The sequence below is a fragment of the Castanea sativa genome, chromosome 2 (assembly GCF_040712315.1).
Source record: "Castanea sativa cultivar Marrone di Chiusa Pesio chromosome 2, ASM4071231v1".
Lineage (NCBI taxonomy): Eukaryota > Viridiplantae > Streptophyta > Magnoliopsida > Fagales > Fagaceae > Castanea > Castanea sativa.
Genome location: NC_134014.1, coordinates 30,581,916 through 30,647,683, shown reverse-complemented (window position 1 = coordinate 30,647,683; position 65,768 = coordinate 30,581,916). Strand labels below are relative to the sequence as shown.

Sequence of the window (65,768 nt, the reverse complement as noted above, 5' to 3'; positions counted from 1 at the left end):
CTGAAGATGTCCATGCATTTAGAAATTGTTAAAGTTAAATAAATAACAAAACCCAAGAAGGAAGTGCTTGACAGCAAGCAAACATTATATGTTAGTAGTTGACAGCAAAGCAAATATAAGTGGTTGAGACTAAAGCACACAGCAGCAAAGAAGAAGTGTTCAGAAGCAGCGAAGAAGTCTACAACATTTTTAGCAATACTTTCACAACAAAATTTATGTGAAAAGTTGTTACTAATTCTAATTTGAACCCACTATTAAAATTATTTTTATACTCACCAATATTAACTAATAACTATTTGTTACTTAAAATTTATTGTGAAAATATTGTGGTAACATTTCATTGTGATTTTTTATTCTTTTGCCTTTCTTTCCTTGCATCCATACGGACCATACGTTTCTTTTTCTTTCTTTTTTCTCTTGTTTTTTATCCTCCACACACGTATCCCCATCCCCATCCCCACTCCTCTCATTTGACTCCTCTCTGCTTTTCTTTTTATTTCTTCATCTCTAGCTCTCTTTCTCATTCTCTTTCTCTCATACTCTCACCTTGTCACACACACATTACCGGCAGAGAACAAAGCCAGAAGATCTCCCCTCTCGTCTCTAGTTCCCTTCCTTCTCCAAACTTGATGAAGATCTCCCCTTTTTTCTCAAATCCCTAAATTACCCTTTCAAATTCAACAAATCCATTCTCAAAGCCCCTGGTACTCCTCACCACTGGCCTTCCATTCTTGCCATCATTCACTGGCTCGTCCAGATCGCTCTTTTCAACGACAATCTCTCCTCTTCCGCTTCTTCTCCTCCCGCTTTAGCGGATAACGATCTGAAGTCCTATGGCAGTGGCATAATTTAAAGCTTGCTTCTCCCAAGAGAAGAGTTTCTGAAGAGAGGGAACTACGTGATGTACTCTGAAGGGAGCAGAGTTTAAAGCTTGTTTTTTGTGTGTCTGTGTATTTTTTTTTTAGGTTCAGATTCAAAGGGAAGTAGGGAATTGTGAGAAGAGGTTTGATCACGGTTCTCAAAATCATGAGGCCCGACTGCAGTTCGCACGGGTTCCTACTTTTTTCCATAGAGCGGTTCTTGAGGCTAAAAGAACCGCAAAAATGAGCAGTTCGAGGTTTTCCCGTTTAGACCGTACGGTTCGGTCCAGGTTTCAAAACCATGTGAACGGGTGATGTTTAAGGATGTAAAAACCAATTAACTAAATTGTTTGATGAATTTATGCATTACAATCTATAATGTAAGCCAAGAAATAGCAAACAAAAAGGAAACATAGAATATGAAGGCATCTTTAAAGATTTTGCATAAGTACCAAGAAATATATTCACACAGCCTATTAAAGGAAAAAGGGAAAAATGCCCATACACCCCCTAAACTTTCAACTACTGGCCAAAAGACCCCCTCAACTTTTTTATGGGCCAATTTACTCCTTAATTATTCAAAACTGTCAAATCAATGCTTCAGTTAGTCTTACATTAAAACGTGAGACTCACGTGATTTTTAAATATAGAGATTGCAAATCCACAAATTCCCACCCACCCAGCCAAGCCAAACCCATTTCCAAAGCCGTCATGAAAGTCCGGTCAGTGAAGCTCAGGGAGGCCCACAAGGCCTCCTCCTTCAGCAATGGCCGTGCTGGCAGCTCCTTTTGCTCTGTGGTGTGGGACCAGCAAGCACATCACCTCGTCACTACCTCTGCTTCCGATCCTTCTATCTCCATCCATGACCCTCTTCTTCCTTCAAGCGCTCCCAAGATCCTCCGCCACCACCGTGACGGCGTCATCGCCATCACCAGTACTCATTTCTCAACGATCAGAAAAGTCAGTCTGTACACCATTGACTCCATCCCCAAGCCTTCTTTGCAACCACTATTTGAGTTACCCATCACCGTCCATCTGCTGCCTCCGTCACAACAACTCAATAAGTCTCTTCAGTCCACAACTTTCAATGCCTACATCGTGGGCTTCCTTAAGAACGAAATCCATAATAGATGATTTAGGAGAAGAGTGAAAAGAGATTAGGAATCTCTGAGTTGGGAGTGAAATCGGCAAGTCTGGGTTTGGTGGATCTAATTGGAGTAGAGGATTTAAGATCGAAGATGATGATTCGTAAGCTTGGGCTAACTCTTCGGCTTAGAAAAAGCTAGATTTGGGATTGTGGTGGTGGTGGTGGTGCTGCACCGTTGGGTTTGTGGTGAATCTGAGTTTGTTGGATCATTCATTGTATGGAGGCGCTAGGTTTGGGGATATGTTTGATTTTGGATTATAGTTTAAACTTAATGGCATAAGATTTGATGTGTTTGAAAGCTAAATAAAGTTAGAATCAATTTAATCTATGCTTGAGCTCTTAGATAGAAGGATCGGAAGCGGAGGCAGTGACAAGGTGATGTGCTTGCTGGTCCCACACCACGGAGCAGAAGGAGCCACCAGCACGGCCATTGTTGGAGGAGGAGGCCTTGTGGGCCTCCCTGAGCTTCATTGACCGGATTTTCATGGCTTGGCTGGGTGGGTGGGAATTTGTGGATTTGCAATCTCTGTTTTTAAAAGTCACGTGAGTCTCACGTGCTTATTCCGTTAGTGTTTTAACGTGAGACTAATTGAAGCATTGATTTGTCAGTTTTGAATAGTTTAAGGAGTAAATTGGCCCATAAAAAAGTTGAGAGGGTCTTTTGGCCAGTAGTTGAAAGTTTAGGGGGTATATGGACATTTTTCCCAAGGAAAAACAAACACAAACATAGACCATTAAAGGAAAAATATACACAAACTACTATTAAAGAAAGAATTACACAAAAACAGACCATTAAAGGAAAAACATACACAAACTACTACTAAAGAAAGAATACAAAAACTAAAGAGAGAAAGCTGTGAAGAGAAATTTTTGTACCTTGAGGTTGAGAAAGAAGTGTTTGTAACAAAAGAATAGCTTTCGGCAGCACACATAGGTTTGTACATATATAGAAGAGTAAGTCAGCACCTCCTTCACTGTGAAAGGAGTTTGCATTGCATACAAACATGATTTGGAGACTTCCACGCCACTCCAATAAAATCCAATTCCTAATGGGACTCTTAATACGTGGCAACTGGCTAAGTGGCATTAATCTCACTATACATATCTATATTTGAAATTCTAATATCTATCATATAAAATCAGTTTTTTTTTTTTAAATAATGCTGACGTGGAAAAAGAATCTATAATAAAAAGAAAAAGAAAATAGAGATGATGTGAAAAATTGTGGGAGCTTTAGAGGCTTTGGTTATATATATATATTGATTAGTTAATGCAAATAAGTTACAATTCTGCCCTAACAAAAATTCAAAAATTACAAAACTAAAAAAAAAAAAATTTATGTACTGGCCGGTATTGTCCAAAATTGGCCGATATGGCTAGTACATGGCTAGTATGGCTGGTACTTAAACCGGTACGAAACGTTGACGTTTCGATACCGGTACATTACATACTAGCTGGTACCGGTATGGTATTAACTACCTTGGCTAAAACACAAGAGCTTGTTCAGACTCCCAATTAAAAAATACGACTAGATTGCTTTTACTCTAACTTAAACAAAGTGCGGAATAAGAGTAAATATGCGCAATGAACCGATAACACTACTTTAAGTTACATTCATCCATCATCAACAATAAAATGAAAGCTTAAAGCGTAGGGAAGAGAGATGCAAATATAAGATAACACCAAGACATGTTATTGAAGAGAAAACCGAAGAACTTGGCGAAAAATCTCTCCGTGACCCTCCAAGTCGAAATTGATCTACTAGAGTATAAAGTTGGAGCACACGAATAACAAAAGACCCTCTAAGCCTAGTCTACCCCATGTACTTGAGCCCTCCAAGCTCTTACTACTAACGGAATTTTCGAAATCTTGTTTTCTCTAGCTTTCCAGATCACAGATACAGGTAAATAGAAAAAAAAAAAAAAAAAAATCTTTAAAGTGCATTACTTGCTTTGAACACTTTTCTCTCGGGATTTGTTACACAAAAGGGATTATATGAAACTTAGAATTGTCAATTATATCATTTATGGCAATGGCAAACCAATTCAGGGAATTTATGGAACAAGTATTCAATTAGTTTGGACTCCCGCAATTCAGCCGGATTGCATCCGCCAATAAATGGCTCATTCCAATACTTCCCGACAATACTAAAATCACACTTGACACTCAGAATGAGTGTGATAAGTGTTTAGGCTAACAACCTCTCAATGATCTAGAGATGGAGATGTAGGAATTGAGGAAAACCACAATGAAATGTGTAGATAATTATAGGTATAACAATCTTTAACTTTCAAGTATATTTGCTAAGGTTTTCTCTCTGAAAAGCACTCTTTACGATTCGTGGGTAATGAGGGTATTTATAATGTGGGTAAAGAATTTGGTAAAACAACATAACTTTTTGCCAAGCAAAAAGTTTCGTGGGTTGGCCCTTCTCACGAAACACTTGCGAACTTTACAACTTAGCATGACTCTTCAGCTTCCAGTTATGCGCTTCACACATGGCCTTTTCGCGGGGTGCTTCTCGCGAGCTAGTTACGACTTCCACTGATTCACCTTTTGAAGCTTGATTCTTCACCAATCTCTTACACTCATTCCTTACAAATAAACCCACATACATACAGGGAAAGCGATTGAAGAAATTACAATTAAATTTGGCACGGAATTAAAGCCAACACAAGTTAGCTGGAAACCACAAATTTACAAAAACAATCAAGAAAGACTTTTAGCCCTTGACGTTTGCTTTCATCCCACAATTTTCCTCTAGGCTACAACAAAATCCTATAATCGTCTCTGCAACTTGGAATGGATTACAGAAGGAGAAACCCTTAGCTACAAAGAATGAAGCTTTCTAAAGAGAGATGCCAACTATAAGGCAAAGTGTAAGACGTAGTTGAACATTTCTAACCGGCAAATTAAGAATTTCACCAAAACTTATCATTAAATTTATTCCATTCCCATTCGTTCTGTCTGATTTGTATGAAACAAAAAATTTATATTTTAAGGAATGGAATGAATGTTCCCCTATCCCACTCCTTCCAACCAAATGAATACACAATTTTTTTCTTCTTTTTTTATTTTTATTTTTTTCAGATTTCTATTCCATTTCTTTCCTTTCTTCTCTCCTCAACAAACGGTCAATCATACAAGAAATACATTATCCAAATACATAAGAGATGACAAAGTGAAAATATCTGATAAAAGAGCAGCAACTTGAAGTGTAGTGTCAAAACTCAAAGCCATTATTCACAACCAAAAATTCAAAGAAAACTAAATGTAGCTGTTGTAATTACAACTTTGGTCAAACAAAATGTACCTTAGGAGGTAAAATATGACAACTGGCCTGGTTTTCATAAGCAATGTTGGAAATAATTCAGAATAAACAGCAGATAAATGATCTTCAAATCCAGCTTCACTTTGCCAGGTGTCACTTGTTAAGGTAGTCAAGGACAGGTTCACAGACAGAAATCACCTCTCACCTATCTCATTTCTCCAACACTAGCATTTTGAAACTTTTTCTAAAGCATCAAAAACACTTTGTAAAGTTACCTCCTCGACAATCACAACCTTGTCCCTTGATTTAGAACCAGAACCTACAGATACTTGCCTTCTTTTCACCCCTAAAACCTGTTATTCAAGAAGAACAAAGACTTAGGAAGTTTCTTTGTATATAACATCATTCCACTTCAACTATGCAAGCTAAACTGAGAAGTAATGTCATTTGATCAAAATAACAAAACAAAAAGAAAGAATTCCACAGAAGAACATCACGTAAAGCTTTTGACCACATTTCAGAAAAAAAAAAAAAAAAAAAAAATTAGGCACTTTAAACTTTGCACATCACAATTTGTGCATGCCCATGGAAGCCCAAAAAACAGCAACAAAAGAATTCCTATTTTAGAACACATCATAAGGATACAAACACACATACAGCACTTGCTCACAGCCAACAACTATTAGAATGACATATACATCACAAGACTCATTTAATATCACGTGCACCAAATACAATCTTACATAAGTATGCCCTGGATACTTTATTCACTCACTAAGTCTCACTCTTAAAATGACACCCATTCACAATCTACACTTCCAAACACCACTATGCCAAACTTACATTGAGATTGCTCTTATAACCTCACTCACTAAACACTAGGATACTAGTACACTTGCATTGCACCAACATTTGGACACAAATGCCTCCTGATATGACTGCATGTTGCTCATAGCAAGACCAATTCAAATTTCCTTGTACTGTAGCTAGATTTCTAATCATTGAGTAGGTTCCCTTTTTTCCTTGAAGTCTCTTTGGAATCTAGCCCAGCAATGTAATTTTCTATGTGTAGATGACGGTGAAAAATAAGTAAAGAGACTAGACCAGTTTAAGAAGTTTCCAGAGAGAGAGAGAGCGAGAGAAGTTTTCTTTTAGAGGAGGAGGTTCTTTTTTTTTTCTTTTTCTTTTTTGTGTGGAGAATGACTGGTTTGTGGAATGGTGATTATCTTGAACTCAGAAAATAAGAAACAGATTCTAGAAGCTAAAATAGGGAGTCCTGACTATAAGTATAGTATCAGATCGGCAGTTACTTAGTTAGGACTCTAGGTGCATGTAGGATGCTATCATGCACGCTTAGACTTCTTGTGATTTCAGTGATTCTTGATCCAAATTCTCATCCGTAATTATTCAATTAGTGTTTCTTTAATCTTTTTCCTTGATTTCTTCATCCATGAAGAAGTCTAGGGAAGAGAAGAAGGTAAATCTGGATGTTCTTCAAGGTATGGAGTAGTAATGGGCTCCAAAGCTATGCAAAAAGTCTGAGTTGCCCGAGACTCATTAACTATGTGAAGGATTGAAGAATGATCTGATTCAAGATACTAAAGAGGAGGCCTAATTTATTTATTTTCATGTTAGGAAGATGATAAATCTCTGGACGATATTGACCTCTATGGGCCAGAAGGAATATCTAAGATGGCTGAGCATTTGGATGGTGAAAGGGATGTTTTTGCAGATGGAAAACAGGCCTATGCAGGAAAGTGTAGACTCTAGAGCCTGCTAATTTGGTCTCTGATTGTAATGCTCTGCATAGAAGTCTGGTGGAATTTCTATCAGAGATAGTTTGGTATATCAAAAACAAAATCCACATTGGCTAGGATTGCAGATGCTCTTGAGTTGGATAAAGGCCAATCTCAGGAGAAAAATATAAAGGGGAAATGGTCCCAATCACAAAATTGGAATTCATAGTTCCAAGTAGACAATTGGGAGGGTTCTCAACTGCAATTTCATACCCCACTGAGAAAGAATGGGAGAACTGTATTTAAGCCTCCTATAGAGGTTGTTCAAATGTTATTTCTTCCTCCCATAATAATAGGATAGAGGGTGAGGTTGTGGGTTTAAACCCACTAGAAAGTGCCAGTTAAGCCTTGTCTACAAGGATCTTGGCTGTTCAAGATCTCATCAAGAAATCTAATTTAGTGCTAAATTCTTAAATATTCTACATCATAATCTTCCAACCTACCCTAGTCCACATACAAAAACCTCATCAGATTTTCTAGAAAAAAAGAAACATTATCCATGTAGGAGCTAAAAGATATCATCTATGTATTTTTTTTTTTTTCATGTAGTAAAGAAAGGTATCAGTCACAATGGTCTTGTCATGAACATGGAAGCTCTTTATCTGAACTACTTGTTCCAAGAATTCTCATTCACTCCGACAAGAGTTGTCTCCTCTATCTCAATGGATGTCATTTCAACTTACTTCATACAATTGATTCAAATTACTCTGGCCTTTTAAACTACTCGCAGAACTTTTGTTCCTAACTCTCATGCTACGTTATGTTATTTACCGATGACCCAAACTTAGTTGCTTGACAAATAATCTAAAGTTTGGATTCATCTTTCCTTCGAGCATAACTTTGATAATGTTCCTCTTCAATGACAAACCTTTTTTGATAGTTTGAAAGTTGGGGGAGGGGAGATTTAAATCTTGGATATCTCCGCTTAATGACAAACCCTTAGCGCACCTCTCACATACCATGAAATCATGGGATTAAATTTTTCGAAACTTATTGCCTTGTCGAGTTAGCAAGTACTACTAATTTGCAAGTAACATAGCAAAGTCATGTTTTTCATACCAAAAAATGTAAAACTAATAACGGTTTCTAGCAGCAATTCTTAGCATTCAGCAACTCTCCTCTAACTTCAATTTCTGAAACTTTTTTCAAATTTCACATTATTAAACACTTACTAATATCCTAGAGATGAAATTGAAACCTATTACCGAAAAATAAATAAAATAAAAGAAGGAGAAGAAGAAAGAAAGAAAGACTGACGGAGCTAATGAAATCGAGAAGGGCGGCGTTAGCTTCTCCGTCTCTTGCCGGCGCGTCTATTTGCACTCCCACTGCCTCATCACTGATATCTACATTTGATATTCATCCAAAACAGAAAAAATCCAAGGTATCAACACAGACCCAAAAGACAATAAAGCGTGTGTATGTATATAATAATGGCGGGACCTGTGATGGAGGAGGATTTGGAGCCAGGCTTGGCGTGGATGGTGATGGCCACAGAGGACGGAGGGATTGACCGAATACAGGGTGGAAAATTGTGGTTGGGGGGTTTTATGGAGGGCGAGGATGACGACGACTGAGTTGGCTCGGCCGAGTTGGAGTTAGAATTGGCCTTCTTGGCTCCTTTGCCCTTCTTGGCCGGTGGCATATTGTACAGTCTCACACTCAGAAACAATTTCTTTCCTCTCTTCTCTTCTGTAAAGTAAACTCGATATCGCTACTTTTGGTTTTGGGGCTGTCAGACTCAGACTCACTCACTGAAGTCCCAAGCCTGAAGCTCCAATGGTTTTTTTAAGAGCTTCTGACCCACTTTTAATTGGGCTGGCTGAATCTAATTAGTTGGATTTTAATCTTCTTTTTTTTATTATGGAAGCATGAAAAGCCCGTACGCCTTTGGGCCAAGGGACACATCTACCTTTTGAATAAGGTGGTAGGATAATAAGTATAATAATCTTTGATCATTGGTTTTTTTATTCAAGGTTTTTTTTTTTTTTGAGAAATTTTTTATTCAAGGTTTTCATTAGAGAAATGCTACTATCTCCTCAACATTTTTATAATATTTTTACAACAAATTTTAAGTTGTAAGTTGTTATTGGTACGTAAAAAAGTAATTTCAATTGTAAGTTCAATTTAGAACCAATAACAACTTACCGCCTATGAATTATTGTGAAAGTCTTATGACAATGTTATGGACGTAGCACTTCTTTTTTCATTATTACACTCACCTTTCCCTTTGTTTAGAATAATACACTCACCTCTCATAAAATGCATAATATTTGCACTAACCTTCCATAAATGACTAAAAACAAATTTTTAAAAATCTTGAATTTTCTATTTTACCATTGACTTAAACTATTATTCACATCCCATATGATAAGAAAATTCAAGATTTACTAAAACCCTTTTCTTATAGGATTATTTTTAAGGCTTTTTTTTTTCCAATCATCTATGGGAAGTTAGTGTAAATAGTTTTCATTTTAGGGAAGTTGAGTGTTTTATTTCAAATTAGATGCAACGTGAGTGTAATAACGAAAAACCTAATGAAGGTTGTGGGCGCAAGCGCCCAACCACATGATCATCGTGTTCTAAGGAATACACCTTAGTTAAGTGAACCCAAAAATGAGGGTTAATGAACTTGTGCTACCTAGATTAAGTTTAGAAACCATATTTATGCCCTTTGTAGAGGACCTAATCTATCCAGAGTTTGTGTCTAAATTTAAGGTACAGAGATGAGAAGGTGTTAGACGCCCAACTCTACTCGACTCATGAGTTGGCCTCCACTTATTATGTTCCATGTCCAAATTTTATTAAAAGGTCCTCTAATAGGATATCCTATACACACACAACTAGTCCTACCCTAGCATACATCTTGATATTCATCTAATCATGGCATAGCATACACAACATCACATGTAACCTCATTGCATCACATAACATCCAAACATGAATACTAACATTCATCTAAGCATGTTATGTCACATCATATCCCATAGGTCCTACTCATTCATATAAACATATCATGGCATCTCATCACCTCACGGCATAAACACATAGCATCATACATTATAATCATAGACAACAAGCATATTACACCACATGGCATCAACCAATCAATATTCATCATGCTTATTCCTACACATCACATCCATAATCACAAGTATGCATGTAGATGTTCATATGCATGACTTATCTCACAACATCATCACCATTTCACTAATGCATCAATGCATGTTCATGTGTTCCTCTAAGCATTCAAACCCTAATCTTTAATCTAAACTAAAAAGCTATGAAACTTGTTATGTCAATGATCCTAGGTTCAATCATGCATATATTGACTCAAACAAAAGTTATCACATGTTTGTAAACTAATCAAAACAAAAAGAAAGCAATAACAAACAATTTTGGAATTTTGGGTTGAACATGTGTGCGCATGCATAAGCATGTGCACACATGGTTGTGGAGTTGCGTATACATGCACAAACACATTTATGCAACCCTACCTAGAAACGCTGTATGCAACAAACAACCAAAACTAACCTAGCATGCTTCTAACTATTAAAACAGTAAACCTAAACTATAAAGCATGTTATTAAAGCAATTAAAACAAAACAAAACTTAAAGAAATGAAAGAAAGAAAAGGCTAGAACCTCACCTCAAACAAAGAGCTTTTGGAGCTTTGGTTTTAACCGTTCTCCCTTGATCAATCTATTAAGACAAAAACTAACTAGAAACTAAAGGGCTTAGACCAAAAATGGTCCCAAGCCAATAAAACTTTAACTTGATGATATATTTAAAGAAAATCTCCCTCTTTGAATCACTATTTTCTAGTGAATTCGGTGTTCTTTTTTTAAAAAAAAAAAAAAAACTTAAAGCCTTTTATAGTGTACAGAGAAGGGTGCAAGGCTCTTCCCAAGCGATGTGGGATTAGCTTTGCACTCGTTTTCATAAAAAAAAAATCCTTACATAGCTTTTACAAACCCTACATGTATATGCGTGCATAAGGGTGTGTATGTATGGTTAATGCATGCGTACCCCAGTAGTGTACCTGTGCGCGCATGCTTAGAGTTTATGCAAGTTTTTCTTTTCCAAAACATCCTTTATGTTAAAAAGTTTTCTTAGCTAAGCCCTAGACTAGTCATGGATCCTTCTAGTGATATCATCATTGGAGAACGGGGATTCAAGTCGTAGGGGGTACAAAATGAGGTGTTTATAGAGGTTCATGCAATTTTTCCATAAATATGCATACATACCTATTAAAAAAAATTATTTATCATATGAAATAAAAATATTTTCAAAAATACAAGTTTTCAATAATTAAATGCATAAATCATATATTAAACATTTTTAATATTATACATGTAAAAAAAATACTTTTAATTGACTAAATTTCAAAACGTTTATTGATGGTCTATTTATATATTTTGTTATGGTATGTTATTATACACAACAATGAAATTATTAAACTAAATTAGTAATTATAAAAAAAATTAATATTTGCGTTCCATGTTTTACTATTTTCATTAAAAATTATATTTTTATTATAATTTATATAATTTGAATTTTTAGATTTTATTGTATGATTATATATATATATATATATATATAATAGATAAATATGTATATACATATATATAATATATGTATGTATTAGATTTTGATTAAAAAAAATATTAAATTATAATAATGTGAGATGATAAATAATTTTTAATAATTTGTTTTCTTTTTTCCTAAGTAAATGTATGAAGGAATATGTATTAAACATGAAGTTTTGAATTCTATTCAGGGGACTATTTTAGATCGGTTAGCAAAACATAATATTTCAATATCAATATGTACTAGTGTACCATTTTGGGATTATACATATTAATCACAAACTCGTGTTACGCATGGAATAGTTTAACAAGCATTTAAGGAAAATTAAACAATTTTATATCAATTATCACAAAAAATTGTAGAAGAGTAAAAATTATATAACAAACGAAAGCTTCCTCTATAATAGTAGTTGATTGACCATTCAATGCAAGAGAAAGTTTAACATAGTATAGCTTTGCTTTTATTTTTTAATTAAATATGATATATGATAATTATTAATAGACATTTATTTATTATTATTGTAAATGCACAATTTGTACCCGGATCCAAACGAGTGATGGGCTCAGGCCTAAAGAGTCTTATACAATAAAAATTTGTAGAGTGTGGGCTTGAAACCTAGGTCTTATGGATATTGGACAACAAATGGAGGGCTAAATTGCCACTATACACACACAATCAATGGATAAGAATAACAGATATTCTCCTTGGACATAAGCCGAAGATAGCTTGTATTGCCTTTCTTTCTTTTAATAATAACTTACAAAAAATCCATCCCCCCACTCTTTCCTTCTCTTTCTCCTTTTATATCATTCTCCCTCTTCTCTTTACCATCCACGTGTAACACAAATCAATAATCCAGATCTTTTTCATTCTCCACCGCCCTCTGGAGGTCATCAAATAACAACTGTAAGGCTAGCTGGTACTGTTCAGATGTCATTTCCCCATTAATGCAACCAGAGAGGTAGGTGCAAGGTCTTTAATGCGGTGGTAGCTGCCTTTTCCCATGATATTTCTCATACGCTCCGCCTTTCCATAACTTTGAAACATATTTTTACCCAACAAACCTTCCAGAATTCCCACTCCAAACACCATGACGTGTCCTAGGAGTCTCACTTGACTAAGCCGAGGAGATGCCCCTTCTCGGACAACCCCAACAACCTTTCTGGCAAGAGTTAGCTTGTGGGCCTCAAAGGCTCTGCTCGAACAAGCTCACACCACCAAGTCAGGCCCAAGGCCTAAATCCGTATTTTTGACCATTCTACCCCCACAATTATTATTATTATTATATAGAACTATATATTCTAAAATAAGTAACCATATTTATTTTATAAAAAAATAAAATAAAATCTAGGTTCATTATTTTTGGGTAAATAAACTAGCATGTTGGGGCATTTGCAAAGTAGGAACCTTTCAAGAAGATTCCTTTTAACTCACTTTCCATATTTCCACTCAATCCCACCCACTTGATTTCTTTCACTTTCCCTTTTGATACTTCATATATATATATATATATATATATATTGGTGAAACAAAAAGTGTTTAGGAGGGGACAGTGACACCAATTGCAACTTTTGGACCAAAATATGAACTTTTATAGGAACACTAGAATCTCAACCTGACTGGTACAGGTTGGCATTTGGAGCGAGATGGAACATGGGAGTGTTGACATCCTATTTTGCAACCCGCATTTAACCTCACATGGAGGGTAGAAGGGTAATTTCATCTTGGAAATAGGCATCTTAATTGTGGCCACTAGATCCTTAATTTCATTTCATCAAAATAATCTTGATATTGTAACGATCAAATTGACTAGTCATAAGCTTTAATCAGATTATCAAATTGAAAATTATCATCAAATCAAGTTTTAATAGCCGAAATGCACTATCACAAATTGAGTCCGACTATATCTGATTATAAACAATTGATTCCAATTGATTATAATTATAATTAATTTGAAATTAATGACGAGTCATAATTTGATTGGCTAGGACTACATCTTATGGTAAGGTTGCACTCACTTGATTAATTAGATAATCAAACATTAATTATTCAATTATTAATTTGTGTAATTATCTTTTCAATTGGGGTAAATTTGGAATTGATTAAGTCTGAAATTGAAGTGATTAGGGCCTATAAATGTTAATTGAAAACTAATTTGGAGCCTACTAATGTTAATTGTGTTGAAATTATTTTCCAACAAATGACCTTTGCTCATCATTTCGTTAATATCTCTTAAAGTATTTTGAATTTGTGAGTGAGGTTAATTTTTCAAAAACTAGACATTTGGGGCTTTAATTTGAGCACAAGAACGAGACAATTCCAATCAGAATTGAGTAAGATATGATTTTTTGAATTTGACTATGTGAACTGTTGCATGAACTATGAGAAAAACTGAATTCTTAGTCATTTTGCTTGCTCATCACTCCTACCAACCTCCAAATTTAATGCTCCAGCTTTCTCTAAATACTAAAATAGGTCTAGGTTTATGATTCTCTTTGATCCTTTGTCAACCCTTACTAATTTCCCTTTCATTCATATTTTCTCCACCATTACTATATAAACCCTCCCTCTCCTCCATTCCAAGACACAGAAACACCCTCTCTTCTCCCTTCTTGAGTTGTAGTGAAGTAAAATAGTCTTGTCATATCTTGGTCTTCCTAAGACTTAAGGTATTGAGTAAGACTCACTCTCCCTCTCCTAATTCTTCTTTTCTACTCCACACTTAGGACCTTCACCAAAAGCCTCTTCCTCCACTGTGTGGATCTCGCATGCATGTATAATCCATTTCCCTAACTTGTTTTTTATATTGCCATGATGAGAATTTAATATTAAAGCATAGGAGTGATTATTTTAATTCATTGAATATGTTTGAATGTTCTTAAATGTTCATACAGGTTCTTCACATGTTCTTGGTTGTTCATTATTGTTCATGCATGACACTAGTTTTGATCTTAAATCCATATCCAAAATATAAAAAACATATTAGTTTCATAATCCTCTCAAATCCTTGAATCTAGGATATCACCATTCACACACATTCACTAGAATTTATTTTTTCAATCAAAATGCAATGCTTAATAAATTAAATTAGGGTTTTTCACATGCACACACATTAAATTCAACATGCAAATTGATTGTAACATAGTGGATGATATGATATGAATGTTAGGCCACTATAGTCCAGAAGACCAGTTTCATCGGGCAAGGTGGGTGCCTAACACCTTCCCACCTTATAACATAGCCTTTGAGCTTAGATCAAAGGTTGATAGATCAATTCTTATCCATGTAATTTTCAATCTTTAGATTGTAACTAGGAAACAAAATCATGTATTTTATCTTAGATTGTATCTAGGACCAAAGCCATGTAATTTCCTATGATTGATGTACATTTCTTCTCAAATCATTAAAATAAGGGTAGACACCCAATTTTGCACCCATGATTTAATCAAGGAAGATGATTGGAGTGACCAATTGTATCCCCAAAATTCATGTTTGCATTACAAACATTAATTCATTCATTGCATATCATAAAAATTATCTTGAGGTTCAAACGGTCGTAAAGGTATGTCCGGTTTTCAAATCGGATTGTTGGATCGAAAGATATCACATGATCAAGTTTGCATGGTCAGCATGCATTGTGTCTAGGTAGAGTCGACCACGCATGATTAGTTTAAATTAATTCTAATTGGTTAAACAATTAAAATTAATTAAATAATTTTGTGATTGGTTGATAATTAGTGTTTAAAATAGGATTGTTTGCATAGGATTAAAGGGGATAATTGGATAACAATAAAATTGTGGATAATCTAAACTTTATCAAGATTTATTTTAGAGTATTTATCTACAAGATAATTATCGCTGAAAAGACCTGAATTATCTGGAAAAGAGTTCAAAAATTAGAATACAGATTGAGAACGCGTCTAAGTGCATGTCCTGACGCAAGAAAACCCTAAAAAATGAGTTCAAAAGGCACCCGAACACAAAAGTGTGATTGGCATCCAAGAGTGCCATTTGGCACTTTTGGAGTGACGACCAAACACATCATTTTCGACTTTTTCGCAGAAGGACGAGTCTTGATTCGTATTCTAATCACCATGGCTTATTTTTTAAGCATTCCAATGTCTATAAATAGGGACTGGATCTTAGAGTTCAGCACACTTTTTGACACAATTTTTCTAGAGGAGAGATACAAATTTTTACACTCTCAAATTACTCATATTTCTGACTCCCCTTTCTGATATTCCCTCTTAAAGCTAGGGTTTTTAGGTTTCAAAGATAATTGCATAAGTTTCTTTGAACCCTAAAATATTCACTTAAGAAGAAGAGTGCTTCATGCAAGAGGTTGTTTTGATTACCCTTTACTTTTCTTATGTTTCTTTTATTGTGATGATGCATGTTTGTATATTTCTTTCAATTGAATTGTTTCAAATATCCATAACATGAATTGTCAATTCATATTGTTAAAGCATGTTCTTGTTTTTATCATTACTATTGTTGTGATCTCTTTCTTGGTTTAAAAAATCTACATGATATGAACTCTTTTCTCAAATAAAAACGGATTTACAATTTCATTAACTGTAGATCTGAATTTTTCTTTAAAAAAGTAAAGGATCTACATCTTCATTAGATGTAGATCTTAATTTTTCTCAAAAGAAAAAAGGATTTACATCTTTATTAGATGTAGATCTGAATTTTTCTCAAAATAAAAACAGATCTGCATCTTCATTAGATGTAGATCTGAATTTTTATCAAAATAAAAAGGATCTGCATCTTTAGTAGACGTAGATCTGAATTTTTCTCAAAATAAAAAAGGATCTGCATCTTCATTAGATGTAGATCTGATTTTTTCTAAAATAAAAACGGATCTGCATCTGCATTAGATGTAGATTTGAATTTTTCTCAAAATAAAAACAGATTTGCATCTTCATTAGATGTAGATATAAATTTTTCAAAATAAAAATTGATTTGTATCTTCATTAGATACAGATCTGATATTTTTTAACATAGCAAATTTTGGAAGTAAAAGAGGATTATGAATGGTTGTGTTTGTTTGTTTTATTTAATACATGTAGTATGAATTTATTTCATGAATGAAATTATCTTCTTAAGAAACATTTTTCATATTTTTTTGAACTTATAAAAACAGATCTAATTTTTTTTAAACATACAAATTTGATTTCTTTTTGTTATTACAAAATAGATCTGGAATTTTTATAAATCAAAAACCATTATTTTAAGTTCTCAAAAAGCAGATTTGATTTTTTTTTTTTCTGATTTTTTTTTTTTTTACAAAGAAGATGACGCATTCATAAATAAATTTGTTTGATTTATTTTACTTCACATGTGTGCAACATATCATTCATGTCATGCATAAAAATGGTACATTAGTCACAAGAGTCTAGAAAACCAGACTCTGTTAGGGTGGATTGGGTGCCTAACACCTTCCAATTCCGTAACTTAGCCTCTAAATTTAGTATCTTTGGATAGGTAGATCTAGGCCTTGTCTTTTTTTTTGGTAGATTGTAACTAGGACAAAGAGCCATGTGATTATTTGGTAGTTTGTAACTAGGACCCAAAGCCATCTAATTTTCAATTTCTCCAATATGTACCTTTTTATTCAATCAATGAGAAAAGAACAATTCAGTCATGTACTTTATATTTATTTTTTTCTTTTTTTTTGTATAAAAAATAATTGGCGACTCCACACCACTTACCCAAAAAGAGAGGTGCCCTAAAAAAGCATTCCAAAAATCTCTCTTTTTTTAGGGGCACTTTCGAGGTCTCCCACAATAAGGAATTTTTCAATTTTGGTTTTCTTATTTTTTCAATAATTAAATAAATGAAAACTCCACTGTAAAACCCTTAATCTAAGGCTGGGTTTGGTAACATGTAAAATATTTTCCAAGTGTAAAATATTTTCAGGTGAAAATATTTTTGGGAAAGGAAAATATTTTCAATTGTTTAGCTGCATTTTGAAAATTGCTTTGGAAAATATTTTCAGGTGTTTGGTTTCATTCTGAATATGCTCATTTTCTGCTAGTTTCTCACATTTTCTCAGCTTCCAAACAAATTTTATAATAGAAAATTTCAATTTATAAACTTAAAAAAATAAAACTCAAAACAAAAAACCATTCATCAAAAACTGTCATCCTCGGTCAAACTGAGAGAGGGAGGAAGAAAGAGTGAATGATTGAGGAAAAAAGAGAGTTAGATTGAGAAAGAGATAGAGGCGATGGAGAGTCAGATAGAGGTCGATAGAGGCGGTGGCGGCGGCAACGAGATCGAGAGGAAAAAACGACAAGATCGGTCATGGGTGGTGGCGACAAGATTGTGAGTAGACGATTTGACCCAAATTGTGGTTGCATGCATGACGACGGGGTTGTGGATTGAGGACAACAATCTGGGCTTCATTGGCAGCCAATCTCTCTACGCTTCGGCTTGGGCTTGGCATGACTCGTAAGTGATGCGTGGAAGGGAATGGGGCAGTGTGATCTGACCGGATTCGGGGGTGGGTGGTCAGAGTTTGTGACTTTTCCTTCTAGCTCTCTCTCTCTCTCTCTCTCTCTCTCTCTCTCTCTCTCTCTCTCTCTTTTGGTGTGAGAGTCCGAAAAATGGGTTTTGATTGTAAAAGAGATCTGTAAATGGTTTTACTAGTGAAGAGGCTCTATTTTACAGTAAAAGGAACTAATTTTAAAGTTGACCATATTTTACATGTGCATCCAAACACACATGAGGGTATAAAATATTTTCCTAATTTCTTTTGCACCCGAAACAAACGCAGCCTAAAGGGGAAAATATAATCAATTGAACCTCCATTCTGAGAGATAATAACACGACTCCATCTATTCACATGGATTTGGCCTAACACCAAAAACAGGCCAAGGGAGTGATCTCTCACAGGGAGATTATTTGCACTAGTCTAAGCCCTAGAATAGAAAGTTCACGCCAAAATGAAACAACGTTCAAAACATTGAATATATATATATATATATATATATATATATATATATATTGAAATATTAAATCCTTAACTAGTTGAAATTTTTTTTTATAACACCATATAAAATTAAATTAAGATAAAATAAGTATACTACTAAATTGGAATATAATAAAAAAATATAACTGAACATATATAATTGTTAATTTAATCCAAAAATTTTTTATTTAAATTGTTAACTTACGAATGTTTATGTCTATTTGTGTTTTTTATGCCTTTTTTTTATAACACTTTTAAAATTTTGAATCGAATAAAATGTGTAAAAATCCCTTATTATATATATATATATATATATATATATATATATATATATATATATATATATATATATATATATATATATATATTGTCTTGTATATTACAAGAAAAATAGATACAAACTTCACAAAAAAATTATGAAAAAAAAATGTTATAGGGTCCTTTGACCTTTGTCAAAAAAAAGAATCCTTTTTAGTTTACAATTTTGCAAAAAAAAAATATAAAGAAGCTTTTTGACCTTAGATATGATGCCCTTTCAAAATGCACTTTAAAAAAAAAATTAACTTCAAAATTCGTCAAACAAAGAATCCTTTTTAGTTTACAATTTTGCACCAAAAAAAAATATATATATATATATATAAATAAATAAAGAAGTTTTTTGACCTTAGATATGATGTCTTTTCAAAATGCACTTATAAAAAAAAAAATTAACTTCAACTTTCACCATGTTGATTCCCTTTATTTCTTGCCTATAATAATTGTAAGGTCACAATTTACACCCAAACCCAATAGTAAGAAGGGGATAGGCCCAAAAAACCCAATACAATGAAATTTGTAGAGAGTAGGCTTGAAATCTAAGTTCTAGTAATGTTGGATAACCAAAATGATGGGCTAGATTGCAACGTCACACACAATGAACTATTTATGTAACAGAATTTACCCTCGGACACAAGCCGAGGATGATTTGTATTATCTTTCCCTCTTTCAAAGATAGATTACAACTATGGATGGTGGTGTGTACAGTGTTTTTTTTTTCCTCCGATCCCCCCTCCTGAATGTCTTTCTTTTCCTTTTATATCATCCTCCTCCTTCTCCCCATCTTTCACGTATGGATCAGATCACTGATCTAGATACTTGTCCTATCAGCCCCTTCCTGAAGTCTTCAGATAATAGCTGTAAGTCTGATCATCATTGTTAAGATGTCACTTCCTCATTAATGCGGTCAGAGATTTAGGTACCGAGCATTCAATGCAGTGGTAGCAGCTTTCTCTTAGATATTTTCCCTCCGTTCTTTCTCTCTGTGCCCTTGTAAAACATATCTTCATCCACAAGACCTTTTAGAATATCATTATAATCAACATGGCGTACCATCTGACCTTCACTTAGTCGAGGAGATACTCCTCCTCGGACTACTTCCACCAGCCTCTTTTGCAACAGTTTGCTCGTGGGCCTTTAAGTTTGATATCATTATTACTATTAAATCGTCCTCGGACAAGTAAGTACCCTCGGATTAGGCCCAAGGCCCAAGAACATGCCCTGAACCTTTTGTCCTCACAATAATAAATTGCATAAAATTATGTTTCACCATAATCATCTAGAAATGAAAAAAAAAAAAAAAAAAAACTTAAATCATTGTCATTTTCATTCTACTATAATCAAAATCTAGATTTTCTCTTTGCGATATTCTTTTGTGTTAGAATTTTATTATCTCTTCCTTGTGTGTATGAGTGTTTGTTTGTTTTTTTTTTATTATTAAAAAAACTTAATGACCATATTTTTCCTATGGAACGATGTTAGGGATATTACCATAAGTTTTACAAATTAATGTGTCACCTATTACAAAATAGTAATCGAATATTTATTTATTGTGTTGTTGAAGTGACATCAATTACATTGATTACCGTATTAGTTTGTAATTTATTTAGTAGCATTAATAGAAATTTTAGCATTTTTCTTCATATCAAAGCAAAATATAGCACACCAGTAAACCAAGAACTATTGCTTTCAGTAATGATTTCCAGTTTCCACTATAGTGAACAGTTTACTATTGACTATTGAGAAAGCTAACAGCTACACTTAAGATCATATGAGTCCCTCAGATGAATAGAAAAGCAAACAAATACATAAAACAATACAAAAACTACATAAAACAAATATAAAACTTCCCTTAGAGAGGAGAAAGTTTATGTGGAGGCAATAGTTGCACATGGAGGAACCACTACATCAGTGTTCCCTTCTAACATCAATACAACACTTTTCATGGAAGGATGAAGAATTGGTTCATCTTGAATGCACCACAATGCCAGCTTAACCATATTCTCCAAGGTTCTCTTATCTACTTCTTCACTACCCACAATCTTATCCAATTCTCTAGCAACAAAGCAATTATATACCCAAGTTGAAAGAACAATCTCTTTGGATTTTGATACATTAAAGTCCATATTTTTTTTTGGCAACATTAAATCTCCAAAAGCGTCATTCCATAACTATAAACATCTGCCTTTGTTGATATTGGGGTGTTCATTTGCCACTCAAGTGTCATATACCCCTTAGTCCCTTTGACCATTGTGAAGGTCCTTGTTTGATCCGGAATTAACAACTTCGCCAAACCAAAATCAGAGATTTTAGCAGTTCAGAACTCATCCATCAAAATGTTTGAGGGCCTTATATCACAATGGATAATAGGGGTCTTGCACTCTTCATGTAGATAGATGTAGATAGAGAATTTTTCTTGCAACATCCAATGTTATTCTTACTCTTTCATTCCAATCTGGATGCCTTATACCTCTAAAAAGAACATTGGCAAGGGAGCCATTGCTCATATATTCATAGACAAGAAGCCTCTTAGAACCCTCAGCACAATAACCTAGCAATCGATCAAATTTTTGTGGTGAGTTCTCCCTATTGCTTGCATCTTTGCACGAAACTCTTTTGCATCTTCTTCCACCAATTTCTCTAGCCTCTTCACTACAACACATTTTTTACCTTTGTATAAATTATCTTTGTAAACTGTTCCGAAAGAACCATTACCCAACTCATCTTTGAAGCCATTTGTTGCTTTTTTGAGCTCATCATATGAAAAAATATTTAAAGTCATGCCCAGTGTTTCACTCTCTTTCAAATCTTTAAATTGATGTTTAAAAAATTAAATATTATTTAAGTGATTTAAACATAAAAATGGCATGTTAAAGTTTTTTCCTTAAGCCTCACATTGTATTAAGCCAGTACTGGAAGTAAAACATTAATTTCAAGACAAGCTCTCATACAAGTAAAGGTATTCTTGGCTACACTGATTTAGACATTGTGGTGGGCCTTTTAGTGATTTTGGGCTAAACTATCTCCTGCTATATCGTGGCTCGAATATTTTGGATAGGAAAGTTGGGACCGGTTCAGTTGTGACCCGCCTTGAACTGGCTTATGTGCAAACACTATGCCTTGTTGCTAAAACTTTAATCACGTGCTCACAGCAGACGCAGTTGCTATGGAAGAGCCACAATAGACAAATATGATAAAATAATAATGAGAGAAATAAGTTACTGTTAAGGCAAGACAAACGAGAAATCCTTAGTCAAAACAGGGAAAGAAAACACATTCTGAGTGAGGTTACAAAGACAAGATGAGAAGTAATAACAATAAGTGAGAAAAATCAAAGAACGAATGATCAGTTTGCCACATTTGATTGCGCTACGGGGGTGAGGCCAAGGAGGGAAACCACTTCCTCAACGTGGGTAACTTCACAAGATGATCCTGCCATGAAAATTACCCACTCTGGGGGAATGGACCTGAATGGCTTGTGCCCAAAATGAGTTCCCTTTTCTCCTTACAGAGGGTAAGCTTTTAGAGGGAGAGAAGGGATTAGCCTATTGGTACATGCCTGCCATTTTACACTTTTCGTTTTCTCTTCCTGACTCTCTCTTTTTTCTTTGTTTTTGTTATTTCTAATTCTTTTTCTTCTCTTTTCCCTTTCTCAGTGCTTACTTATCTAACAATGTTGTGATTCTCTCTTAGTGGTTACTATTGCCTTGATGACGATCCTACTGTGCACGACATGGGTCCTTTATCGTGACTGGATTTTACCATTTTAGCCTTTAACTACCTTTGTCTGGTCTGGGTGTCCATGCCAACCACCACTGGTTTATTAGCAGTCTAGCCACTACCACTTACCTGTGCTAGCTGCACCACTCCCCAACACCAAACAAAGAAAATTATTTTGTTTGCTTGCTCACCGTGGCATTCTTATCCGCCACGGTGTGGATGTTCTCTCTTCCTATCCCTCTTGGCATGTACCTAGTGGTTCCAACTCATCCTTACTTCTTTTGGGTAGTATGTCATCCCAGCAGGACATTTTTCCCTAAAAGAACCTGAGCAGAAACCCCAAAATAGGCTTTCCCTTCTCCCCACCGCCAGACCATACCCTCTCTTACCTCTGACCCATAACCCACCACTTCTTATATTGGCTGGGTATAGGTTGGTGATGTTTGAGCCTTGCACATGCTCCATTCTATGTTCGTCCAAAACCTATCCGCTACTCATGCGTTTGCCGTGGTCTGGGGGTTCGTTAGTGCATTTTGCCGCTTATCTTTGACCTCTTATAGCATGAACTGCTTTCTGATTTCTCATTCCTTACAGCTTGCTTCTTTCAAGGGTTGGATCTTGCTTAATTGTGGGATTTTCTTCCTTCAGCCTATTCTTTACTCCATTCATAATCCTACTGCTATTTTCTACCATACCACATTGTTGTCCCTACTGTAGTGTTATTTGAATCGTGCCTGCTGGGCCTCTTCGGGCCTGCTGCCTATTCTTCTCCCAACGACTTAATATGATCATTGGTTTTATACTTATGCTATTTTGGGCTTTTCTTGACCCATTTCATTGCTTGTGGGCTCTCTTGTCCCATTTCTCTCTTCTCCTTGGCCCATTTGCTTTCCTTGGGCATCCTTGGCCCATTTTCTAATTCTCCATATCCCTGGGCTTTTACTAACTCCCTTGGACCTCCCTGGCCCAATTACCTTATTCCTCATCCTTGGGGCTCATGGGCTTCCCATCAGCCCCTTACTTTTTTACTTCATTACTTCAGGCTTGCCGTGGCCCATTCTTACTTTGTTACGTCACATAATGCCCATAGGTTTTCTACTTCTCTTTCAGGGCTCTTTTAGACCCATTTACTTTTCTCAAGGCCCATTTATGTACTTTATAGGCCTACGAACCACTGCTCCTGCCATCTAGGCTTAATGGTTCTTCTAACCATCCACTAACTCTTCTCTGCCCATATTGTTGGGCTTCTTCTTGCTATTGGGCCTTAAAATGGTCATCAACAGACATTTACGGGGTAGTATCAATATATTTTCACTAGTGTTGTTCAAAAAACATCATACATCCGTTGCATGAAAAATGTAGGGGAAATAAATCCAAGATTTACTTCATATTTTGCATAAACACATCCTCTAAGCATGAATTTGAATTTTGTAAGAGAAAGAAGCATCCATTTATTGCCTCTAATTTAAAGAACACGATCTTACCAAGAACTTGAATCTTTACAAAGCTTTGATCAAATTTTATACCTCTTGATCTTTACCTCAATGACAATAGACTTGGTTGAGAGTGTGAGCTCTCTTGATTAACCTAGCCCTGTATTTACTAGAAAGGAAGAGGAAATCTATTTTCTCTTCTTATTTAATCTAGCTACCACACCCTTTAGGGCTTCACACTATTAGGCTTGTAACACTTAGGATTTTATATTATGGCCAGTCACTATGGGCTTTAGTATATTTGGCTTGGGGTGAGACCAGAGGGAAACATAAAAGTCTAGCTCTAATGGGCTTTAGATTCTTGTTATCTCATAACTAGCCCAAAGTTACCATTAATTATAAAATATTCCGCTATAAAAATATAATTGCTCTCTAGGTTATATTTAATTACACAATGAATCCCTTTACTACTTATTATTGTAATTTAAATACCTCATGAAATCATCCATAGTGAAATAAAGTCATATGTTATTGTCACTTTATTAACACTATATCTTGACTACTTGAGTCCTCATTTTAATCTCATGATTATTCTTATACTTTTGGAATCTAATTTCATTTTAAATTTTAGTAATTCCTTACTAAATGATCAGCACTATACTCTACATAATCAATTCCCCATTAAATCTATCTTAAAGGGATGTTCCTTTTCTCTTATCAAGATTATGAATTCCATATTGAAGAATTGTATTCCTAGCACATTATATGTGATTATCCAATGTACCAAGGTATTGACCATATGATATCTCACTTCGGTATACATTAAAGTAACCTACATTTAATATTTGAGTTTACATTCCTGACATGATTGAGAGTTAATGCATTTAAAAGGCATGAGGTCATTTATTTAAGTGGTAGTATTTTATAGAAGAACGACTCACAATGGTCCCAATTCAATTTTTTCAAATACATCAATACATCAATCAAAATCCTCCACTTTCAGGATCAAGATAGATCATCATGATTGATTTATGGTCTTATTAGAAGAGATGCCTAATCTCATCACAATCTACAAACTAAAACATTCTAAGTTTTCAAGTATTTGTGATTTAGATCTTCCGTATACATAAATCCCAACAAGTACTAAGTAATTTGTCAGTTTCATTGATGACTAATTTAGGAAGGTATAAGGTGACTTTATAGAACACAAGTTTGAGGTATGTAACAAATTTAAAATGTAAATTAGTAATGGAATTTTTGGAATTTTTTTAAATCATTAGATAATGCTCAGTAGTTCATAGTTAAAGAACTCCCAACAAAATGAAGTTGTATAGAGACTGCATATGCTGAGTGTAGAGCATGGAAACGGGATTCAAAGTCAAGAAACTGCATATTTCTTGGTTTTGAGAAAGGTGTTAAAGGCTATAAGCTCTCAAAGAAACACATGACTAATAGAGATGTTTGATTTAATGAAGTCGTTTTTTTTTTTTTTTTTGAGTAAATGAATTCGTTGTTTTGAAACATAATGAAGTAGAGGTTGGTGATGATAGTCCAAAAGAGAAATAAATAATAAATATGGATTTTATGACAACAATGATTCACCTGCTGATAAGGGTAATGATAAGATTTTCTTGCAACAGTAGTGTAGTAGCAAGAAAATCGGTATTCAATTGCTAAGGAAGGGACTATTGGGTACAGAAATCACCGCAAATATACGACTTTAAATATATTGTTATCAATATATGCTACAAACAATAAGGACCATAATAAATAACTTGTAGCAATTTTAGAAGAGATGAAGAACATGACCTAGAGATTGGTAAAATTGCCTAAGGTAAAGAAGGTTATTTGGTTGCAAAGGGGTTACCGCAAGAAATATTGTTAGAAAATGAATGTGAAAAATACATGGAACTCCTAGTTGCTAAAGATTACCCACAAAGATAAAGTATTGGTTAAAATGAGATATTTTTCACTAGTTGTGACACACACTTCAATTCAGGTAATTGTACAATTGTGACAATGCATGATATGGTGTTGGAATAGCTCAATGCAACTCCATTCAGGTAATTGTACGATTGTACCATTCTTGTTGAATATATTGGTGATATGTTGGCTGCTACAAAGTGTATGAAAAAAATTCTTCAGTTGAAGTCTTTGTTAATTAGTGAATTAGATATAAAGGATCTTGGAGTTTCTAAGATCCTTGGGATAGAAATTCACCACGATAGAGGGGTTGGAAAATTGTGTTTATCTCAAAAGGCCATCTTAAGAATGAGTTAGAGAGGTTTACCATGCTTGTTATGAACATGTTAGTACAATACTTGCTATACATTTCAAATTGTCCTCAGAGTTATGTCCAAGTTCAAATGAGGAGTACTCATAGTATAAACCAAAGTGCCATATGCAAATGCAGTTGGTGTCTCGTGTACTTGATACTGTGCATTAAGCCTAATATTTCTCATGTAGTCAACTTGGTCAACAAGTATATATCTGATCAAGGAAAAGCAAATCTCAAGATATCTTGTGGGTACTTGTGACTACGATATTCCGTTTGATTAGTGAACTTATACATAAACTATAGGCTGTGTAGACGTCGATTATGTAGGGGACTTTGATTCTTGGAGATCCATGATAGACTATGTGTTTATGCTTCTTAGTGGCGCAATTTGCAGGAAGCTTACTCTATGGGATGCCATCGCTTTATCCATCATAAAGGCAAAAAATATACAGCAGTGACAGAGTAACCAAACAAAGAAATATGGCTTAAAGATTAATGAGCTTACATTCAAACGAGATAGCACGATCCTGGTTAGACAATAATTCACCAAAAAACCTATAAAGTATTGAAGTATATCATGCAAGAATAAAGCATATTGATATGTGATCTCACAAGATCAAAAAATGGATTACTTTGAGAGATGTTTATGTTTTAAAGATTCACACTAATAAGAATGCCAAAACTAGCTTGTAGAGACAAGTTTAAGCACTGTTTGGACTTAACAGTTATCTATAGTTTGTGATAGCCCTTAAGGGCTTTAGTGAAGAAGGTGTAGGAATTTCTTTTGTGTAGCTTAATTGATCCAATTCAAAACCAAGGTGAAGATTTTTTGACATGACACGTGGCTTGAATTGCATCACAAAACTATAGCCTTTTGAAAATAAAAGAAATGCATTCATGTTTTCTTTGTATGTGCGCCTATTGATATACTTTTATCTTTATTGTTATTGGTTTGAATACTAGGATGCCATTACAAAACATAGAGAAAATGAAAGAAATACATCATATATAAAACTTACCTAAAATGACTATATCACTCATTATTTTGTGGCCAAAGCAATAGCATATCTTTTGTAAAGTTTTTACTCAAAGATACAATACTGACCTATAGGAACCATATTGTGAACGGTAGTCAAGACTGCCGTATTAAGAAGACCACGTGTTAGTAAATTTGTTGCATCAATTAATTGAGTTGTATTATAAATAAATATTCTTCACATTTGACTAAAGAACATGAGATATTACTAAAAGTCTTATAATATTTGACACATTTTAGAGTTTCTAACAGAAACATTTAACATTTAAATTCTCCATCACCAACTATTAAATTATAAATAAAAAATAAAAATAAAAATAAAGTGAGATATTGATGTATTAGTCTAGTCATATATACCAATACTATTTGTATTTTGATTAATATTACTATTACAAAAATTTTAAATACATGTCATGTGGCATTATTCAGTCAAATGCATACATATCACAAAAGAAACATTCATATTATTTATTTTGTGTATATTATATTATATCAGTAATTGGAATAACTTCGTTATTTTTAAATTTCGGATCTAACATGTACAAAGATAGTCAAACATTTTTAAGCCAAGGACACATCTACTCGTTGTAAGTATAAAGTCATGACTAATGTTGAAGTTTAGAATACATTTGGTATGTGAATAATTTTTTTTTCCTTAAAAAAAGAAAAGAAAAGAAAAGAAAGAAACCATGCAAAGATTAATTGCCCGTTTGGATTGGCGTTTCCCACCATGTTTGCGTTTTCAGCTTTCTTTTATTTTTTTTCCATTTCTGCTGCAAGGGACAAAACGTGCAGTGCACGTACTGTGCATGCACTGTTCATGTACTTTTTCAACAACTTTTTATTAAACATGGGTCTCACAGTACTATTCACATATTTAAAATTTATTTTGCTACAGTGTTTTCAATTTTCAGCAATAAGTTCTGATGATGCATAAAAAATCATTAGTGAGTTGATCGTCCACACGTATCAATGGGTGCACCTGAAAAACAAAAGAGAATAACCAATCAAAGGGCATCGGTGGGGTACTAGCCAAAAACCCTCCGAAGGTTAAGTTAGACGAGAGCTCCAACAATATTAGAGAGCATAAGCTTTAGAGAAATTGTGTATACCTTGTATTTTGAGGGTTCATGGGTTTTTATAGTAGAATCAACCTTCGTTTCTTGCGCACTAAGATGCCTTTTTATAGGATAAATCTTCACTAATAGGCATATATTATGGAATCCTTCTCAGTTAGGATTCTATCTACGTTAGGACTCTATGAGTTAAAGTCAATCGTGAGATGCAAGTTATTTCCATTTAGGAGTTCTTGGAGCTTAATCAAAGCGAATGGATGCCACGTGGCCCTTACATTCGTCCACTGTGTGTTCGTGCACTTTCGACCTGTCCACTCTCAGCCAATTGGTCCAAGGTCGTCGTGTCTGTTCAAGAGCATCCGTCATCAATCTTTTACCCTCTTCAAGTTCTATCCAACGGATCCTAAGATGATAAACTATAGGTAAGCGATGACTAGAACTAGAAGTCAAGAAATGATGAGCCCAACCAACCTTCTGTACATCTAAAATCATATCTACTTTGTACTAACAATGTTGTCAATGGAGTTGCGCCTTGTGAAAATGAGTGAGATGGTGCTTGCAAATGTATTGTTAAGTTAAGGGGTCTTTTTCTGGCCGACATTCTTGCTATTTGTAGATACCAGAAGTGATGCAAGACTAATTTGTTGGAGCATGCATGGGATAAACTGACTTAATTACAATTGCTGATTTGTTTTATTAGGCCGCTAATGACAATTAATGAATGTGACAAATGTAACTCGCTTACCTGTAATATGAATGGCACAATCATTGATTACAAAGCAAAAAACAGCTTAAAATTCATTTGAGCTCTGATTGCTTCTGTACTTACTGACCTCTGAATGTATCCAGGCGCTTGGGCTGAATACAAAGATGGGATATAGGCATGAAAAAGAAAACAATAAATGAGACAAATTTTAATTAGTTGGGTGCTTCTTGACTAATTTATTCCATTTGTTGTCTATCTTAACTAAACGTTAAACATTTATACGGCAGACAGCGAGAGAGTTTCCTAGCCAGCAAGTTTTGACAAATGAGTCCCCAAAAAGATTTTTTTTTTTCTTCAGAAGATTCCCTAATAAAATTAAATGCTAATCGTGAAAAGCATGATTCATTGTGAGGAATTGTTAGTTAGCGAATTGTTAGTTGACGCATGGGATGGTAAACTTATCAGATGTTCTGCATTGTTTACCATAATACCATTTTTGAAAATTTTTAATTGATTATTTAGTTTAGGCCACATACTCACATTCTTATTTTAGTATTTACATGAATAAGAGAAACAAAGTTTTGCGATCAACAAAACCACCAAGAAGAAAAGAATCATGATCTAAGTACACAATCAAACAAGGTTTGAATGTTACATTGCCGGCAATTGCTACAACTTAATTAGTCATTAGTCGGCTATCAACATCTTGTATCATGGATCAATCATTGGCTTCATGCCACATCTGTCAACCTTGGTTGGGTCCCATGATAAATAATGAGGGGTACTAAGGGCACAGCCTTTTTCACAGATACATTTAAGTGGCAAAACTGGTACTTGTTCTCGTCTATGACCATTATTAACGTTGCTTTTTTTTTCGGTATTGATGATGTACAAATTGTCTGTCAAGTTGGTTCGTCCAAATGGTGTTGAATCCTTGTTATTATTCCTGCAAACGTAGAACAAAGACTCTCCTAAGGTGGTCATCGGTGTGGTGCCTGCCACAACGTCTCCGATGCCAAAGTCAGTGTATAGAAGTTTTTTGAGAGAAATAAGAAAGCTCTAAATATCAAAGATACCTATGCGCGAGTATTTCTTGGGTGAAAATTATGTCTCCCCTTTGCTTCTAATGAGTGTGTATATATAGTTTTAAGGTTTTTAGTCGTTGGGGACTTAATTGTGGTTTTAATGCTTCTCTTGTAACGTTGTAGGGCTTATTAGTGTGGGTTTTGATGAGGCTCCAACGGTCTAACAGCTAGTTGAAAACCGTCTGAGGCATTGAATGCTCTTATTAACGATTTGTCTGTGTTCGTCCATGCTGTGCCAAGGTAGAGGAGTATATTAGATAATGTCGTCTAGAGAAGGGGAGTTCGCCAGTCCCATCAGCTGCCCCCCAGGTTCTAAGGTCATTGTGGTGTGTCATGACAACCCTCAGAAGATGAAAGGTTTTCTGGCCAGACGTGGCTCTTGGAGTTTCGCTCCACATTTAATGCGTAGTGGCAGCGCCACATACATCATGGCCACATGGCATGTTCTGACCAGGGGGGTTAGTGCTCCAATTGTGTGACTCTTGGGTTTCCCGCTGATTTTTAGTTTTTTGTGCCTTGGTTTTTAAACTTCCCCTCATTTCACTTTCCCCTTCACTTTCCCCTTCACTTTCCCCAACTCTCAATCATTGCTTTGTGCTTCTTCCCCTCCAACCTGTCTTTGCGATTTTCTTTGAGCCGTTGCATTTTATGGTTGAGCTTCTTTTCTTTTTTGAGGTATGTTTTCTTCTTTCTCTTTTCCTTTGCTTTTTTATGGCATGGATAAATAGTGCTTGATTTCTGATTTTTGCTCCCCCATTTTTTTTTTTAGAATTCTTCTCTTTCTCCGTTTTCTGATTTTCATGGTCAGTAGCTCTGAGGGTAGGGTATCTTGCCCCTCAGTCTCTTTCTTTTTTGCGTGTTTGGGGGCTTCTTTAAGTGCTTCCCGTGCCTTTTTCCCTTTGGTTATGAATTTTGTTTTTTAGGGTAGTAGTTTAGGCATTTTGTTGGGTGATCTACTCCCCTTTCTTTGTCAATCAATTGACTGGTTTGAGGGTTTGGTGAGTGAGCGAGGGGCAATGTCTAGGGTAAGATCGAGCGAGCTTGAGACCGGGTTGTTGTCTAGCAACGATCCTATGGCAGTGGAGGAAGATACAACGGTCTCCATCCCTCTAGAAGTTAAGGCTTTCCATGCCCTTGGGGAGGTATGCAGTCTGGAAGGTGAGACGTTGTCTAGGTTTAGAGAGCAATTTCAACTCCCTGAGAGGGTTAGGGTTCGTCCTCCTCAGGAGGAAGAACGAGCTTGCCACTTCTCGCCCGGGGAAGTATGCTTCTACGAGGCTGCTTTCTTGAGCGGACTCAGATTCCCTGTCCATCCTTTCATCATGGAGCTCCTAGCCCGTTTCAGCATTGGTCCTGGGCAACTTATGCCCAATTCTTGGAGGATAGTGATCATAATTGGGTAATTCCTCCGGCCAGGCTCCCTTAGCGTCGTCCAACCTGGCTTTAATGATCTTGAGTAGTGTTCGATTAGTCACCTTTGTCTGCCCATTCGCTTGTGGGTGTCCTAGGGATGAGTACTGGTTCTTGATCCCTAGGCTTGAGCAAAAATCCTTGAAGCCTTGACTGTCGAATTGCCACCCGTTGTCTGATACGATCATCCGTGGAATCCCGAATCTGCAAATTATGTTCTTCCATACGAAGCTCTGGATTTTTGCTTTAATGGTGGTTGATAATGCCTCTACTTCAACCCATTTTATGAAGTAGTCAATAGCGATTAGTAGAAACTTTACCTGCCTTTTACCTCAGGGCAATGGATCGACGATGCCAATTCCCCATTGTACAAATGGCCATGGGGAGGCTATCGTTGTTAGCCTCTCTGCTGGAAGGAGTTGGACATTCCCAAACCTCTAGCATTTGTCACATTTCTTGATGAGCTCCCTCGCGTCCACCTGCAAAGTAGGCCAGAAGTAACTAGTTCTAATAACCTTGCTTACCATGGATCTAGGGCCTGCATGGTCTACGAAAAGCCCTTCATGGATCTCCTCCAGGATGTATTTGGCCTCTTCTTCGTCGACGCACTTCAAGTACGGCATGGAGAAGCCTCTCTTGTACAGGGTGTAGTTCAGGATCATGAATCTGGCTGCTCTCTTCCTAACCTTTCTTGCCTCCTCAACGTCTTAGTGGAAGGTGTCCATCTTGAAGGAAGGGTCATCCAGCTGCTTGTGCTCTGCATTGCGAATATAGAGACTTCTTCAATGCTGGGGTGTTTCTAGACTTTTATTTCTAGGCCCCTGCTCATTGGTCTTTCTTCCGACGATGCTTGCTTCGCGATCTCGTCTGCTATCATGTTCTAGCTTCTGGGGATCTGCATGAATTCCACCCCATCAAATTCCTGTGTTAAGTGCTTCATTAGTCTGAGATACTTTTGCATTCTCTCCCCTTTTGCTTCATATTCCTTCTTTATCTGCCCTATCACCAGCTTAGAATCACTCTGGAAGAGCAAGTTTTTAGCTCCTAGTGCTTTCTAGACCCTTAGCCCCGTCAATATTCCTTCATACTTGGCTTCATTATTAGTGGCCGAGAATTTTAGTTGAACCCCGTATTTAAGCATTTCTCCGTCTGGGGTGATGATGACAACCCCTATTTCTCCCTTCTTTAGGCTAATGAACCATCAGTTTGTATCGTCCATCTTTCTGCTTCGTTGGGGAGGCTAACGTCGTCCAGGATGGTGAACTCGAAAATGAAGTTCGCCAATGCCCGTGCTTTAATAGCTGTCCTGGGGTGGTACTCAATGTCAATCTGGCTAAGCTCGATTGCCCACTAGACCATTCTCCCAGTTGCCTCAGGCTTGTTCATGGACTTGTTAATGGGTTGGTTAGTCATTACTACAATGGGATTCGCCTGAAAATAAGGTCGCAATTTGTGCGAAGCTACTATTAATGCGAATACAATCTTCTCAATCCTTGGATACTTGGATTCTGTCCCTTGGAAAGCTTGGCTGATGTAGTAAACTCGGAGTTGTTTCCTATCCTCTTATCAAATCAAAGCTGCGCTGACGGCTTAAGTTAATACTGCTAGATACAAATACAGGTTTTCCCCCTCCTTGGACGGACTTAGGAGAGATGGATTGCTTAGGTAGTGCTTGAGTTCTTGAAAAGCTACCTTGTATTGGTCAGTCCAAGCAAAAGCTTGCTTCAATGTCTTGAAGAAGGGTAAGCATTTGTCCGTCTCTTTAGAGACGAATATGTTGAGCGCCGCTATCCTACCTGTAAGCTTCTGGACTTCTTTGACGGTCTTAGGCGATGTCATGTCAAGTATGGCTTATACCTTCTCTGGGTTTGCTTCTATCCCCTTTTGGGACACCATGAATCCCAAGAACTTCCCTGAGGCTACTCCAAAGGCACACTTACTAGGGTTCAACTTCATCTGGTACTGCTTGAGTGTATCGAATGTTTCTTTGAGATCGTCCAGATGAGCAAGTTCCTCTTTACTCTTAACGAGCACGTTATCCACATATACTTCCATGTTTTTCCTAATTTGCTTGCTGAACATTTTATTCACTAACCTCTAGTAGGTTGCTCCTGCATTTTTCAGTCCAAAGGGCATTACCTTATAGCAATAAAGCCATTGGCTAGTGATGAAAGCAGTTTTCTCCTAGTCTTCTTTAGCCATCTTTATTTGATCGTATCCCGAGAATGCATCCATGAACGTTAGTATTTTATGCCCTGCTGTAGAATCAACTAGCTGGTCTATCCTAGGTAGAGGGAAACTATCCTTTGGGCAAGCTTTGTTTAGGTCCGTGAAGTCCACGCACATTCTCCATTTTCCATTCGCTTTCTTTACTAGGACGACATTAGCGAGCCAATCTAGGTAGTAGACCTCTCGAATAAAACCTGCTGATAACAACTTGTTGACCTTGTCTGTAATTGCTTGGTTCTATTCTGGAGCAAAGACCCGTCGTCTTTGTTGGACGGGCTTCCTTTCGGGGTCCACATTTAGCCTATGCTGGATGACCTTTGGGGATATGCTAGGCATATCCTCGTGACTCCATGCAAAGACATCCATGTTCTCTTTAAGGAACCGGATGAGTCTCGTCCTCATCTCGGGACTCAAAGCCGTCCCTATTCTAGTCGTCTTTGTTGTTTCTCCTTCAACCAACTTCATTGTCTCTAGAGCTTCCACTTTATCTTCTTCCCTTTCCTCGATCATCCATGTATGGTTTCTTTTATAGCTAACAAGGCCTAGTAGCATTCCCTAGCCAATACTTGATCTCCTTTTACTTCGCCTACACCGTTTTCCATTGGAAATTTCACCTTCAGGCAATACGTGGAAGTGGCCGCCTTCCAACAATTGAGTGTGGGCCTTCCTATGATCACATTGTATGAAAAAGGACAATCTACCACCAAGAAATCCAACTGACGAGTTAGTTGTCGTGGGTAAAATCCTACTGTGACTATTAACATCACTATACCTTTGGGATACACCATGTCCCCACTGAAGCCGACGAGGGGGGACTTAAAAGGGCGCTGTCTTTTTAGATCTAGCTTCAACTATTGAAAAGCGAAGAAGTAGATGATGTCTGCGGAGCTGCCATTATCCACGAGGATTCTTCTAGTGTTGAACCCTTCTATCGTGAGCATTATGATCAAAGGGTCATCATGAGGTTGCTTTACTCCTCTGGCGTCTTCTTCAGAGAAAAACATATCCATGTCCGTTCATCTCTGTTTCAAGGGGGGTATCCTGTGGACGTTGTTCACCTACCTTTGATACGACTTCTTGAGGGATTTGAACGACCCTCCTGTGGATGGCCACCTGTGATCGTCTTTATTTCCCCCATCACGCTTGGTGGACATAGGGAAGTGTGTTCCTCGTCCTTTGGTGAGGCTTCACAATTGTCCTTGTCATCATCCCTGGTCCTACTGGGTCCTCCCTTCTTTACAAACCTCTGCAGTTTCCCTTTTCGTATGAGCTCCTCTATCTGCTCCTTTAGATCTCTGCAGTCCTCTATGTAATGGCCGTGATCCTTGTGGAAACGGCAGTACTTCTTCCGATCACGTACGTTGAGTGATGAATGTAATGGCCTGGGCCATTTAAGGTAGTGCTCATCTTTAATCTATGCCATAATTTTGTCAACGGGCATAACTAAAGGAGTGAATTTTACTGTCTAATGAGCTTTCACGTCTTTCCTTTTACCCCCGTCGGTAGTCTAACATTCGAAGCGTTCCCTTTTCCGTCCTCTCCGGTTGTCCTCCTTCCTTCCTTTTTCATTGGTTTTCTCTACGTCTTTTATCGCAGCTAAAGCATCCTCAGTGTTCATGTACTTATGTGCCTTCAGGAGCATCTCTGCCATTGTTTTTGGAGGATTCTTCACAAGAGAGACCACGAACTCCCTAGATTTCAACCTAGCTTTAAAGGTTGTTAGCTGCACCTTGTCATCAGCTTCATCCACCTCTAAAGTTTCCCGAGTGAAACGCTTCATGTACGACCTCAGGGTTTCCTTCTCTCCCTGTTTGATGGTGAGTAAGTGGTCTGCTGGCCTCCTCGAGCGCTGTCCTCCAACGAAATGGCGTAGGAAGGAACTGCTCAACTGCTTGAAGCTGTCAATGGACGATGAGGGTAGCTTCGTGAACCATTCCCTTGCAGCTCCCTTGAGAGTAGTGGGGAAAAAGCGGCATAGTATTTCGTCAGGAGGTTGTTGGAGACCTAATGTCGTCTTGAAAGTGTTGAGGTGATCCAAAGGGTCCTTGAGTCTGTCAAACGGCTCAAGCTGAGGTGGGCAAAACTTTGACGGCACCAGGCACTCCAGAACTGCTGCCGTAAAGGGGGAATCCGTTGTCCTGGCCATTCTGTCCAGGCTTCGATCTGTTTTCCCTTTAATGGCGTTCCTCAGCTCATCCATCTCCTTTTTCATTTCTCAAAGAAGCTCTGAGCTTGGTCCATCTGGAGTGGTTGGTCTTCGACGATTGCTCCGTCTTTGGCTATCTCCCTCGTCTTCCTGATTGACCCTAGAACGATTGTCTTCCTGTTGGAGTCACTGCCTCATCTCTTGATTTTGTCTGGTGAGTTCTTCCACACTAGCTATAAGTGCTTGGATCTGTAGAGCCAATGCTGCAGGATCTTGGTTGGACTCCATCTAAACTTAGAGAATGACTGGAACTACACTCTCGAACCTTAGTGCGAAAATGTCTTCCCATAGACGATGCCAAACTGATGATGTACAAATCGTCGGTCAAGTTGGTTTGTACAGATGGTGTTGAATCATTGTTACTATTCCTGCAAACGTAGAACAAAAGCTCTCCTAAGGTGGTCACCGGTGTGGTGCCTACCACAACGTCTCCGATGCCAAAATCAGTGTATAGAAGCTTTTTGAGAGAAATAAGAAAGCTCTAAAAATTAAAGATATATACCTCTGTGCTAGTCTTTCTTGGGTGAAAATTATGTCTCCCCTTTGCTTCTGATGAGTGTGCATATATAGCTTTGTGATTTCTAGCCGTTGGGGCCTTAATTGTGGTTTTAATGCTCCTCTTGTAACGTTATAGGGCTTATTAGTGTGGATCTTGATGAGGCTCCAATGGTCTAACAGCTAGTTGGTAACCGTCTAAGGCATTGAATGCTCTTATTAACAATTCGCCTGTGTTTTTCCGTGCTGTGTCAAGGTGGACGAGTATATTAGATAATGTCGTCCAGAGAAGGGGAGTTCTTCAGTCCCATCAGGTACTATTAACAATTTTACAGTAAAGTTTAGATTGCAAGTTGTTAAGAAGTCTTAGGTACTTCGGTTACATGATGGCTACAAACTCCAGTGGGTTTTTTTCTTTCAAATCTTACCATTAGGTGAGTCCTAGGTTCTGTAAATTCTATTAATTTATAAAATTTCACATTTAAGTGTTCATCTACTATAGGTTTGTCCAGTTCCGTCTCACCTGCTCCTCAATTTTGTTTCTATATATATGGATCCTTAACTTAATGACCTAAGTGTGCCAGTAAACCTTTTTCCATTCTCTCCCATGAATGCAATGGAAAATGAGCAATTTTGGTACACCTTCAGCCCCAATTACAATGACGAAGTCCTTGCTTTTAGCTTGGAAAACTCATTTTCCTTCGAGACAAGAGATTCATTCTCCCCAAACTCCATCCCAGACGGAATTCTTGACTATGAGTGCCTGGAAAGATTCCTCCAAATAGAGAGTGAAGTGGGTCTTGAAATTGTTGATTCCATTTGTCAAGATGCTGCAATGGAAGAAATTGTTGTAGAAAGTGAAGTGGGCAGTGAAAATATTCGAGAAACACAAGAAACTGTGGAGGTGTTGATAGAAGGGAATTCCAACTTGAAGGTAGTTCAAGAAGAGTTGATGGAAGATAGCAGCTTAACCGACTTATTATTGATGGGAGCTGAAGCTGTAGAAGCACAAAACTGGCCTCTTGCTTCAACCATAATTGCAAAGCTCAACAACCTCCTTTTTGTTCGAGAAAAGAGAGGCGACAACCTTTTTGACAGGTTGGCTAGGTTCTTCATTCAAGGCCTGCATTACAAGACTATTGACACTCTTGTAATGCAGCATGAACCTCTTGCTAGACAATCAAGCTCCATTTTTGCCATTCAAATGCTCCAAGAACTTTCCCCTTATTTGAAATTTGCGCATTTCACGGCCAACCAAGCGATCCTTGAAGCCACACAAGGTGATTCGGAGGTTCATGTCATAGATATTGACATCATGGAGGGGATACAATGGCCACCTCTGATGGTTGATCTTTCAAGGAGAAAGGATGCTTCCCTTAGAGTAACAGCCATCATAGCAGACGAGCAAAATGCAGATATTGTTCACCAGACGGGAAGAAGGCTTAAAGAGTTTTCGGACTCAATCAATTTGCCATTCACGTACAACCTGATGATAATGGTGAAAGAAGAAGATTTTGAAAGAATTGAAGTGGGTCCTACTCTAATAGCTAATTGTCTGATGCATCAAACCTCAATCAGAAGCTCTTCATTGGTTAACACTTTCCTGGGTGGAGTCAGCAAATTATCACCTAAGATTGTTGTCTTAGTAGAAGAAGAACTATTTAATTTGGCTAGAATCTCATCCATGTCCTTTGTAGAGTTCTTCTGTGAGGCCCTCCATCATTATGCTTCACTTTATGAATCACTAGCAAGTAGTTTATGTGGTGAATACAAATCGGGGTTAAGAATAATAGAAAAAGAGTTTTTGGGAATCAGAATTTTAGACAGTTTGAGCCAGTTCCCTTGTGAGGGGGAAAGAATGTCATGGGAAAATGTCTTTGCCTCCTTGAAAGGATTTAAGGCGATCTCTATGAGCTTTAATAATGTTTCTCAGGCCAAGTTCCTAGTGAGTTTGTTCAGTGGCGGGTATTGGGTGCAACATGAAAAGTGCAGGTTGTCCTTGTATTGGAAATCAAGGCCTTTGACAACAGCTTCCATTTGGGTCCCATTAAGAAAATTAAAGGTGGCAAGGTCAAAGTGACCTGAATTGTTTTCCTTCAAGTTTATGATCGATTCTTGATGGATTATCGTATGCATGGATGATCTTCATGTTTTCCTTCATTATGTTGTTGTGAATTTAGATTTATAGTTAATTCATTGCTTCTATCGATTTTTACTTCAAAAATTTCTTACTTTTATGATCCTTTTCAGCGTCGCATTGGAGGATTATGAGTCTCTACAGGAAAGGTTAGAATACATAGAAGTCAGAAGCAATCATTATTTAGTGTAGAAAACATACAGACGTGCCTACTTATGTTTCGGCTGCTAGGCAGCAACCAATAGCCAAAAGAGTTTTCAAGGACACAACTTTTGCAAGAATTCTAATACGGATAACTGTGAATGGTGGATTCATTTGAAAGTAATTGTTTAACACTCACAATTGACTACTTCAACAAATTATGCCAAATTTATGACAAATGAAATAATCCTAAAGGAACATTACCCAAAAAGTAAGGGTGTGAAATTTTCATATTAAAAGAATTGGAACTTTAATCTGGATGTTAAAAAATAATGAACCGAGTTAGGCAACAGGTTGTCTTGCGACATATATATTAAGTACTAAGGTCGGGTTTAGTGTGCGTTTGGCTCCAGCTTAAAAAATTAACTTATTTTACTATTTAGCTTATTTTTATAACTATTCATGGGTCTCGCTGCACTTTTTGGTACTATTCATGAGTCTCGCTATACTATTTCAGCTAATTTTTACCTTTATCTACAGCACTTTTAGCAAAAAGTTTTTAATTTCAGCAAAATAAAAAGATCCCAAACAAACCCTTAACCTTCAAACATTAAACAAATTAGGGTGGAGGTACAAAAAATTTTATAAATTTATTCAAACAAATAAAGGTAGGGGTACAAAAGTTTTCATAATTTCTTTCATAACTCTTGAAGTAATATAGTGTGATTATTCTTAAAAAATATGCAAAGATTGGATACAGTTTTCCAGTGCAATAGATTCATTGTGATGATAACATGTGCCTACTTTTGGTCACATGTCACCTTCACAACATATGCAATGCACTAAAAAAAAAAAATGGATATAAACCAAGTCATAAAAAAATGGTTTTAGTAATGAGAAATGTAAAAGTTAAATACGTTACTCAAACTGCAACTTATCATGTTCATAGCTAGGAAAAATATGTGAGAAATATGAAATTTATGTAAGTAACATTACTAAAAGTTGAATAGCCGGACTGGATTTTTGTTCCTTATTGTTAGATATATTATGGCTCAAGTGACTCAAACCAATTGTAAGCTCATGTACTTATTAAACAAGCATATGAACTTTAGGTTAGTTTATGATTAACCTAGGTTAATCATATATTCTCTAGTATATAAACCTTACATTAGATTCATTGTAACACAAGTGTTTAATATAATATATAGTCGTCAAGAGCTTTATTAGTGTGGACGTAAGCCGTTAGGCCGATCCACATAAACCTTTGTGTGTGCTCTCTCTTTTTTGTTTCCGCTCATCATTCAATCATCACACACAATCATACAACAACTTTCATGTGGTATCAAAGCCAAATTTCAATTTTGGCCAAGTCATTATCAACAACCCACAGGATCATCACGTGCACTTATCACAACAACAACAACTCCAAGATCTGACTCCTCAAATGAGTTGATCACTATCCTTCACATTAAGTTTCACGCATCTTAAATAAAACTAACCTCAGCACACGCGCTTCGCACGTGCAATGAGGCTTTTTTTTTTTAGTGGTAGTAGCCAAAAAAAAATCTATATTTTTATTTTTATTTTATATATATAATTTTTATTTTGAGAATTTAATTTATAAGTGGAAAAATAAATTTAAAAATTAACAGGTGAGTAACCTTATTTTTAGGCAATGTTTTAGTGGAAGTTAGGGTTACATTTTTACCGGATTGTCTCTACTTAAATATAGGGATGTAGGGGTATTTTAGAACAAAAAAAAATCATTCCAAATAGGGGAGCCCTCTTAAATAGTAGTATAGATAAAATAAATAGAAAAACAAAAACAAAAACAAACGAAATAGTGCTACAGGTTGTTCACATATAACTTGTCTTTTACGTGGTGTAATTCTATGCAAGTTATTGACACATGATCCTATCCGCCTCAGCAATTCTACCGTGCCAACAAGATGTCAACTTTGTCATTAGTACCATGTCAGGGACACAAGATCTTGCCATGTCAATCGAGCAGTATAGGTGCCACACCAAACTATACATTCAAGACCTTCCAAACTTAAGTTTTCATCTTTAGTTTGAGGGAGGTTGTTAGATATATTGTGGCCCAAACTAATTATATGCCCATGTACATGTAGAACAAGCATATTAACCTTAGGTTAGTCTATGATTAGCCTAGAGTTAGCCACATATTTCCTAGTATATAGACCCTACATTAGGCTCATTGTAACACAAGTACTTAATATTAATATGTAACCATCAAGAGTTTTATCAGTATGAATGCAGGCCATTGCTAATCCACATAAACTGTTACGTTACGTGCTATATGGCATTGAGTGGGACAAATTCAAAGTTGGCATCAGTTACATAGGATTAGAATTGCTACAAGCGTGTTCTATTAGGAGTATTAGTTGATAGGTTTTATTATTGAATAATTATCCTCTGTTTTGTATTTTCAAACTGAGCATTGGTTTAGGATATGTGCTATCTTATCTCTTTGTTTAAGGATAGCTTTAAGTTTATCGCTATCTCATTGTTATGATGGAATTTTAATCATGTAAATGTCCTATATAAGAGCCACAAATAATAATAGAATGTAAGCAGAAAATTAATCAGCAGTAATCTTATTGCTTCCTCTCATTATTCAGTCATCACACACAATCACATAACAATTTTTACACTTACAACGGCAAATTGTTAGAACTTTGAACCAATAGAAACACAAATTCATTTACTTTATCTTTTTTAATTGAGGGGGGTGTTTTGTTGAGTATTGAGTATGTGACATTTAATGCATCAACACACGTTACTCTACCATAGTTTATAATAATACTAAACATATCACAATTTTTTTTTTACAAATTAATGTATAGTAAAATCTTAAACAAAACAAAAAAAAAATTATTTAAAAATTATTTATTATGCGATTTCTTTAAAAATATCGACACCCTAATGCGACTAAATTTAGAGTCAAAATCATCTATCTCAAACCAGGACCGGCCCAAGGCCTTGGCAACTTAGGCCTAGGCCTAAGGCCCCCACCACAAAAAATATTTATCTTTTATAAAAAAGGCTCCATCCTATTGTAAAAGGCCCAAAAATTTGTAAAAAAATATGAATTTTTTCAAATTGTTGTGCACTTTTTATTATTAGTGATATTAGGGATATCACAAATTTTATTATAAATTTACAAACTGGCATGTTTTCAATCACAAAGAAGTATTTTAAATATTCATTAATTACATTATTGAAGCTCATCAATCACTGTTATTATCACATTATATTATGAATATTTTGTAATACCTTTAACATTTTCCTTTTTTATTTCTAACAAGGCTTCAAAATTTTTTTTTTGCAAATGTGTTAGATCATCAATAATGATTAATCTCCCCTAATAGTTTGAATCTTTAATATTTGTAAACTAATCTACTACAAAGCCACACATCAATTAATATCATAGATTATAAATTAGATTATAAATGTAATTAACTATGTATCGTTATATATCCAAGATAAATTAATTTTATTTTAAATTTTTTTTCTTTTTGTTAAATTTATTTTTCAACTATGATATTCAATTCTTTATATAAAATTAACGTCAGTTTTAGTTAGTATTATTCATTAAATTATGTATTTAATACATTAAATTAACCTCAATTTAATTAATATTAAATTATTTTATTTTATTAATATTTATATGTAAAAGACCCACATAAATCTTTCGCTTAGGCCCCAAATTAGGTTGGGCCGGCCCTGTCTCAAACTCTCTATGCCACTCTATAGTCTATGCTCCACGAATTAAAATATGGCATGCGTCCACTAATTCCTAAATTCATGCTTCACCGAAAAGAACTTTTTTTTTTTTAAATAAATAATAAAAAAACTCACGTTATACCGTCAGGCCATCACCAATCACGACTGTCAACTCCGGCAACACCACTACTAACAGACAACCCCGCCAACTTCACCGGCACATCCTGGTTTGGCACGCCGGTTTTGTCTTCATACAGGATGTGCTTCTCGGTGGCATTGATGGCAAGAAGAAGAGGAGCAAGTCAGAGGTGGTGGTGGTGTTTCTGAGAGCAAGGCAGATCTGACAAAGATGGGGATGGGACTGGTGTTGATGACAAGAAAACCAAGAGGCCGAGGTGGTGTCAGTGGCGGGGCAAGCTGTTGTATCTTTCTGAGACAAGGCAGAGTGAGCAGTGATGGGTTCGTGGGGTTTTCAGACCAGCTTTGATCCACGTGAACCTGGAGGCGGAGCCATGGCTGTGACAGCCTCTGATGGCGTTGGCAAACTCATGTCAATGGGGTGAGATGACGTTGGGTGTTTTTTTTTTTTTTTTTTCATTTGTTTGGTAAGTAAAATAAGAAGCATAAATTTAGGAATTAGAGAACAACGCGGCATATTTTAATTTGTTGAGTATAGAGTGGTATAGAAAGTTTGAGACAGTAGATTTCTTGCCCTAAATTTGTGGGATCATATTAGTTGACATTATTGGCTAGAAAAAAGAAAAAAAGAAAAAGAAATGTGATGTACATAATATTTTTACAATAATTTTAGTACAAATTCTAAATGGCAAAATTTGTTATGAAAATATTGTGGAGGTAGTATTAGCATAAATTGAGCTTTTGACAAAAGTGTTAAATAGTTTTCTGCGTGTGCGTAGCTTATGCAAAATGCAGTATCCATGAGTTCGTGGGTCTTGTCAAATCGATTTGCAAGCTTCCCCCTTCAGTCCAAAAATAGATGAAAGAAAAGCTTGAAACCCTCCTTCACCCTCCGAAGTCCAAACTACATCTCCCCAGATTTTTTACATTTGACTTTCAATGTAGGCTTGGACCACATGGAGAAAAAGAAGGGCAAGAGTAATTGCCTGAGCCCATTATGCTGATAGGCTTCAATTTGGGCCTCCTCTTGTTTTATTTGTGTCTTTTGAAATGGCCGCTAACAGGTACTGATAACAAATGGAAAAGAAGTCGAGAAAGCATTGGCTTATTGTTCTAGATTTTCCGACATAATTCCAAATGAAATTATGGTCCTTATGCGGATGGATAATAAGTATTCCCATCAAAGAATATATATATACACACACACATGTATACACACTACTAATAAAAGGATTCTATTTAGTTTTCAATTTTTGACGTACCAAAATATTCTCATATAAATTCTAAAATAACACATCATTTAGTTTAATTTTTTCTTCCTACAAAAAATAAAAGATGTTAAAAAAGTAATACTATCTTAGGTACAAAAGGGGAAAAAAACCATTATTCTCATTTCCATTCAAATGTTTGATACCTATTTGTATTTGTTATTTATTTGAATTCAAATACATTTATTAAAAAAAATACAAAATTACTTCTTCCAATACAAACCCACTACCTTACATTAAAACTACTCATTCTTATTCTATATTCAAATGTCTGATTCCTATATGTATTTGTTATCTATTTGAATTCAAATACTTCAATTATGTTTTAGGCTTTTTCCTTTATCTTCTTTATTCTGTCTAAAGCTTAGAATACTATCTCTATCTCAGTTTTTAAACATTATTCTATGTTACCTTACCTTTGTTTTTTTTTTAAATACAATATATCATTTTTAAAAATTATAACACTAAACAAAAAAAAAACATTATTATACACGCAAAGCGCATGTGATGAGTTTAGTGTGTGTGTGTATATCACATCATATACTATATAATAAAAGTTGAGTTTAGAAGTCGTGGTTGCGCTAAGTGGCTTTGCCAAATTGCAGAACTTTTAAAAAAATTTTGAATTTAAAAAATATATATAATTTTTTTTCTCCTATAATTTCTAAGTGGATAAATTTTTTAATTTGACTACCGTTGAATTACACTTGCGAAAGAACTAATATAGTTGCTTCACGTGCATGTTTAGTGTTTTGCTAAGAAACAAGCACGTATTGGACATGGTGCTAAAAAGAAGGAAAGATTTTGATGAACACAAAAACTTAATAATTTAATAATATATCTGTGGGGATAAAAGGCCCAAGATGTGTTTTTGGGCCATAGACTTAGTCTGAGGATGTTTACTGGTTCGAGGACGGATTGTTGGTAACAAGGATGTCAAACTTAAAGACCCACGAGCAAATGTGGCGGAAGAAGTTAATGGAGGTGATTCAAGGAAGAGTACCTCCTCAGCTAAGTGAAATAAGGGTCAAATGGTACATCAAGTTCACTAGAATGATATTTTAGGAAGTCTTGTGGATGAAGATATGTTTCACAGGAGCACAGAGAGCAAGAACAGTTGGAAAATATCTCAGAGAAAGCTGCTACCACTGCATTGAATACTCTGTACCTAAGTCTCTGGACACATTAATGTGGAAGTGATATCTGAACAGTGATTGTCAGTCTTACAACTATGACCTAAAAACTTCAAGAATGTGCTGATGGGACAAGTATCAGGGGGAGTAGTCTAGATCTACACATGGAGAGCAAAAATGAAAAAAAAAATGAGGAAGTATAAGAAGGAGGAAGGTCCCGGAGAAGGGGGGATCGAGAGAGAGGGAGAGAAAACACTGTTGATTGGACATTTGTATTTAATTTTTAAAAGAGGAGAAATAAAAGAATCTGTTCCTCGGCTTAAGTCCGAGGACAAATTTCATCATATAAACCCATCCATCTTTATCATCTTGTAATCTTGGGCCATTGTTGTGATCGTTTAAGCTCATTGAAAACAAGATTTCTTACCCACTCTCTATAAATTTATTGTATTGGGCTCTTCAGCCTATACCCTTCCTCTTGTTGGGCTTAGGTACAAATTGTGACCTTACAATTTGCGCCGTCTGTGGGAAATCTTTGGTTTTTAGTGAGTCTGAGGTCTGGTTATGGCAAATTTAGGTCCACACTAGGTGGAGTCTAGGGGGTCCCAGCATCAAGATGACTTCCTCAATCTTGAACGAGGTGGAAACCAGGAGGGAAGTGGACATACCACCCATACTAGCAGGAGTCAATCACAAGGTGGAAGCAAAGTCTCCCATGAGGAAAATGTTAGGGCCATGCAGTTGGAAATTGACCGTTTGAGGAGACAATTACGTCACGAACGACGGCGGCGAGCTCCGTCCATTTCTGACTCTTCTTCTGGTGAGAATGAGGAGGACAGCTACAGGCCTAGATCAACAACTCCCCCTAGTGAGTCTTACTCATATGAAGAGAGTAACCCCCATAATCGCAGGAATAGGAATTCATCCAGTAGGGGTCTAGGAACTGATGCTATGAGTTAGGCGCTGAATTAAATTTCTAAATCACCTTTTACACGTAGGATTGAAGAAGGAAAACTTCCTTGGCGTTTCACTCAGCCAACGTTCACCATGTATAATGGTCGAACTGACCCTATGGAGCACGTAAGCCATTTCAACCAGAGAATAGCTGTGCACGCCAAAAATGAAGCTTTGATGTGCAAGGTTTTCCCATCCAGCTTGGGGCTTGTAGCAATAAGGTGGTTTGATGGCCTGGGATCAGGGTCCATTGATTCCTTTAAAGAACTCACTCGGGCATTCGGATCTCACTTTATTACATGTAATAGAGTCCCTCGGCCTTTGGATTCTTTATTGTCTATGACCATACTAGAGGGTGAAACCTTAAAAACATACACAGACCGGTACTGGGAGATGTTCAATAAGATTGATGGGGACTTTGATGATGTGGCCATCAGAACTTTCAAGGTCGGTTTACCAGCCGAGCATGGTTTGAGGAAGTTGTTAACTGGGAAACCAATTAGTAGTGTGCGCCAGCTCATGCACTGGATTGATAAGTATAAACAAGTTGAGGAGGACCAGCAGTTAGGTAAAGAAAAAGCGAAGATGGTGTCTCAGGATAGGAGAGACTTCAGGTCGGACAAATATAACGAAAATTGTCCTCGGTGAGATTTCACCACATAGACCGGGGCTACTATTGTGCCACAAGCCGTCAACACAGTATTCTGAGAGCCAGTTCATCAAATTCTAGAGAAGATTAAGAATGAGTCATACTTCAAATGGCCTAACAAGATAAGTGGAGACCCCACTAGATGTAACTAGAATCTTCATTGTCAGTATCACCAAGAGCGATGACACACCACTGAGAATTGCTGAAACTTGTGGTATCATTTGGAGCCATTGGTTAAAAATGGAAGGTTGCAACAGTTCTTATATAGGCCCAATGGGCAAGTTGATCATAAAGGCTCAAGTACTCAAGGGAACACCTTTTCAAGGCCTCTATTGGGCACCATTAATGTCATTTTTGCAGCTCCTGGGAGGATGGGTTCGTGTCCCTCCCGTGTAGCGACTGTGGCTCGGCCACTACCCGAGAACTCTAATCATGAGTTGAAGAGGGCTAAGGTTGCAATACAATTGGCATTAAGTTTCTCGGAAAAGAATAAGTTTGGAACTATACAACCACACGATGATCCTTTGGTGGTCACGCTCAGGATAGAGGGTATGATGTGAGGTGTGTGATGGTGGATCAAGGTAATAGGGTGGAAATTATGTACCACAACTTGTATAAAGGGTTAGGTTTAAAATCAGAGGATTTGACTAGTTATGATTCATCTTTAGTAGGTTTCGATGGGAAGATGGTTATACCAATGAGGCAAGTCAAGTTTCCAGTACAAACGGGGTCAGAAGTTGTAGAGGTCAACTTCATAGTGGTGGATGCATATTCTCCATACACAGCCATCGTGGCGAGACCCTGACTTCATGCCATGGGGGCTGTTCCTTCCACTTTGCATTTGAATGTGAAGTATCTATCTGGGGACCGGGTTGAAGAGTTTATCAGAAGCCAGTCTACGGCGAGTAGGGGTGTGTGAAAAACTGACGAATCGAAAAAACCGCTTCAAACCGACCGAACCGATGCAAAATTTCTGTTCGATTTCGGTTTTATTATATAAAAAACCGAAAATTTTGGTTCGGTTTTTGGTGGCAAATTCTAATACACTGAACGAACCGAACCAAACCGAAATATATTAAATAATAATTTGTACAAATAATTTTAACAAAGCTCTTGGTATCCTGGCGGCAAGCACATGCGCTTGTCTCCAGTCAGTCCAAGTCCGACCCTTCATAATAGCTTTTTTTTTTCCTCTCCTTATTGCCAAAACTACGTCGTTTTGGGGTTTGCTTTATAACCCTATTAATCCTATTTTCTTCATTTGTCTCTCACTTTCTTCAATAGCAGCCATTCTCTTCTCCCCTTTCCCTCTCCAGTCATTCTCTTCCTCCCCATCTCTCTCTTTCTGTCATAGTGTCATGCCTCCATTTCTCTCTCTCTCCATCATGCCGCCGTTTCTCTCTCTATCACACTTCTTCGCCGTTCTCTTTTTTTTTTTTTTTGGGTTTGTTAATCTCTTTTCTTTTTTTTTGGTTTTGTGTTTGCCACTTTGCTTGGTGCTTGGTGTTTGGGTGGTGAGAAAACATGGGAAAGCAAAGGGATTTTCTGGGTTTGTTAATTTTTTTTGGGTTTGTTAATATTTTCTGGGTTTGCTTCGCCGTTCTCTCTCCTTTTTTTTTTTTTTTTGGTTTTGTGTTTGCTACTTTGGTTGGTGCTTGGTGCTTCATACTTGGTGTTTGGGTGGTGAGAAAACGTGGGAAAGCAAAGGGATGTTCTGGGTTTGTTAATCTTTCCTGGGTTTGTTAATTTTTTTTGGGTTTGTTAATATTTTCTGGGTTTGCTTCGCCGTTCTCTCTTTTTTTTTTTTTTGGTTTTGTGTTTGCTACTTTGCTTGGTGCTTGGTGTTTGGGTGGTGAGAAAACGTGGGAAAGCAAAGGGATTTTCTAGGTTTGTTAATTTTTTTTGGGTTTGTTAATATTTTTTGGGTTTCTAGGTTTGTTAATTTTTTTTCTTTATTTGCAAGGAAAACGAAAAAACCCACCGAAACCGACCGAAACCTAAATCCAACCAAAACCGATTGATTTCCAATTACTTTGGTCGGTTTCGGTGGAGAATTTTACAAACCGAAAATTTCGGTTTCGGTTGGCCAACATTGAGAAAACCGACCGAAACCGAACCGACACACCCCTAACAGCGAGGCAGTGTATGGTGGCTGCAGTTAGACATCAGGCTGAGGGTGGGTCCTCGGCATCAAATGAGCATAGTTTGTAGCAATTAAAGGAGCCGGTGTTGTCAAGGGGTCAATCGGTTGAAGCAGAATGTGAAGCTTTAAAACAAGTTTCTATAGGTAAGGATAAAGAGAAGTATTTTCAGGTTAGTGCTCAGCTACCTCCTCAGGAGAATGAGGAATAGATGAAGTTCCTTAAGGGAAACCTTGATATTTTTTCTTGGAATGCTTATAAGGCCCCTGGGGTCGATCCGAGCTTCATTTGTTATCATTTGAATGTAAACCTCGCAGTTGTACTAAGGAAGCAACCACCTCGGTGATCATCTAAGGAACATTCTGAAGCTGTCAAGGAAGAGGTAATTAAGCTCAAGCAGGAAGGAGCTATCAAAGAGGTATTTTATCCTGATTGGTTGGTCAATACGATGGTGGTTAAAAAGAAGAACGGAAAGTGGCGAGTAGGTGTAGACTTTACTGATTTGAATAAAGCGTGTCCCAAAGATTCTTTCCCCATGCCTCGCATTGATCAGTTGGTGGATGCCACAGTTGGGCATCCTCAGATGAGTTTTCTAGATGCTTTTCAAGGTTATCACCAAATACCTTTGGTTTTGGACGATTAAGAGAAAACAGCCTTTGTCACTCCTACAGGAAACTATCATTATAAGGTAATGCCTTTCAGTTGGAAGAATGCAGGAACTACCTACCAAAGGATGATGACTAGGATGTTCAAATCGCAGTTGGGGAAGAGCATTGAAGTTTACGTGGATGACATGGTGGTAAAGTGTAAGGTGGTGTTAGAGCATGTTGGGAATCTTGGAAACGTCTTCGAGACACTAAGGAAATATAAGTTGCACCTAAATGCTTCCAAATGCTCTTTGGGCGTGGTATCCAGTATATTTCTAAGTTTTATGGTTACACATCGTGGAATCGAAGTTAATCCTGATCAAGTTAAGGCAATTAACAGCTTGCAGCCACCTCGTAATCGTAAGGAAGTTTAGAGATTGATAGGAATGATGGTTGCCTTAAACTGGTTTATTTCTTGATTCGCGGACAAATGTAGGCCTTTCTTCTAGTTGTTGAATAAATGGAAGGGATTTGAATGGGCTAAGGAGTGTGCTTTGGCTTTTCAACAGCTTAAAGAATATCTTTCTCGATCACCCTTTATGTCTAGGCCCGAGGTAGATGAGGTATTGTTTGCTTATATTGCTGTGGTTACCCATGCTGTCAGCTTGGTGCTGATAAGGGCTGACAACGGTGTTCATAGGTCAATCTATTATGTAAGTAAATCATTGCATGAAGTTGAGATTCGTTACTTACCACTAGAAAAAGCCATTTTGGTAGTAGTGCATGCCACGCGAAAGCTTCCCCATTACTTCCAGTCTCACACAGTTGTGGTCTTAACCCAACTTCCGCTCAGGTCTCTACTTCAGAGTGCTGATTATACAAAGAAGGATTGCCAAGTAGGGAACAATTCTGGGGGCTTTTGATATCAAGTATATGCCACACACCTCTGTGAAAGGCCAGGTCCTCGCTGACTTGGTGGCTGAGTTCGTTGAGCCATCATTAGTAAAAAATACGAAAAAATTGGACATGGATGAAAAATCAGTTAGCATGATCTCCTTGAAGGAATCTCTATCGTGGAAGGTGTACGTGGGTGATGCAACAAATCAGAGAGGATCAGGAGTGGGGCTGGTTATACTATCTCCAGAAAATATCGTCATTGAGAAATCTTTAAGAATAGATTTTTCGGCCATAAATAATGAAGCTGAGTATGAAGCTCTCTTGGTAGGAATGACCATGGTTCAGAAAATGGGAGGGAAAGCTGTGGAGATGTTCACGGATTCAAGATTGGTTGTAGGTCAGGTGGAAGGGGAGTTAAAAGACAGAGATCCGAGGATGCAAGAGTATTTAAGTCAGGTTAGACGTGTGCAATCAAATTTTGAATCTTTTACCTTAATGCAAATCTCCAGGAACAGGAATGCTCATGTTGATTCTCTAGCCACCCTGGCAACGTCCTCGGCACAGAGTTTACCTCGGGTTATTTTAGTGAAGGATTTGTGTGTGCCTACTAAGATGAATGTAAATATAGTCCGTGTTCATTAGATCAAAGTAGGACCTAGCTAGATGGACCCCGTTGCGCTGTATCTTAAGGAGAATATCTTACCTGAGAAAAAATCTGAAGCTAACAAAGTACGTAAGAAGGCTCCTTGGTTTGGCTGTCCGAGGATTAAAAGTTATACAAGCGCTCTTTTTTTGAATCATACCTGTTGTGTATACATCCTGAAGCAACAAGAACTACTTCTAGAAGAATTGCATGAGGCGATTTATGGAAGTCATACAGGAGGAAAATCCTTGTCTCACAGAGCCCTTACCCAAGGATATTGGTGGCCTAATATGCAGAAAGAAACACTGGAATATGTAAAAAAGTGTGACCAATGTCAGAGGTTTGCTCCCAACATTCATTAACCAGGAGAAGTCATCAATCCTCTATCTAGTCCTTGGACTTTTGCTCAATGGGGTTTGGATATTGTAGGGCGCTTCCCCAAGGTAGCAGGGAATAAAAGATTTCTGCTAGTCAGTACGGATTACTTCACTAAATGGGTTGAAGCCGAGCCACTATCAAATATTAGGGATCTAGATGCAAGAAGATTTGTTTGCAAAAATATTGTCACCTGGTTTGAAATTCCTCATACCCTTATCTCAAATAATGGCGTTCAGTTTGATAGTAAGGCCTTTAGAAGATATTACTGCGATCTGGGTATTACAAACAGATATTCCACTCCGACTTATTCGCAAGGGAGTGGACAGGCTAAGGCTATTAATAAGGTAATAGTTAATGGGCTTAAGAAGAGGTTGGATGATTCTAAAGGGAGATGGGTGGAAAAGCTGCCACAGTCCTTTGGACCTACAGGACTACACCTCGTAGGTCCACAGGAGAAACTCCTTTTTCAATGACTTATGGGGCCGAGGCAGTAATTCCTCTCGAGACAGGTTTCCCAACATTGAGGACGAGCTCTTTTAGTTCAAGCAACAATGATGGATTGTTAGAAAGGAGTCTGGACTTGGTTGAAGAATGAAGGGAAAGTGATATGGTTCAACTAGCATACTATCAGCACAGGCTTAAACAGAGTTATGACTCGAACGTGAAGTTAAGACCACTGGCGCCAGGGGATTTTGTGTTAACGAAGGTTTTGGGTACTGCAAAAAATCCAACTTAGGGAAAATTAGGGTCAAACTGGGAAGGGTCATATTGCATCACCTCAGTACCTGGAATAAGGGCTTATTGTCTTGAAGATCTGAATGAAAATGTTGTACCACGTCCCTAGAATGTAAATAACCTGTAAAGGTATTATTATTAATGAAAGTTTTTCCAGTTATGTATAGCCTATTACTTTATGCGTTACATTTATTATTTCTCTAAAAATCAAACAGAACATTGGCTGTGCTTGGCTCCTTGGGCCACATACCTTGGGAAAATTGATATCTTCCATTATCTCTAAGAATCAAACAGAACATTGGCTATGCCTGGCTCCTCGAACCACATACCTTGGAAAAATTGATATCTTCTATTATCTCCAAGAATCAAACAGAACATTGGCTATGCTTGGCTTCTGAGATCACATACCTTGGGAAAATTGATATCTTCCATTTTCTCTACGAATCAAACAGAACCTTGGCTATGCCTGGCTCCTCAGACCACATACCTTGGAAAAATTGATAACTTCTGTTTTCTCTAAGAATCAAACTGAGCCTTGGCTATGCCTGACTCCTCGGACCACATACTTTAGGAAAATTGATATCTTCCCTTATCTCCAAATGTCAAACAGACCTTTAGTTTTGTTTGGTTCCTCGGACCACATACCTTGGGTAAATTAACACTTCCAGGTATTTCTCTAAATGCTGAAGTTCATATTGATTATGGTTTGTCCCTCTGATCGCATATATTGGGGACTCTTATAACAGTGATTTGGATAATTAGAAGTCCATGAGCGTCACTTAAAGCATTTGTAAGTATATCATATATATATATATATATATATATATATATATATATATATATATATATATATATATATATATATATTTGTGATTTGGTCAATATCTGGATGCTTCATAAAGAGCATCAGGTTTATGAGGAATGATGTGAGTGATCACTCTGTTGTAAGGTATAAATTTTAAAAGTTGCAAAGGTGTTTTATTAATATTGTTGATTTAGTAATCTTTGATTCTGTTGGATAGATAGGAGGGTATTATCCCTTATGCAAACAACAAAGTGGAGAATGTCTTATTGTCCCCCTAATTAAGTACTAAGAGAGATAGAAATTACATAAGGAAAAAATATAAACATAATTATCATAAATAAGGAACTTGTAATCTTCATTGATTTAACTCTCGATAAGAGGCAATTTGTTTACAAAAATCTAATTACATAGTGGTAAAATGCCATCATCAATGAAAAGATATAAAGAAAAAGTTACAAAAGAAAAGAGAAGTGGCTGCAAAAGAAATAAAACCCTAGGAGCTAAACCTTGGATGTAGGGCAGGGTCTTCTTTGGCTGGAGGAGAAGGGTCGTTTTTCTTGTTTGATTAAGAGGTGTTAGTATCTTTGACCGTGGGTTAGACCTCTTTAGGTGTTAGTATCTTCTTTGGCATCCTTGGCCTTGGCGTCATCTTTGGTTTTGGCAGCATCCTTGGCCTTGGCATCATCCTTAGCCTTGGCAGAATCTTTGGCTTCTGAGGGGGACTTAACATCTTTGCCCTTGTCTTTATCCTTGCCCCCTTCACCTTTTTGGCCTTCATCACTAGTCTGGGTGGATCCTTTGGAGGCTTCAGGGGGTGGAGGAAGATCCTGCGCAGCCAGTGGCTGCTCAGAGGATTCTGGGGCAGTGGCAGAGGCGACTGGGATCTCACGAATATCAAGATGGTAGTACACTTTCCCAAGTTGCCTCCACTCCGAGGAAGCAGAGACCCCTGCAAGGTCAAGGGCTTTCTCCCAAGTTTCCTTACAGTAATCTCTGCACACCTCAGCCAGTTCCTCAGCTAGCCGGATCTTAGTTTCTTCTACTCCGCGGTTGTAGGATGCTTGTTTTGCGGCCTCTGCAGCTTCCTTGGCCGCCTGAGCAAAGGCTTTGGCTTTGTCCAAGTCCGCCTTGAGCTCTAGAGCCAGTTGCTTTTGTGTGACCAAATCAATTTCCTTCAAGTGAAGTTGCTTGTGCTGGTCCTTAGCCTGCGTCTCTACACTCTTTAAGCCAGACTTTGCGCTCTTACGCACCCTCTCCATGGCGATCAATTTGTCAGCCAGCTCTTGCTTCTCCTATATCACGGCCCCCAAGGTTTTAATGGTTTGGGTGTGGAGTTGGACCTCAGCTTGGGTTTTCTTCCGAGCATCTTTGACCCATTCCTTGGCCATAGAAACTTCCTGGATAACCTACATGGAAATGACAGGGGAATCAGCAAAGGAGAAAAAGAGAGCGGGTAAGGGAATAAAAAATTAAAAGGAAGCCTTAAAATTTATCTGACATAAGCAATAACAGAACTAACCGTGCCGAGATCTCTCTTCAATGACATGAAGAGGTCTTACGGCCTCATGTTCTTCATGGCATCCATGTCTCTCGGCAAGAGAATGGGTTACTCCAAAGCCTCAGCGAGGTAGGCTAAATGCCCCCTCTGGAATTCTCTAATAGAGGAATCCCATGGGATGGCGGTGCCATCCAACTCTAGTCGAGGAGCCCAAGCGTGTTTCTGGAGCACCTCAGTTGCAGTCGAATCCTCCCTTTGGTCCACGAGGGCAACCCGTTTATCTTTTGCCATTTTTTGCTGCTTGGTCCCCTTTAAAGGAACCACTTCTCCCTCTTCCAGTTCCTGCTCCTTCCTCTTTTTTTTCAAGTTATCCATGGGCAGTAAGCTGGTTTTGGTTGTAGGAGGTGGAAGGGTGGGCGGAAGTTGGGTTTTAGGGGCCTCTTTGGATGACGACCATTTATACCTAGTAGCCATTATATCCTTCAAACCCTTCCTTGGATTCAAAGCCATTTATTCTTCCTCGGCCTCGCTATCTACCTTGGCGTCACTATCTACCTCGGTGATTATCAAGGGAGGAAAATGGGTTGTTGATCTATCGAGTTCACTCTCGGAGTCTGAGAGGTCGATTGGATTGATTCATTCCTCTTCTTCTTTCTCAAGTTGGAATTGGTCTATCTCTTCCTCGAGAGACAAGTGTGAATAGGTAGATTCCTCCCTAGAAACTCCTACTTCAAGATGTATAGGAGGGGGAATTGCTACTATTGGGCTTGCAAGAAGAAGGGGAGGGAACTCGTCGGGCAGGTCTTGTCGGGCAAGAAATCCTGCTTTGGAAACGTCTATTCTTTGGTGCCTACGATCACCCGCTATGATGGCGTTACCTACGTCTTGGAAGATGATTGATATTGGCTCAAAACCCAAGATGAGATGGACCACCCTCAATTGCCTGTCTTCACTCACAAACACCTCGGACCTTAAAACTCTATTAAGGTCTTTGACGTTGGTTAGGCTTAAGCGGGGCGCTATGTGTCGCTTGTCCGCAAAAACATCTGAAGAGCAAATCATGGTTAGATCAATAAAATCCGACACCAAAAAGAAATGAATATAAAACAAAAAATGAATGATAAAGTTAATAGAACTAAATCATGTGCCAAGGGGCCTAATCCTATGGAGTCACACTTGGTGTTCCCTCCTAAACTGGGCAGTGAAGATCGTCATACCACTCCCAAAGGCGATTAGGTAGTCATCTTTCATGCCCTTGTTGGACTTGGGAAAACACGATATAAGCCTAACAACGCTAGACCTAGACTTGAGGTAATACCCCGAGTCAGCAAGCAAGTGACACTCATACATATGGACAACGTCATGCCATGTGAGTCTCAACCCATCTACTCATTGAGAGCGTCGATGTTACCTAAAATTCTAAATACATTTGGTGCACATTGGTGAGGGAATAACCTATGGTTATACAGTCTTGGGTTACGCTCCCCATGGAAAGCGTCATTCCTTTTTCTATGAATACGATTATAGGAATGACGACCTCCCCTTCTTTCCTATGGGTAAGTATTTGGTCTGGGGCACAATACCTCAAACCAACTCCCTAGGGGATGTCGTATTTGGCTTGAAAGCCCTCCATACTAGCGGGAGTGTCTACTAGGTCTTTGAATCTACCCATTTGAACAAAATAAAAATGAAGATTTTGGAAAAGGGGAAAAGATTAAGAGGCCAAGGAGAATGGCTGAGGAGAAAAAGAACCTAGAAGCGTGAAAACTTACAATAGAAAGAACAGATGACTCTTCAGGAACTTCTTAAGAGTTAGAAAAATGAGGGATTCTTAAGAGCTAACCGGTTTATGAAGTAATGGGAAAATGGTGATCTCCCAAACGTTTTATATGGGAGGGGGGATTGGGTGAGAATTATCCCTCTCAAAATTCAAGGAGAAATTCTGACCGTAGGATTTGCATCACATCATTGAATGTGGAGGACAGGGCGTCGCCTAGAGCATTTAATGAGGCATCACGGGCTTTGAAGCGTCAGAAACAGTTACAAGAGTGGGAAACGACACTCTCACGTGTAGAGATTAGGGAAATGTGTAGAAGCTGTTACGTTAGGTCAAAACCCCAATTTTCTCCTTGGATGGGAAAGAAAAATGAAGTTTTGAGGGGCTATTGTGGGGATAAAAGGCCCAAGATGCGTTTTTGGACCATGGGCTTAGTCTGAGGACGTTTACTGGTCCGGGGACAAATTGATGGTAACAAGGATGTCAAACTTAAAAACCTACGAGCAAATGTGGCAGAAGAAGTTAATGGAGGTGATCCAAGGAGGAGTATCTCCTAGGCTAAGTGAAATAATGGTCAGATGGTACGTCATGTTGACTAGAATGATATTTTAGGAAGTCTTATGGATGAAGATATGTATCACAAAAGCACAGAGAGCAAGAACAGTTTGGAAATATCTTAGAGAAAGCTGCTACCACCGCATTGAATACTCTGTACCTAAGTCTCTGGTCGCATTAATGAGGAAGTGATATCTGAACAGTGATTTTCAGCTTTATAGCTATGACCTAAAGACTTCAAGAAGGTACTGATGAGACAAGTATCAAGGGGAGCAGTCTAAATCTACACGTGGAGAGCAAAAATGAAGAGAAATGAGGAAGTATAAAAAGGAGGAAGGTCCCAGAAAAGGGGGGATCGAGAGAGTGGGAGAGAAAACACTATTGACTAGACATTTGTATTTTATCTTTAAGAGAAGAGAAATATAAGAATCTGTTCCTCGGCTTGAGCCTGAGGATAAATTTCATCATATAAACCCATCCATCATTATCATCTTGTAATCTTGGGTTATTGTTGTGATCATTTAAGCTCATTAGAAATAAGATTTCTGACCCACTTTCTATAAATTTATTGTATTAAGCTTTTTGGGCCTATACCCTTCCTCTTATTGGGTTTAGGTACAAATTGTGACCTTACAATATCAATCTCTTCTTTCAATAGAAATAGATTTCTCTTAAGGGAAAAAAACAATTTAGATAGACACAAAAGGCTAATATTGTATTGCAGCTAATCAATTATATTAAAGATTATAAAAAGATTGTTTCTAATAAATTTTATCGGAATGCCATCACGATATGATAAGCTTTAATTGATATCCAAAACGTAGCGTATATACTTCTATAAAGATATTTTGTAATCATATACTACAAAATTACTTCTCCATAGGAGTAGGATGCACAACGTAGTGTATTATAAAAAAAAAAAAAAAATTAAAAAAATTAAAAATCTATTATAAAATTCTATTCAATTAATATTAGTTTAACATTAGACTTTTTGTTTATATCAAATTCTTCAATATATATATATATCAAATAATTCATAATTAATACTCATCATACGGTTCTTTTACTCTATTCTTCTCTTTTTCTACCTACAACCTTTATTATTCTCTTTTTCTACCTACAACATTACAAGTACATATTTGTTTACTCAACTTTTTTTTTTCTATCAAATTGAATATATTTTGTGTATTTGTTTAAGCTGATTTCCTTAAGTTTAATCTAATTTAGAGAATTGTTACGAATTATCAATTGAATTATTATTTTTATAGTATTAGTTTGATTGTTGAGAAAATACATAAGAAATTGAGCTTTCATGTCTAATTAACTAAGAAATTAATTTTTGAGTCCAAACACAATAAAACAAAAAATATATATATATATATAGTCAATATTTTTTTTTCTTTTCTAGGGTTTCTTTTCTTCTTGGCTAATAGAGCTAATATTTAGGCTTTTCTTTTCCTTTTTTGTGTTTTGTGTGTATAGATGTTGAATGTTTTTTAATTGCTTATATTTATATTTCTGTTTTTTTAATCTACTTTAAAAAAAAAATCTCAAGAAGCAACTATTTTTAGGAGCATTTGAGTTTTCATTATATAGAAATCGTATTTCTTTTGTTTTTAGCTAAATGCTATTTTTTGTTTATATTATTTTATCAAAATGGATAGACAAAATCAAAGATATAATCTCTTGGATGAAATCGACACTGTAAGAGTCACAAGAAAGTGGGAAGTACTTAATATTAAAACAAATAATGAACTTATGAGTGTAGATTTGGTGCTGCTTGATGAGAAGGTAAGTTTTGAAATAAAAAAATGAAATTAATTTTACGTCTTCAAATACAATTGAATTTTATTTTCTTGATAAGTACATGATAAGATTTTACGCAACAACATCTGTGAAGTTGTTAGAAACAGGTGATGAACTTATTGCAAAACAAAAATTTGAATTGGTTCCATTTGATGAACTGAAGTATCTTGCTGACAAAAACACAACTTTAATAGCTAGGTAATTTTGATTATACATTTATACTTAATATATAGTTATATATTATTATCTTCATAACTCATGATTTCTGATTAAGCACTTTATCGTTTGTAGATGTAATAGGAGAAATTGTAGGAATTTCTCCCATGGAAAATATAGAGGTGCATGGGAAAAAATTGAACAAAAGGCTAATCAAACTTCAAGATAACAAGTCAGTTAGATATTGATGAATATATTACTTAGATTCGTACATTTTTTCAAGAGATAAATTTTTAATTTTCTAACAAAAATGTTTATGCAGGAGGGAAAAAATTAGAATCACATTTTGGGATAAATTTGCAGAGGTAATTAATGAAGATTTATGTTTTAATAATTCTCTGTAGCCTATTATAATTATCACATCAACTACTGTTAAAACATATATGAGTAAGCAATTCTTTCTTTTGATATACAAAGAGGTGTTTAACAATCTCCCAAAAATACAAAATACTCATTAGAACACAATTGATATTGGTCCCCCCAACAGGTATGTTACAAATTAATAATTTTTTTTAGGTTTTATCATTTTATATTTGATAGTTATTATGCCAATACATTTTATTACTTTTGTTATTATAATAATTTCTAAGTTAATAAAAATCTTAATTTGATTACAATCAAATTTCTTAATCTAATCCATCTAAACCTTATTTGCTACATGTATTATAATCTAGATTCTTCATCTAATCCTTATTTTTTAGTATTATAAATAAAAAAAAAAAAAACAACTTTCTCATTTTTTTAATTACTATACTACTAATTTTAAAAATATATTAAATTTAGTTGGTATTTTTCGTTGAAAAGTAAATTTAGTTGGTTGGTGCCATACAACTATAACTAGGGGTGTCAAATGGGTGGGCTTGGCTGGGTTTGGGGTGGGCATTATTGGGTTGGGTTTTTAAATCCATTTGCCCATTAAAACCCATTTAACTAATTGCTTTTAACCCAAATCCAACCCAACCCAACCCAATTATTATGGGTAAACCCAACTCGTCCAATTACTCAATTATTAAAATTACCAAAATGCCATTAAAGTGAAAATGACCATTTTGAAGCTAAAAATGAAAGCTGGAATTTCATAGCTAAATTTCCGCTCTTTGTTCTCAGTAGTCAAACAAAGATTATGCTAATTAATGAGCACAATTAAATCAAAGACTATGAAATTTGAAATTTTTAATTTTTAATTTTCTCTATCTCTGATAATGAACTCAAAATTCAAAATTTTGAATTATTCTTTCTCCAAAAATTTTCTCAGCAACCAAATAAAAACGGAAAACTCAATCTACTCTGAGATCAAATCATATGAGCATAACATAAAGCTAAAAGAACAAGCCAGTAATTACTCTTCCATAAGCATTGATATCGAGTCCATTCGCAAGCAAATTAGCCACATCTTTCTTCAAAAACTTCTCAATCGCCTTTCTCTTCCTCTGTATCACATTAATCCAAGTCTTCGTCAAACATTGATCAGGTTGAGAAGTCCGTCCAACATTGTTGTCGATCTCGGACTCGCTTTGGCTCAGTGAACGATTCGACTCAGTGAATAAGATCCGCCATTCACGAAATGCTCTTCGTAGTGAACAAGTTGAGAAAAGAGAGAGATCGATTCTCACTCGGACCTGAATCAAAATATTTCAATTCTAAGAGAGAGAGAGAGAGAGAGAGAGAGAGAGAGATGGTTGATGGTGATGATATTGTTACCTCAGAAGGAGAGATGATAAAGCTTGGTTGTGCCTCATTGTTCTCGGTGAGAGCTAGAGAGAGAAAGAGAGAGAGCAAGCGAGAGAGAGAAGTGTTTGGAGGCCAAGAAAATGAAAAGGAAAATGAAAACCTGAAACATGTCTAAGGGCTTTTTTTTTTTAATGGGAAGGGCTGAGTTGAATTTGGGTATATTGTTTTTGGGTTAAATGGGTCTCAATGGGTTTTTAGTTAAAACCCAATAATTACTGGGTCTAATTCGGTTGATACTCATTTAACCCAACTAATAATTGAGTGGGTTTGAGTTCAATTAGAGTGAGTGGGTGAGCAAATGGGTTTGGGCTTATTTTGCCACCCCTAACTATAACCTACAATTGTGTCATCTAAATATTATCAACAAAGCCTAAAATAATAGGATAGAAAGCAACAACAAAAAAATCCAAAGCATAAAATATTAAAATGTGTAGTTCAGTAGTTGTGTACGTAGAAGTATAACTAATCCCATGAATTTAAATAAAAAAAATTAAGAAACCACTATCATTGGTAGGATATATATAGAGGGAAGAATTGATAATAAATTTTTATCTACTTTTTTCATATATATTTTGTTTTTATATATTTTTTTGGATAAATATTAAATTTTTGGATAGCAAAAAAAGAAGAAGCTAATAATGTTAACAACTTGACCTTTACGGTAAAACAAAAAAAGAAAAAGAAATTGTAATTAACGTTAACAACTTGATTTTTATGGTATTTGTTTTTAAATAAATTCCATCTTTTTTTTTTTATTATATTGACTTTTTCACAACTTAAAATCATTGTTTTAAATAGAAACAACTTCTTATCAACTTCTTTTTTTTTTTTTTTAAGTTTACCATGATTGAAATTTTTTGTTGTTGGATAAATATAGGAATGATTATGGATAATAGTTTCATTATACCATAACTCTCATCTTTGGATTTTCAGGTCATTATAAATAATAAGGCCAGATTCATGATTTTTTTTTTTTATTAATATTTTGAACATCCAAGTATCTATCATTTTTTAGCATTATTTATTATTTGTTTTTCTCTCAACCTCAATCCCTCTTCACTTCAAAAAATAAATTTCCAATTTTTTTTACTATTCATGTTGTTTTTTATTGTTTATTTATTTTTTATTCCAGAGAGTTTCCTTGAGGTATTGAAGCACTCAATCAAACAGTACTCTTGGTATTGAGTTTTTCTCAAAACAAAAAAAAAATTCTTGAAGTTTGTATTTACACATTTTGTTTTGATATGGTGAAATTTGGTTCCTCCCTCACTTTCAAAGACAAAAATTCAATTCTTATATAAGTTTATCTACTTTTTTTTTTTATTGTTTTGTAATTTGGGTTATTCATAATTCCTAATTATTACATTGAGATTACCACTTAAATATGTTTTCAATTAGTAAAGTTTCTGATGGTTGTATAAGAGACCTGGAGTTCAATCTCCGCCAAAAACTGATTGATGTCTTGGTCTGATGATAAAAAACATTATCAAGAGCGGATGTCATAGATTAAAACTCTCTAAAAAAAACGTGCTTTTAATTATTATTTTTTAATTATTGAATTGAAGGTTTTTCATTTAAATATGCACTTGAGCTTTAATTATGCAAACTCCTTTTATCTTTTTTTAGGCATCTCCTTTTATATTAGTTGCATAGTTATCTATCATATCCCATTCAATTAATTTTGGACTTATGTATGATTTTTTTTATAAAAATTTAATTTTACACCGTATGCATTCATTTTTAAACTTAAAGTAAAAGGTAACTTCATTTAAGAAAAATAGAGTAAAAGAATACTTTATTTTACTATTTATTTAATTTTAATTTAAATAAGAATATTTTTTCATTAATTTACATATGATTCTTGATTAAGCCTAATATATATAATAACTAGGTGGATTATTCGGGAACAAAGCAAGATTTCATTGCATTAGGATAAAGGTTATTATACCTACATATTATGTCTTTTTCTTCATTTTCACTTGACTTTACCACCGGGTAAAAGTAAAACGCTTTTGCGTCACAAAAAAAAAAGCTAACATTAATGAGAGAGAGATGTCTATTGTGATATAGCGTAATTGACAAGGTTACTCATATTTCTTTTCGTTTTCAATCATGATTACAACTTAGGTAGAAATATTATCATATTTCTTTTTGTTTCTAAAAAAAAAAAGAAAAAGGTAGATTTGTAGATTTCTTCTCAAAAAAAAAAAAAAGAGAGGTTATTTGTAGATAATACTTTCAATAAAAAAATGTATATCAAAACATATTTTATACAAATTAAAATTAAACAAGAAATTTCATAATTATTAAGATAACAGGTTGTAATTGATACTAGCTTCTGAGCACGCATGTAAGTGCGTGCTCAGAGACTCTTCTATTTTTTTGAGTAAAAATTAATAATTTGGATCTATTATAATTTAGAAATATATATATTTTTTAATTTTTCAAACAAATAAAAAATAATAAACTTTAGTGATAAGCAATAATTGTAATTTATTTTTTGAACATGAAGGGAAAAAAATCATAAGTTTTAGAAATTCTCTTTTTGAATTCAAAATGAAAATTTTTATTTAACATTTATGACTTTTATTTTTAAATGAAGTTACCATTCGTTAATGAGGGTATTTTGAACCACATAAAAGTCTAGTTGAAAGAGGAGAATCATCTTATATATAGTATAGATATAATAAAAATGATGTTAAAAATAAGAGAAGTGCTACGTCCACAACATTTTTATAACAAATCATAAATAATTAGTTGTTATTAGTTCAAATTTAAATTTAGCATTGAGATTACTTTTTGAACTCAACAATAATAACCTACTACTTAAAATTTATTATAAAATATTGCGTACACATTATTTTTCTAAAAATAATGGTGTAAAAGTGATGTTTAATCAGTTATACTTATTTTAATAAGCTGTGAAATTTGTTGGAGGTATTGAATTGTAGGAATATACTAGCTGTCAACCAATTATCTATATAATTATTTTTACTTTGATTCCAAATGGTTGTAATCACTTGGTATTTTATGATAGTAATTACCCGCTCGTTCCCTATTTATTAGATTTGTGAAAACATCAATCATTTCAATTATTGCAAAAAAAAAAAAAATCATTTCGATTACAATTAGAGCATACAGCAATACCTAAAACTTATCCTCCATTCAAGCATTTTTTTTTTTTTTTTTCCTTCCCCAAAAGAATACGTGGAAACCTTCTGTTGACACCAGCAGAGCAATATTAAGATCCTGGCAGCTAAAAAAAAGTAGTACGATACTATGATTATTGATTATCAATTATCATCCAAGTCGATAAATAGATGTGGGGCCCGGGTTAAGTAGCTTATTGGTAATTATGTCATCTTTTTCTTTTTCTTTTTCTTTTTCTTTTTTGAGAGAAAAGTAATTATGGAATCATCTGATGAATGCAATTACGTCAAATCATTTTTTCGTGTCATTTACTGAGCGAGCGTGCTCCGGGTTTGTGTAATGAATAAGCACTAAGCAAAGCAAAAGGCCATATTCTCCGTTATAAATTGGAAAATTCACATTATTCCCTACAGCTTTTAGATATACAGATCATGAATCCATTTCTTTTTATAACTGTTAACATTATATTATCAATCAATATGGTTCATTATTTTTCTCCTTTTAACGACAAACGTGACAAAAGAAAGTGTCTGAGGTTTCGAAACTCATCATTAGTATTACATAATTCATCGATTCTTGCAATCCATATAAATTGTTGATCGGAAGATGTTGGCCCCGCATTCCAGTGCAGTCTTCATCAATCATCATTGTTTCTCACTTTCTCTAGCTTTTTCAAAATTGATCAGAAGTTTTTTTTAAAAAAATAATAATAAGAAGAACATAGAAAAAGAAAGAAAAACCTTCATTTAGAAACTTTTGGTTCTTTAATTTATTTTTTGCCCTGAAACAGGGATCAATAGAGTGCTACTTTGGCCTTGGTCAAAGGAGTTCCAAAGAAAACATTTCCACAAGGGGACCTAACAGAATTTTAAACCAGCTTGAAGGAGGGAAAAAAATTACTAGGAGCATCAAATGAAATGAAAATATTATCCCCAAAAAAAAAAAACTGTCTTCCATTCAGACTGTTCTATTTTACTCTCCACACATTAAAACATGTCACACATCATTTTTTTTCCTTAATAATAATAATAATCAAACATATAGTATCCAATATACTACAATTAGTAGAGCATAAAATGATGCACTAATCAAACTTGTCACTTTGTTTAAATACTACTTATTTTGTTAAAATTGAAAATTTATTGCTGAAAGTACTATAAATAAAGGTAAAAGATAGTTGAAATAGTATAATGGGCTCATGAATAGCACCAAAAAATGTAGTGAGACCTATAAATAGTAACGATAATAAGTTAAATATTAAAATAATTTATATTTAAATCCAAACACACACTAAAACTATTTACAGCTAGTACTTGCCTATTTGCCATATAAAGTTTTAATTGAAAAAAGCTCTTATAAAAAAGAGTTTTTTAGGCCTGTTTAGTCTCCACTTTCAAACTCACATTTTCACATTTTAAACAATGTTACACACATTTTCACCCACACATATTTTAAAAAATTATAAAAAAAAAAACTACAAAAATCACATCTCAAATACTCTACCAAACACTCTCTTAGTATTTTGAGTATTTGACAAATTTCAGTATATATTGTTAAAAAAATTAATAGAGAATGGACAATAATTCTAAATGTTTTAAATTTTAATTTTGACCTTAAAACTGAACATAGCTTTAACAAACCCCTTAATACTCTATCTATATAGTGAAATTGTCAAACACTTTAGGGGTGTTTGGTACACCATTTCAAACAAAAATTTTCAATTTTTCAACAATATTTGATATTTTTTCGCACATTTTTTCATCGCACATATTTTTACATATATTTTCAAATAATTATTTTTAATTTTTAAATATATGTAATAAACACTCCTTAATTTATATTAAAAAAACTTTTAAAAAGCACTTTAACATCCTGACCTTATCTCTTTACATAAAAAGTAGAACAAAATCGATTTTTCCAAATGACCGAAAATCAAATAGTCCCTTCACGTACGTCACACACCGGGCGAAGTTTAACACACAGCCCCATAATTCAAAGGAAGGTTCTAAATTCTAATGATTCAACGTTCAGATGAATGGAAAATCTTTTTGTG

General features: G+C 35.9%; 3 protein-coding genes across 3 annotated transcripts; 2 read left to right on the top strand and 1 right to left on the bottom strand.

Annotated features, from left to right (window-relative positions):
* Positions 1 to 5,181: 5,181 nt before the first annotated feature.
* On the bottom strand, positions 5,182 to 8,848 carry LOC142623833 (uncharacterized). Its single transcript, XM_075797303.1, has 3 exons — positions 8,518 to 8,848; positions 8,332 to 8,420; positions 5,182 to 5,631 (listed from the first exon to the last, which is right to left on the bottom strand). The coding sequence occupies exons 1-3, from the start codon at positions 8,717 to 8,719 to the stop codon at positions 5,503 to 5,505; spliced, it is 420 nt and encodes a 139-aa protein (XP_075653418.1). The 5' UTR covers positions 8,720 to 8,848; the 3' UTR covers positions 5,182 to 5,502.
* A 28,397-nt stretch (positions 8,849 to 37,245) lies between these two features.
* Positions 37,246 to 38,709, top strand: LOC142625197 (protein NODULATION SIGNALING PATHWAY 2-like). The gene has a single exon (XM_075798892.1). The coding sequence runs from the start codon at positions 37,246 to 37,248 to the stop codon at positions 38,707 to 38,709; it is 1,464 nt and encodes a 487-aa protein (XP_075655007.1).
* A 4,400-nt stretch (positions 38,710 to 43,109) lies between these two features.
* Positions 43,110 to 47,601, top strand: LOC142625196 (uncharacterized). The gene is made up of 5 exons (XM_075798891.1): positions 43,110 to 43,213; positions 46,192 to 46,368; positions 46,585 to 46,761; positions 47,044 to 47,345; positions 47,468 to 47,601. Exons 1-5 carry the CDS (start codon positions 43,110 to 43,112, stop codon positions 47,599 to 47,601), a joined length of 894 nt encoding a protein of 297 aa, XP_075655006.1.
* The last annotated feature ends 18,167 nt before the right edge of the window (positions 47,602 to 65,768 follow it).

Bases quoted from the DNA above. Each gene is read 5' to 3' on its own strand.
- LOC142623833 (XM_075797303.1), bottom strand. From the start codon at position 8,719: ATGCCACCGGCCAAGAAGGGCAAAGGAGCCAAGAAGGCCAATTCTAAC. The intron at 8,421-8,517 runs GTCCCGCCATTA...TATCAAATGTAG, and splicing joins CAAATCCTCCTCCATCACAG to ATATCAGTGATGAGGCAGTG. The intron at 5,632-8,331 runs GTCAGTCTTTCT...CTTGAATAACAG, and splicing joins TTCTCGATTTCATTAGCTCC to GTTTTAGGGGTGAAAAGAAG.
- LOC142625197 (XM_075798892.1), top strand. From the start codon at position 37,246: ATGGAAAATGAGCAATTTTGGTACACCTTCAGCCCCAATTACAATGAC.
- LOC142625196 (XM_075798891.1), top strand. From the start codon at position 43,110: ATGGGTTCGTGGGGTTTTCAGACCAGCTTTGATCCACGTGAACCTGGA. The intron at 46,762-47,043 runs GTCGGACAAATA...TAAAAATGGAAG, and splicing joins CAGGATAGGAGAGACTTCAG to GTTGCAACAGTTCTTATATA. The intron at 47,346-47,467 runs GTATGATGTGAG...CATCTTTAGTAG, and splicing joins GGTCACGCTCAGGATAGAGG to GTTTCGATGGGAAGATGGTT.